Genomic DNA, 72,089 nt, shown 5'->3' on the forward strand with positions numbered 1-72,089 from the left:
TGGGTGTCTGTCTTAGTCCTTTCAGGCTGCTATAATGAAGCATCACAAATTGGGTGGCTTCCCAGCAACAGACATTTATTTCTCACCACTCTGGAGGCCTGGACATTCAAGTTCAAGGTCCCAGCAAGTTTGGTGTCTGGTGAGGAACTGCTTTCTGGCTCATAAATGGTGGTTTCTCTCAGTGCTCTCACATGGCGGAAGGGCAGAAGAATAAACAGGTTCCCTTGAGCCCTTTTACAAGGGCACTAATCCCATTCATGAGGGCTGCACCCTCATGACCTAATCACCCCCAAAGGCCTTACCTTCTAACACCATCACCTTGTCGGGGCAGGATTTCAACACAGGAATTTTTGAGTGACACAAACATTAAGGCCATAGCAGTGTTGTTATTGCCAATGTACAGATCAGAAAACCGAGGAGCAGACACTGGGCATCCTGCCTAGATCATAGGAAGAAAGTGGGGACTCCAACTGAGGTCTTCCAAACAACACCTTCTCTTAATAATCCACCAGTGGTCCCTATGATACCTGACAAAATGCAGAACGCCTTCACGGACATAATCTCATTTTAATCTCATAAGAACGCTGTGAGGCAAGCAGCAGTAGGTGCTATTATCCCCATCTTACAGGCAGATAATCTCATGTGCTCAAACTGTGTACAGGTGGTTCTTTTCAGGGTAGGAGGGGGTGCAAGTTAGATGTCAGAACATTAAAGAGAGGGCAGAAGCTGTGTGTCCAGCCAGACCTAGGTACCCTACTTAGAAACATTCTTGCTATAGCAATCTTACCACTTTCACAGAAGGCTGTTAATTAAATGAATTATCCTTGCTGAATAGGCCTTGGGGGTTCCCTAGGGCAGCACAAAGATCCACATATTTGTGCCACATCTAAACTTCTGGAAAATTGCAATGCCCCCATCTTCCCTCCCCAACAGTTCAGGCACCTACTCCCAGCTTGGGCATCTTCTCTTGGCTACCTGGAGACAGCACTCTGGCCAATGAATGTGTCTCGGCATTTTACAGAACCAGGCGGGGGCAGGGCCTCACATAAAGTGAGTGGGAGCACGGGGTTGGGCCTGCCTGTGTGCCATGTGTGTGCCTATACGCACAACGATGAGCACAACGATCTCAGTCCCTGTGTGCACAGATATTTCTGCGTGTGTGCAGCGCTGCATGCACCCACCTGTGAACCTGTGACCAATAGACATAGACCCCCATCCAGGGTGCCTAGTCTAGGAGCACCCAGCCATCTCCTTCAGCCCCGGCTTGTCTCATCCCCACAGCCTGCTGTGGTGGTGAGTTGTCAAATGCAAACATCAGCTGCACAGCATCTTCTTTATGAGGAGGCCAGGACAGGCAGGTAATTTATCAAACATTACTTAAAATAGTCCCCCAGCCTCTCGCTCCCTCTCTCTTGTTGCTGTCTGATTCTTGATTGTTTCTTCTTTCTGGCTCCTGTTTTTCTGCCTGGAGATTGACAGCCCCCTGCTAATACAGCCTTGGAGATGCCACTGGTGGAACTGACACCTCACTGTGCCTCAGCCTCCATCCCAGAACTAACTGCTCCGCACTGACTCTGGCGGCACTGCAGTTGCTCCTGTCTGCATGCCCGCGGGGCTGGCTGATGGATGAGGCCACATCCCCCGCACTGCAGAAAGCTCAGGAATCAGGGGCACATGCACTGTGATCTGCTGAGTTATGGACTAGCTAATAAGACTCCTCCTGACATCAGCAAGCCCTTGACTGTCCTATTTTTGCCCTGTTCCCAATTCTCTGGCCTTTTAAGCAGGCCCATGTCTTGTGACTGGATGAGCCAGTCTGCTGTCCTCTGAAGAGATGTAAAGAGAATGAGATGAATTAGCATTCTCTGTCATTTCCACTTCCAAGACGAAGCAACTAAGGCCAGCCAAGAGAAACAGAGTTTATTACTGAGAAATGTTTAGGGACCTACTCTTTGCCAATTACTGTGCTAGGTGCTTGAAACTATTGTCTCATTTAATTCTATGCAATCGATGTGATCTCTGTTTTACAGAAGAAAAAGCAAGCCTCTGAAGAGGTCAGTGGTCTGCCTTAGATCAGTGTGTCAGTCAGCATTCAAAAACGAACTCTAGGCTGGGTGCGGTGGCTCGTGCCTGTAATCTCAGCACTTTGGGAGGCCGAGGAGGGTGGATCACCTGAGGTCAGGAGTCTGAGACCTTCCTGGCCAACATGGTGAAAACCCGTCTCTACTAAAAATACAAAAATTAGCTGGGTGTGGTGGTGGTTGTCTGTAATCCCAGCTGCTTGGGAGGCTGAGGCAGGAGAATTGCTTGAACCCAGAAGGCAGAGGTTGCAATGAGCCAAGATCGTGCCACTGCACTCCAGCCTGGGCAACAAGAGCGAAACTCCATCTCAAACAAACAAACAAACAAACAAACAAAAACAATAAAACAATAAAAATGGGCTCTAGCTAACTTAAACAGAAAAGAAATTTGGGAGCAAGATATTGATAGCTGATGGAATATACAGGGAGCTTAGAAAACATGCATGAACCAAAATGGTTAGAGTAAGGGCCAAGACACACAAGGAAGAGCCCGTTAGGAGACCACTGCACCAGACACTGGATAGCCACCACCAAGGTGAATTTCAAACTCTCCTTGCACCTTTATGTTCCTATCTTAAAATCTAAATTCTCAAGTGGTGTCATCTGAGGGTGAGTACGCTGTGCGTTCACTCCTCAATGCCAGGGGCCAGGACACCCTTTGTGGACACTGGCTCCAATCAAGAATCACCTGATGGGCTCCCAAAGAAAGAAAGGGAGCTCCCAAGCTGAGTAGCCAACACTCAATGAACTAACAAACCAGACCTATGTTCCCAGCTGCACGTAGCTGGTGAGGGGCTGAGCTAGTACAAAGCTACTACTCCCTGACTCCAAAACATGTTCACCATAATCAAGGGTGAAGTTCAAGATATTAAACAATTGATAGAACACTGGCTCTGGCCAATCAGAATAGACGCCACCAGAAACAGCTGGTTCAGCCATGGCAGTGCCACCAACAGATGATCAGTTCTACACACAAACGAGGCAGAATTGGAGCTCAGGGCTCTTGACTGCCCAGGCCAGAGGCCCTTGCTACTAGGACCATGCTTTCCACACTTTTTCATAGAGGAAGGTAATACTTGATGACACACTGGGGTAAACTTGAGGGCATTAAGATGGATAGATAGATAGAAAGATAGATGGATGGGTGGATAGATAGATAGATAGATAGATAGATAGATGATAGGTAGATGATAGATGATAGATTGATGAAAGATAGATGATAGGTAGATGATAGATAGATAGATAGATAGATAGATAGATAGATAGATAGATAGAGAGATAGAGAGATAATAGATGGAAAAATATATATGGCTGGGGGTAAAGCCCCCTAGATTTTTATGTTATATTATAATTATAAAAATAAAATAAAATCTCCCTATACTGCAGGCTTTTATATACAACTGCCTAATTGACATTGCCTCTTAGATGCATCATAGGTATCTCAAAAACAGCATATTGGTATCTGAAAACCTGACCTGCTACCACCTTCACCAGCTCACTCCACCTACAGTCTCCCCCAGCTCAGTTAGGGTCTTGTTAATCCTTCCAGTTGCTTACGCCAAAACCTTTGAAGCCATCTTCAACTCTTTCTTTCATATTCTCTATCCTCTAGAGCCTGTATATATTTTATGTGATATGTATGCCCATATTCTACATCAGAAATCCTCTAGCCTCTACCACTGGAATGCATTCATAAACTGGCCACCTTCACTGCTGCTGTTTTGTTCCAATCATCATCACCTCTCCCTTGGATTTTCATGACAGCCACCTAAATAGTCTCCCTACTTCTGACCTCCATCCCTTCAGGCAAAACAGTGATGGCATCGGGGCCATCTGGTTTACCAGCTGTGAATGGTCCACTTGGGGCTTGAAGGTCCCATCCCAACCCCATGGATCCCAAGAGTTCCATATCTTGATTTTCTTCCGTGGGTCAGGTATCATTTTAGTGTCCATCTCCTAACAGAAGCTCAAAACAATAGCCAGAGGGCTCCTTACTAAGCATAAATAAGACACCATTCTCCTACTTTAAATCCCACAGGGCTCTCTAATTCACTCAGAGTCAAGAGCAACGTTCTTCAAATGTCAACAAGCCCCCTCGCAATCCGGTATCTGTTACCTTCCTGACTTCATCTTCTACTACAGTCTTCTATGCTCTCTTCTTTCCAGCCAGAGAGGCCTCCTTCCTGTTCTCTGAACAGGCCAAGTTTGCTGTGCCTCAGGGTCTTTGCACTTGCTCTCTATCCCCTGTCTAAGTTCTCTTCCCCAGATGTCTGCATGGCTTACTTCCTCACCATCTCCAAATCCTTGCTCAGTGTTGCCATCTCAGCAAGGCCTGCCCTGACCACCTTATTTTATCAATATATGTATTAGTTCTTCTCACGCTACTATAAATAAATACCTGAGACTGGGTAATTTATAAAGAAAGGAAGTTTAATTGGCTCATGGTTCCATAGGCTGTACAGGTAGCATGGCTGGGGAGGCCTCAGGAAACTTTTAATCAGGCAGAAGGTGAAGGGGAAGCTGTAATGTCTTCACAGGGACAGATCAGGAGGAAGAGAGAGAGGAGGGAGGTGCTATACGCTTTTAAACAACCACATCTTGGGAGTACTCACTCATTATCATGAGAACAGCAAGAGGAAAATCTGCCCCAGTGATCCAATCACCTCCCACCAGGTCCTTCTTCTAACACTGTGGATTACAATTGGACATAAGATTTGGGCGGGGACACAAATCCAAACCATATCCATCTATCTTACTCTTCTCAATTTTTTTCCATAGTACTCATCTCCTGACTTGCTACATTTATGATATTATTTATTCTTGGCTTTTCTCTACTAGAATGTCAGCTTTTTAGTAGTTTTTGTCTGTTTGTTCAGTGATATACCTCCTGGAGCTAGAATATTGCCTGACCTACTCTCAGCTCATATTTGTGGAGGGAAGGAATCAAAACACAAAGTATTAGAGATAATATTAAAATTTAAATTTGCATAGAATTTAGATATTAGACATTAGAAAATAGTTTTAAGTTTTCAATGCTAACAATATTGTTTCCATGAACATAGCTTGTTATATCTGGTTTTATGTTTGAAATGCTTCCATGTATTAAGTTGGTGCAAAGCTATCTCAGTTTTTACTGTTACTTTCCATGGAAAAAACTGCAATCACTTTAGCACCAACCTAATAATTCTTGTTCCAGGTTTTCAGTACTGATCTCTTTAAATTCTTAAAAATCTCATTGACAAGTAACTTTATGAGCAAAAGTCAGCAGCACATTAAAAAATTACAGCAGTTGAAATTATATTTAAAGATTCCCAGAGGTCTTCCTTTTTTTTCATTGACAAATGTAATTTTAAGATATCTTGTGATAATGCTAATGGATTTGAATGCTACCAAACTTTTTCATATTGAATATTTCAAAATAATGCGGAATCTCTAATTTGTAGCAGGTATGTGCATTGTTACAGCAGTCAACCTACAGCTAGCTTAGATGCTGCTAAAAGAGCACAGGAGCTGTAAATGTCTGCAAGCATTTGATACTTGCAAAGATAGATAGTTGGACCCTATCTGGAGCTGCATCTACCAGAAACTCCACTGAGCCTCCCTATCCCACCCCTGTCTGGCAGTACCTTGGGGTCTGTGTCATACCACCCGGGCACTTAGAACCAAAAGTCCTCCAGCAGCACAATGGGCCCCTTGCCCTAAAGGACAGTGGCCTGTTCTGAGCTGAGAATTCAAGCAAACATCCAGTTGGCGGAGCATCTCCTAAGCCATGTTTGGTACCTCACAGTGCAGCGGAGTGTGATGGAGTTGTGCAGGGTCATTCCCAGTGAGGACCATAGGACACACCATCATATCGCACTCCACTCCATCTAAACTCCAAGGAACATTGGCAAGGGAATTCCCAAGAGTCCCAGTCCCCACCTGTGTGTCTGTAGAGCTTTGAGACCAATGGCAGCACATCAGTGTGGCATGGCACAACTTTTGGGAAGCTCTACTTTGGATCCCTTGGTCTGGAGTCCCACTTCTTCCATTAACCAGTTGTGTGTCTTGGGTGGGACACCTCACTTCCTTGAACTTAGGCTTTCTCATTTATAAGTGGAGAATTCGAATAAAAGCAATGCTTGTCAAGTACCTGTCAGGGATCCTTAAGATTACTGAGGAAGTGCTGCAGTGGATAGTTTGGGATGAAGTAGGAATAAAAAGCATCCCACTGGAAAAGACTTTTCCTCATCTTCCTCTTCAAACAGAGCTCCTCCACTTTTATCAGTTTTATATATTGATACTCCATAGAAGATAACATAAAATTTTAAAAACCAGTATATTTCGAGGACCTCTCACCCCTGGGCTCTCTACTGCCCACCCTTCCTTTGTTCAAGGAGCAAATCATTCTAAATGAACTTTTTATAACATTTTATTACTGTAAAGGAATGCCACCTTTCTTTAATAAAAATAAGACAAGAACCCCCACAGTAGCTATTTAAAAGGATTTTCTTGATATGAGGGAGTGGATGGCCCGCGTGTCTTGTCTCTGTGTCTAACGGTCCTCTTTCCTTTGAGATTTTTCTATATGATTGTTTTTCCCCATGGCACAGAGAAGGCAAAGTTGGAACTTGGTTCAAATAATAGTTTACGAGAAACTGGGAGATGACAAAGAGGGAAAAATGCAGACTGTGATGCAGCTGGGCCATCTGGTTTACCCACTGTGAATGGCCCACCAGGGCTGGAAGGACCCATCCCAACCCCATTGGTCCCAAGAGTTCCATGTCTCTGGATTTTCTTCCGTGGGTCAGGTATCATTTTAACATCCATCTAGCAGAAGCCAGATAAAGACACTTACAATCCTCAATGTCCACGGCCGTCTCATGCACCCAGGTCTTTCTCAGGATTGCAGGTTTCTTGTGGGAAGACCCTCCTTTTCTCTGCTAGTAGCACTACTCATCCCCTCCTGGTGAGATTCCACCCTCTTAAAGGCATCCCTCACAGGTTAACTCTATGACAAGAGCCCAGGCAGTCCCCCAAAAGATGGATCTGGTCATTACAAAGAGATACTTTTCTTTACAGAAGCAGAAGCACAGAGGGTTACAGCAATTTTTCTAATACTCCACAGCTTAACAGGAGCAAAGAGAGGATTTGAATGTAGGGCCTTGAACAGGACACTAGAGCTTTTGGTGTATGTAGGTGCCCTTCCCAAGGCAGCTGTGGGGAGGGGAGAGAATCCATGGACCCAGAGCTCTCAGCTAATCCTGGAGACAATCGGAGTGCAGGGGGTGCAGGCAGGAGTGAGCAGGAGCACCTCACTAACACCCTAATACCAATGTCCAAAATTCAGACCCCACAAGAATAGCTCTGCTCTGGACAAGACAATCTAGTCTTTCTGGCATCTGCAGCCCACGTCTCCTCAATGGGCAATTGTTGCTTCCAAAAGCTTAGAAACAAAAATGCTGAGAATGTCAGAGCCTAAGGCTTCCCTTCCCTAAGACTCGGAGAGATTTGCATGAGCACTTTTGTTTGCTTATTTATCCTGTTGCCTCAAATTAGAAGTGAAAAACAGAACAAAGAAACAAAAGACATTCCTCAGGATGGAATTACCTTCCTAGCCTTGGGGTTTGGTCTTGCCAAGACAATTTGGAGTCTGTTACAGTGTTGCAACACATCAGATATCCTAAGGTTTCCCTTTCATCAGCTAGCGACCAGGGCTGTTTAAGGCCAATCCGGGGGGAAGGGGAAACTGCGATTTCTAGCGTTGGGGCAAGTCTTCTCAGGCGTCCACAGGCAGTTTCACACTGGAAAATCTTCTCCGAGTCCTCATGCAGTAGGGAAGGTGGCGGAGAAACTGGATGAGGATCCTGGGGGAAAGGTGCTGCCCTGGGGCTGTGGTTCAGCTCTTGAGATCCTTTTATCCCAAGTTGAGGCCGCCTGTTTTTAAGTCCTGCCTGTCCAGAAAAAAGCCTGGGGCATCCGGTCAGAGACTGGCTTCTCCTTCTTAACTGCTCTTGAGCAGGGTATTTTAATGCTCCCAGCCTCTGTTTATTTGTCTGTGAAATGGGAATACTAATAATATCCCATTTATTCTTCTCCCACAGTGGTGGTGGGGATCAAATGAGATAATGCCTGTAAAAAGCCCTGTGGGGTAACAAGTGCTTTTCAAACAAGTTTCCAAGGTGAGTGAGTGTGTGTGTGTGTGTGCATGTGTGTGTGGTGCATGAGTATATGTGTTACATAGGATTGATCCATTGGGGCAGAGAGACAACTGGCTCTCACATAAGGAGGTCCTCCATCTTCTTGCCTTGCTTTTCCAAAACTTCTCATTGTTCTGGAGCTTCCTAGGAGAGACAGGCACTCCCCACTTCACTCCGTCCTCACTACTGCCTCTCCCTGACTCCCAGAGAAAGAGAACGACAGAGGGGTCGGGCACAGTGGTTCATGCCTGTCATCCCAGCACTTTGAGAGGCCGAGGTGGGTGGATCATGAGGTCAGGAGATCGAGACCATCCTGGCTAACACCGTGAAACCCCATCTCTACTGAAAATACAAAAAATTAGCCGGGTGTGGTGGTGGGCGCCTGTAGTCCCAGCTACTCAGGAGGCTGAGGCAGGAGAATGGTGTGAACCCAGGAGGCAGAGCTTGCAGTGAGCCAAGATCGCGCCATTGCACTCCAGCCTGGGCAACAGAGCGAGACTCCATCTCAAAAAAAAAAAAAAAAAAAAATGGACGACAGAGGAATTGAATTTGGTTTAATTCCACGAGGATGTATCTGGCCTCTGCTCCCGTGGTTCACATTTTTCATGGTGCTCTCCAGCTGACAAAACTCAGATCGACTATCTCCCTTTGATTCTCATGGCAACCCTGAAAGGCAGGTAGCAGATCAATTAGCATCTCTCATTTCCAGAAAAAGAAAATGAGACCCAGGGATTAAGTGATTTGCCTAAGGTCACCTGCCCTGTAAGAGCAGAGCTAGAACTCACAAACAGGGTTTCTGACCACTGCTTAAAATTCTTCAGCAGCTCCTCATCATGGCATCCCAAGCTCTTAATGATCTGTGCCCACCTCCCTCCACTCTGAAGGCCTCCCTGCCTTGCCCACAGGGTTGTCCACTTCACCTGCTCTGTCCTTATTTGTTTATTCCCTGGGGACTCTGCTTATCTCTGCATCTCAACTCCTAGCACAGTGCCTGGTATTTGATCCACGTGTATTAAATAATGAATATATTCAAGAATAGGTATTTTAAGGAGGGAAATGATGGAAATGTCCTAAGTGGCCAAGAGTAGCAGAATGGTTAAGTAAACTATGACACATCCCCTAGATGGGATATTATGCTATTAAAAATTAGGTTGATGAAATTTAATACTGACCTGAAAAAGTCATGGAATATAATCTTATGTGAAAACCCAGAATGCAAAATCGCACATACATTATGGTCACAGCTATATAAAACAACACAGATGCAAACTCTCAAAAATAGTGCAAAGGAAAAGAAGTCGAGATGGTAGGCGATTTTCCTTCCTTTCATCTTTCCATAGTCTCCAGGTTTTCTGTAATAAGCATGCATTATTTTTACAATGACTACAACAGCAACAACACAAGAAGGTAATCAATAGGTCAGGATATATTAAGAGATACTAATTTCTCTCCCAGCTTTCATCTCCAGGTCAAAATGACTGACTTCTCAGGTGCTGAAAACTGACTGGTAGGACAACTCCTAGAGGCTAGGAAAACATGCAGGAGACAGATAATCTAAAGATGTTGTACCCAATTTTAGAAAATAAAGTAGTAGTCATTAGGAACTCTGCCTTAGGTTCTCCAAGAGTGAAGCGTTCCAAACTCACCTTATTTTCCTCTTTGATGGGGTTACTAGACTGGTAGATAAAGAGAATGTTACGGACATAATGTGTATTGATTCTGCAGTATAATTGACAAAGCCTGTCTCATCCCTATGAACAAGGTGAAGAAATGTGGACTGGAAAACAGCACTTTGGTGGATTGAAAGATTGAGAAACAAATGCAAATAATGTAGTTGAGTGGCTTTGGGGCTATTCTGAAGCAGAGATGGCAATTTGTGACATCCTCACCCCCATCCCTAGGCAGACATTCATTGCTAATCCATCACATCTCTCTTTTCCTTTGAATTCAGATGGAGCTCAGAATCCTTCTCAGCACAGGGCTCCATGCAGCCATTAGGTAGCCACCAGCCATTAGGTTTCTGTAGTTGAAACGTATTAGATGTCCTTGACTTTTAGGGAAGTCTCAGACCTATGCCACAAGACTACTTTTTACCCAATCCTGTTCAGCAAGTCTATCAGTGATTTGGAATGAAAATCTAGAAAACGAGTATATTCAATTTATAGATGATCTAAAGTTGGGACAGAAATATGGTGGGGTCAACATCTGTAAAATATCTGACCAGATTAAAATATAGGACTGAAATGAGGAGTGGTTTCCTAGTAATGCTTATAATCCCATACTTGAGTTTAAAAATAAATTTTAAAAGAACAGGATAGTGATAATAATGATTTGATAGCAGTTCAAGAAGTGAGTGGGGACAAATCTGAGGTTTCAGCAGACCACAATCTCAACTTGAGCCATATGTGTAGCTGTTGGTAAGGTCGATACAATCTTGGGCTTTGTTATGAGAACTCCGGGGTCCAGAATACGAGAGGTAAAGATGGCTCAAATTCATCTAGAACCACAGTTGAACTACGAACTTTAAAGAACATAAGCAATAATAATAATAATAATAATAATAATAATAATATTAATAATGGCGTACCCACCCCCAGCTCTTCTATGTAGCTCAAAACAAATTAATAGTAAACCATAAAATACAGGTAAGTAAAGTCTACATTTTCCCATGAAAACGGGTTTGTGTTTGTCGTGTAGAAGACAAGATTTTAAAAAAAATTAGTGCCTTTGCTTTGCTGCAGCCCTAAGCATTTGGTTAGTTCATACATTGCATACACCAACAACGTGTGCAGCATATTCAGCCCTGGAAGTCCCATTTGGAGAGGGGATTTGCTGTACCAGGATCTATATCTGATTATGTCCCTCCTAGCTTCCAAAACCTCCCATGGCTTCCCTGTGCATGCAGAATAGAGTGCAATCTCTTTGGAAGCATTCAAAGCTTGCCAGGACCTGACAGAGGCTGCTTTTAAAAATCAAAATAAGCCAAATGATTTAAAAGCCAAATGTCCCAAAAGGCTTATTATGACATACAGGAGTCCTTGGCTCTACCTTTCCCAACAATTTCAGTCCTGCTCCTCAAGGGCGACCATTTTAATCTTTTGGATTTATTTATTCTGCCAATTACTCTCATATCTCTAAGTAATATGTTTTACTGATATGTCTTAATTTATGTACTTTATGCATTATCTATTGATTCCGTTATGAAGTTTGAGTGTTTAATTTTCTTACGCCACCCCCAACTCCCTTTCCCTCATTCTTTCAATATTACCATTTATGGTAAAAATCAATAAATGATGTCTATTGCTTTGCTTATGAAAATATTGTTTACTGACTCATCAAATTACTTACACATCCTTTTTGTATAATTTTTTATTTTCCCCAGAGTTTCTCATTCCTTTCTCTATGCCTTGCATTATTTGCCTTTATAGATTTCCTCATTGTTTTTCTTTTAATTTTTGATTGCATCAGGTATTCTATAAGCCTCTTTTTTGTTTTTCTTGGAAAACTGTTCCCAGAGACCTGAGTCCACTTGTTCCAAGCTGGACACTTTGCTCTATAAATGAACCAGACAGCGAAAAGTCTAGGGATTGCCCCTTACTGCTTTCCTGGGTGGGATCCAATGTTTCCCTCAGCCCATTTCTTCTCTCTTAAGTTATTCCATTTTTCAGGAGCACTCCTCAAATAAATTCTTAAGAAATTGTACATGAAAGATAAATTATCTGAGTACTTGTGTACCTAAAAGTACATTTGTTCTGCTTGGTACACATTTAGGAACAGGATTCTAGGTTTCTGGGTTGAAAATTATTTTCACCATTTAAATCTTTGAAGGTTTGCTCCAATGTCTTCTTGCATCCAGCATCACAGATGACAAGTGTGATGCCAATCAGACACTACTTCTTTACAGATGACCTGTCAGTTTCTCCTGCTGCCTGTATACCATTTGCCACACTCTTTCTTCAGCCTTGATGTTCTGACTTTTCATTCTTTTTTTTTTTTTTTTTTAAGCACTCCATAGAACCATGCCACCCAAATATTCTATTCAATTTTGGGAAATTCTTTTTCTCATACTTTTTGAAAATTTCCTTCCCCCTATTTTCTTTGTTTGATTTTTGGGATTCTCTGAATCAGATGACAGACATCTGAATTAACCCTCTATGTCTTTTATTTTTTCTTTCATATTTTCTCTTTCAGGAAGATTTCTTGGACCTTATCTTCTTAGCTTTCTATTAAGTTTTTAAAATTTATAAAAATCTTTAATATATATGTATATTTTCAAGAGATCTTTTTTGTTTTTGATTTTTTTTATAGCACCCTGTTCTTGTTATAGGTATACAAAATCCTCTTAATTTATCTGAGGACCTAATTAGAGTATTTTAAATGTTTACTTTTAAATTATCTTCTGTTACTGGTATAATGTTTCAGGATTACTTTTCCTGTGTTTTTTTTTTTTTTTCTTGCAATCTTAAATATTTGGAATTATTGGATATCCTTTTAAATATAAGAATAAGGGAATAAAAAGCCACTTGGGAGCTTTGTGTTCATGTGAAGGACTGGTTGACTAATGGACTTCATCTTAGGGTGACTGGGCTGTGAGCCAGCCATTTTACTGGCGGACCCTTGAGTGTCAGAATAAAGCAGCATTCTTACTTTAGACTTATTCAATTTCTTTTTAGAAAAACTTTTAAAAAATGTTTTTGTCTAAATGGTAGAAATTTGGCTACTTGGAATTCTATTAATACATAGTGTGGGAATGGACAGCTACTGTTTGGTCCTGAAAATGGATTTTTCAATCAGTTCCTCAGATTCTAGCTCCAAATATCCCACTCTCTGACGTCCCTAACATCCGAGATCAAAATTTGCTTCCCTGGGCAGGTTGGCTGCATTCTCTGTAGCATCCCCACTTTTCCTAGCTTCATCAGTGACTATTTAACCATCTCAAGACAGTCCAAGATATCTCTCATTTGCTGATATATCCTTTCTCATTCTCTTAGTTGTAAGCCTTTTGTATTATTATGATTATTAAATTATTACAAATATACAGGAAAGTATGGGAGATAGTGTCACAATATTGATATACCTATCTCCCCAGTTCTGTTAAATCATTCATTCTTAATATTTTGCTACATTTACTTCCTAACTTTTTTTTTCAGGTTTTTAATGCCTTAATTTTTATTATTGTTTTTTAACTTTTAGTTCAAGGGTACATGTGCAGATTTGTTACTCAGGTAAAGTTGTGTCATGGGGGTTTGTGGTACAGATTATTGCATCACCCAGGTATTAAGCCTAGTACCCATTAGTAATTTTTCCTGATCTTCTCCCTCCTCCAACCCTCCATTCTTCAATAGGACCCATTGTGTGTGGTTCCCTCTTTGTCTTCCTATCACACAAGTGTGAGAAACATGCAGTATTTGGTCCCATCTTTTTTTTTTTTTAAAGAAATAAACTAATAGACTCAGTTGACTTACACCCCTGTTCTATCTTATTTTCCACCCTCCCCAGATGTAACCACTGTTCTGAATTTGTCATTTTTCACTTCCATGAATATTTTTATACTTTTGTTACGTATATACATGATAACAATATGTGATTGCCTTACATGTTTTATGTTTTCATATAAAGGTATCAAAGTATAGCTATTGATTGTCAAGTTGCTTTTTAAAAGACATTTGTTGGGGATCTATCCATGTTATATATATATATATATAACAGTTTTACTGCTGTATAGTATTTCAATCATTCTTCTGCTGATGGAGATTTAGATTATTTCCAATTTCTCACTGTAACATACAGAGCAGCCTGAACATCCTTACACTTTTCTCCCTGAGCACATGTGCAACAAGTTCTTTAGGCAAGTACACTGTATCTATGTCATGGCGTGTCTACTCTTCAACTTCACTGGAGGTTGGGAAATTGATCTCTAGAATAGATGTATCAATTTATCATTCCACCTACCCTTAGAAGGTTTTCTTGTTTCACATGCTTGCCAGTAGTCCATCTTGTCAGCAAACCGGATTTGCTAATTTGGTTAGGGGAAAACAGTACTTCACTCTTAGTTTGGATTTGTTAATAGCAAGCAAGTAGGGCTTCTTTCTGTTGGCATTTAAGTTTCTTCTGCAGACTGAATATATATAACTTTTTCCCAGTTTTCTGTTGGGTTGTTTAGCTTTAGTTTATTGACTTACAGAAGTCTTTGTATCTGGCATAACCTGGGAGCTTGTTAGAAATACAGAATCTCAAGCTCCACCCTAGATCCACTGAATCACCATTTGAATAAGATTTAGGTGATTTGATTGCATGTTTAAGTTTGAGAAACACTGGTTTAGAACATTTTGTATAAGACTGGGATTCTCTGAAGCTTGGATAGTTGACACAACTTCCCTGTAAAACCACCTGGGACTGATGTTTTGTTACTTATAGTTATTTTTGCTGATGTAGGCAAATTTTTAATTACTTATTCACTTTGTTTAATAATTATAGGCCCATTCTGATTTTTAAATTTCTTCTAAGTTTTACTGGGCTTTTTTTCTCCTAGAAAACTGTGCATTTTATTTTTGGTTCTTAGTGTATTTATAAAAAGATAATCATATTAATCTCATGATTTTAAAAATTATCTCCTGTAGCTGGAATTCTGTCTCCTTTGTGCATCTTAATACTGTTTATTTGTATTCTCTCTCTCACCAATCCTGCCAGAGGTTTATCTATTTTATTAGTCTGTCAAAAGGACCAGCTTCTGGTTTTACTGAACTTCGCTCTTAGAACATTTTCTATTTCACTAAATTAAAAAAAAAAAAAAAAATTCTGCCTTTATGTATTTATTTTGTAAATTAGAATCTTGCTCTGTCACCCAGGCTGGAGTGCAGTGGCATGATCAGAGGTCACTGCAGACTCGGATTCCTGAAAGCAACCCTCCTAGCTCAGCCTCCTGAGTAGCTGAGACTACAGGCGCGTGCCATCACACCTGGCTAATTTTAAGATTTTTGTAGACACAGAGTCTTACTATGTTTCCCCGACTGGTCTCAAGCTCCTGGTCCAGAGAGCTTTGGCTTCTGGAAGTGCTGGTCTCCCCCTTTGGCTTCTCGTAGTGGTGGGATTGCAAGCATGAGCCACTGCACCCAGCCAAGTCTTTATTATCTTCTCCTTTCCACCTTCTTTGGGTTTATCCTATCTTACTTTTCCAACTTTGGAGTTGAACTCTTACCTCATTACCTGTTCAATCTTTCTTTTTTATGGTTTAAGCATTTGAAATGCTATATTTCTCACTGTAATTGTATTTCACACGTTTTGATATGCCATGTTTTTATTATCTTTTAGGTCTAAATGTTTTCTAATTTCCGTTTTATTTCTTCTTTGATCTGTGAATTATTTAGAAGTGTGTTTTTAAGTTTATAACTATGTAGGATATTCTAAAAAAGATTTTAAAATGTTATTTCTAACTTAATTACACTGTGGATCAAGTACATGGCCTGTGTGATATTAGTTCCTTGTTAGGGCTTGTTTTAGGATCCTGCACATAGTCTATTTTGTAGATGTGCCATTTGTATTTGAAAAGAATGTGCATCCTTCAATTGTTAGGTGCAACTCAAGCTTGCTAGTTGCATTTCTCAAACTGTTTGTCCTTACTCATTTTTATCTACTTAATCTATCAATTGCTGAGAGCTGTGTTACAGCTGCCATTATGATTTTAGATATGTAAATTTCTCATAGAAATTCTGTCAATTTGATTTTATATATCTTAAGGCTATATTATCAGCTTCATGCAAATTTAGGATGGCATTAAATAACACAGGTTTGAACCACGTGGGCTCACCTAGACTTGTATTTTCTTCCACTTTTGCCACCCTTGAGACAGCAAGACCCACCCCTCCTTGTCCTCCTCCTCTGTAGACTGTTTAACGCAAAGATGATGAGAATGAAGACCTTTATGATGATCCACTTCCACTTAAGGAATAGTAAATATATTTTGTCTTATTTGTGATTTTCTTAGTAATATTTTCTTTTCCCTAGCTTACCTTAATGTAAGAATATAGTATTTAATACATATAACATACAAAATATGTGTTAATCAACTATTTGTGTTATCAGCAAGACTTCTGGTCAACAGTAGGCTATTAGTAGTTAAGTTTTGGGGGAATCAAAAGTTATACACGAATTTTTGGCTGTGTGGGGTTGTTGGTGTCCCTAACCCCCTCATTGTTCAAGGGTCAGTTGTATCATATATTCATGGCAAATGATAATTTTTAATGTTATGGAGTGTTCATCTCTGTACTTAATAATAACAACTATATTGATATACAACAAAATACTTCAGCCCCAGTGTTCTTTGGATTAATATACCCAAAGATTATGTATCTTTTTCCATTGTTTTTTGTTCAACTTTTCTGTGTCCTTGCTTTGTTTTTTTTTTTGAGACGGAGTCTTGCTCTGTGGCCTAGGCTGGAGTGCAGTGGCTCAATCTTGGCTCACTGCAATCTCCGCCTCCGGGGTTCAGGTGATTCTCCTGCCTCAACCTCATGAGTAGTTTTAAGAGATGTCTCTTATAAGTTTTCTAAGCTTCTTAAAAATCTCTGACAGTCTTTGTTTTAGCAAGTGAGTTTAGTCAGTTGACATTTTTGTGATCATTTATATATTGGATTTAATGCCACCATTTTATTTTGTGCTTTTTATTTACTCTGTATTCCAGTTTGTCTGCATAACAAACTTCCCCAAAACTTTGTGGTATAAAATAGCGCTTCATTATGCCCACAGATTCTGTGGGTCAGGAATGGAACAGGGCTCAGCTCCACGATGTCTAGCACCTCGTCCGGAAGCCGTGAAGGCTGGAATCACCTCAGGGCTTGCTCACTTACATGTCTGGTGATAGGTGCCGGCTGGCTGCTGAGATCTTAGCTGGACCTGTTGGTCCAAACAACATGTAGGCTTTCCATATGGCTGTGGGCTCCTCACAGCATGGTGCCCAAGTTCCAAGGGCAAGAATCTTGAGAGAGAGAGAGCGTGCACACACGCTAAATGGAAGCCGTATTGCCTTTTACGATCTAACCTCAGAAATCACACAACATGACTTCCACCATGTTCCATTTGCCAGGGTAGTAACACAGTCCTTCCAGGTTCAATGGGAGGCATCATAGACTCCACCAAGTCTTGATGGGGAGTGTCCGAGTTCTGGAAGTACAAGAGGAATTAGAAATATTGCTGTGGCCATTTTCAGAAAATACAATCTATCACACTCTGCTTTGTGTTTCTTCTCTACTTTCTATTTAAATGATTGGGAGGCTTATAAAAACCTATTTTCTCTTATTCTGCCTACTGTTTCGGAAGCTCAACATTCTATTTTGACTTTTTAAGTATTTCTTAATTTTTGCATCAGGCGGTGATGGCTCCAAGCCTGTAATCCCAGCACTTTGCACCAGGAGGCCAGGACAGGAGCGGATCACGAGGTCAGGAGATCAAGACCATCCCTAGCTAACCGCGAGGGTGAAACCCACGTCTCTACTAAAAAATACAAAAGCCTAGCCCGGGCAAGGTGGCGGGCCTCCTATAGTCCCAGCTATTACGGGAGGCTGAGGCAGGAGAATGCGTGAACCCGGGAGGTGGAGCTTGCAGTGAGCTGAGGGTCAGCCCTGCACTCAGCCTGGAGTGACAAGAGCAGGAACTCAAATCTCAAAAAATTTTTTTGCATCTATATTTAACATAAAGTCTGAAGTTAATAGTCTCTGTTTTCCTCCTGAATGAAACAAGGCCTTGAGAATTGTTTTTAGCTCCTATCACCTCTTCTCCAACTTATATATTCTGTTGTTCATATTTTAATTCCATTTTGTCATTATTATTATTATTATTATATGTTTAGGGTTTTCTTAAAAACAAGGTAGGCTTGTTTCAATTAACTGACATGTACTAGCATTTTTGTTTGTTTGTTTGTTTTGAGATAGGGTCTTGCTCTATCTCTTGCCCAGGCTAGAGTGCAGTAGCATGATCTTGGCTCACTACAACCTCCACCTTCTGGGTTCAAGCAATTCTCCTGCCTCAACCTCCCGAGTAGCTGGCACTACGGGCACCCGCCACCATGCCAGCCAAGCTTTTGTATTTTTGGTAGAGATGGGGTTTCCCCTTGTTGGCCATGCTGACCTTGAACTCCTGACCTCAGGTAATCCGCCCACCTCGGCCTCCCAAAGTGCTGGGATTATAGGCGTGAGCCACTGAGCCCAGCCCCATGTTTTTTTAAACTGTGTTTTTACTATGCTTTCTTGTATTTACTCTATAGTAAGTTTACTTTCAGCAAACCTCTGTAGTTAAAAACTTTCAATCTCTTTACATCTGAAGATGTCTTTACTTCACCCCTACTCTTGAAAAATTGGTTTAGGGCCAGGCATGGTGGCTCACGCATGTAACCCCAGCACTTTGGGAGGCTGAGGCTGGTGGATCGCTGGAGGTGACAGGAGGTCAAGACCAGCCTGGCCAACATATTGAAAACCCATCTCTACTAAAAATACAAAAAAAAAAAAAAAAAAAGTTAGCTGGGCATGGTGCTGCCCACCTGTAATCCCAGTTACTCAGAAGGCTGAGGGATGAGAATCACTTGAACCTGGGAGTTGGAGGTTGCAGTGAACCAAGATCAAGCCATTGTACTCCAGCCTGGGTGACAGAGCAAGATCCCATCTCAAACAAGCAAAACTGGTTTAGCTATGCATAAAATTAAAGCTGACAGTTATTTTCTCTCAGAATTTTGGATATATTCTTCCACTATTTTCTGGGGTCTATAGTTGCTTTTGAGAAGTCTGAAGTCAGTACAAATGTTCTTTTGTAGGTCTTCTGTATGTTTTATCTCTGCTTGTTTAGATCTTTGCTGTTGTGTCTCTGAAACTTCATAACAATATTGCTAGATGTGCATTTAGTTTTACGTATCCTACTTGGGATTCTTCATGGTCCCAAACAGGAGGATTTCCAATTCTGAAAAATTCCCAGTCATTATCTCTTGGAATATTGCTACTTCCCTAGTCTCTCTATTCTCTCCTTCTTTAACTACCATGAGATATATGTTGAACATTTTCATTCCAGTCTCTGTGTCTCTTAATTTCTACTATTTTCCATCTCTTTATATTCTGTGTTGCACTAAATAAGTCATTTCTTAAGATTTATATTTTAGTTCACTAATTCTTTGGCTATGTCTAATATAGAATTGTCCCTTGCTATCTGCAGGGGATTGGTTCCAGGACCCCCCTGCGAATACCAAAATCTGTGCATTCTCAAGTCTTGTAGTCAGTCCTGTGGAACTGACTTAAGTGAAAAGTTGGCCCTCTGTATAAACATGTTTTTGAAATCTATGAATACTGTATTTTCCATCTGCCTTTGGTTGGAAAAAAAATCTCACTATAAGTGACCCCATGAAGTTCAAACCATGTTGTTCAAGGGTTAACGGTACTGTTTAAGCTCTCCATAAATTTTTAACTTTGATATCTACATATTCCATTTCTAGAATTTGGGGTGCTCAAATCTACCCTCATGTTTTCTTAGTGACCTTTTGTGCTTTCAATTTCTTCTCTATACTTTCAATCATGTCAAGAAATAGAATATTTCCAGCAGCCAGCATCCTCTTCATTTGCCAGGCACAACCCCTGCTCTTCTGAAGAAAATCATTCTCCTGACTTTTGAGGTGATCTTTCCCTTTCTTCCTCCTTTTACCACCTAAGTTGTTCTTTGTGGTTTTGAATTTTGGATTGCAAGCTTATCTTCAACAGAGTTTTATCTCTAGGATACTAAGCACGCTTAGATGAGAATGTATTTTTCTAAGACATTTTGCATTTGCTTATGAGTCCCAAATGTATCGCTAATCCAGAACTATTTTAAAATAAAACATTATCAAGTTGTTTCTTGCTGTATCAAGAAGCTAGCATAAAGTCAAAGGCCAAATCTGCATGAAGAGTTGGTCCATTGTTATAAATTGCCAGATGAGAACTCCTTGTCTAAGTGGAGTCAGACTGACTTCTTTGTCATCTTCCTGGACCAGGACTGTACATTTTCTGCTCCACTCTTTCATCGAAGTGTAATCATTTGAAAGTCAAGCTTCTACGCAAAGATCTCAGTTCCAACGTCCTTCTTCAGAAGGTCAAATGCCCAGCCACTGGGTCCCACATGAGCATTAACCCTATGGGCTTGGGTTCCCAATGCCGGCAAAATCATGTGGCTGCTGTAGTGTCAATTCAAGTGCTTCCTGCTCCAGATCCTTTGTGCCTGGCTCACAGTGAATTGGCTTAAAGCTCAGTTTTGCATTTAAAGGATGCTTGCCTTTCTAGGTCTTTGTCATGGGCATGCATGCTGGTTATCTGGACCACTACACTGCTGGAACCAAGCATCTGGCACCCTCTTCCTCAGCCTCGAATCCCACCATGACCCACTCCGTATGTCCTTCTCTCCAGCACGTAAAGCCTGATCTGCTTCTGGGGCTTTTCTGTCCATTCCTGCGCCTGAGTGCCCTCTAGTTCCAGTGACTTTGGGTATTGCGGATGAGTCTACAAACTTTCTGACAGTCCTCTTTCTGCAGCCCCTTAGTCCTTGGCATCCCTGACCAGTTACCACTCCCCCATCTGCCTTCTGTCTTATAGAAATCGTTGATGTCTTTTACATGTGGCAGTCTCCTTTCCTCTTCTTGGGGTTCTTATGAGTTTATGCCTTTCTTATATTCTTTGTTTACATTTTAGTGAAGATTTGGAAGGGAGAGGAAATAAACACATGTGTTCAACCTTTCATGTTTAGCTGGAAGTCTAAACAGTGTATTATATTATCTTTGTGTTTCTTTCATTGTAAGTGAGGTTGTCCTTTTCAACATATGTTTATTTTCAAATCTTTTTGTTGCATAAATCCTCTGCCTGTTTGTTGTTTGTTCTCCTCACCTCACCCCATCTTGACTCTTAGAATGTTCCTATCAGTTTATATATTAATTATTTATATGAAAACATTAACACTCTGAAATGTTAGAGGCAGATATTTTTCTTAAGAATAAAAACAGTTTCTTAGTTTGTTATACCCAGGCACCGTTAATTTTATGTAGTTGAACTGCCAGGTTCTATCTTTTGTGATTTCTTCTATGGCTTCTGCATTGATTGGGAGAGTGGAGATGCTCCCCAAAGCCTCTCTTGCTGCTACTCTACTTTGGTTCTATGGAGAGGGAGTTCCTGTAGGGAAGCAGAAAGAGGGCAAAAGGAGAATTTTCATTTGACCCTGGTCATCTGTTAGTATATGGATAATTGAGAATTGACTACAAGTGAAAGTGACAAAACAGACCTTCTTAATTATGTGCTAATAAACCCTATCATTCACCGTGGGCAGGAAAGAAATTTCCAGGCTTGTCCTTAAAGATGTGCTTACCCACCCTCTTCCTTGAGATTTTGCACTTTGTGACCTGCTCTTCCAGTGAGTTCTCTTTAAGACCCATTCACCTCCTGATGCCAAAACAGTGCTGAGAGATAACAGCCTTGCGACTTTATTGCTGCCTGAGTTTCCCGAGCCCCCAGCTAGTGCGTAAAGAGGAAGCAGCATATATCTCAAGCGCCTCTGATCGTAGCTGGCACGATGCTTGATAACAGAATTTCTCAGACAACAGGCCCAGGCTGGGGAATTTTAATATTGTCTCTCCCTACAAGTAATTTCCAATGTTTATGCTCTGTGGAGCCCCTTTCGAGTGTCAGAGCAGAACAAATGCCAGTTTTAATGGACTTGCTAAATCATAAAAACTGCTTGCAAAATTGCATCTGATTAAAACAGGAAAATGTTCCATTATTCAGAAAAATCTCCCTGCAGAGACTCATGGGGGCGGCAGGAGGTGGAGAAATGTAGGGAGTGCCCAGATCCGATGGAGTTTTCTCTCCATGGAGAAGATGTGGCCATGTTCACAGTCCTCCAGTTTCCTCCTCTCTCCTCCCCAGGTCTTCAGTCCTTCTGCCATCTCTGATGAAAGTGAAATTGACATTAGTCATTTTGTAATTAATTTGTACAACAACACACTATTAGCCAGGGCATGGTATATGTGACAGGTACAGCCAGATAGGGTTCGGTGGGGTGGGAGTGGGAGAATATTCTGAATACTCTGAAATCTCTGCATTGCCTCTCATGGGCTCCCACAGAGCAAAGACCAATATGGTAAACATCAAAAGGCCTGCCCTCCCCAGTGGGACCACACTCTCCTGGCTAGCAGCAACATGTAAAATGAAATTGAGTTATCCCACTGAAAAAAGTCACACCCACTCACGAGCCACATTCTGTGTATTATCAGTGGAGTCTGATTTGGACATTTAACCCAATAGCAAGCTAGACAGGCAGGCAGATTGACTGGCCAGCATCATGACCAAGCATCATGACCAAGTACTGTATTTAGGGAACAGTTCCTAAGTCTGGAGAGAAAGCAAAGCAAAGAATTGTCCTGTCCTCATGGAATTCACAGTCTAGGGTGAGCAAGAGGACACAGTGGAAGAAGGAGAAGTCCTGGCTGGTTTAGGTCAGTTATCAAAGCCAGGATGACATGCTGGGCAGGTCCTTCCAGTGTCAGGACCCCAGGAAGAGAGTCTGCACTAATCAGGTGTCTTGGTTATCCAGAACAGTGACTTATTTTTTTCCATGATTCTGTGGGGTGGCTGGGCTCCACTGGGCAGCTCCTCTGTGCCACATGGTGTCAGGTTGGGCCATTTATAAGGCTGCATTTAGCCGGGACATCCACAATGGCTTCCCTGACATGCATGGCACCTGGGGTGACAAGAGGGCTGGTCAGGTTTCTCCCTCACTGCACCGATCCATGTGATCTTCAGCAGATGTCAGTCTAGACTGTGCTTCTCCACATGGTGGCTGGATCCCAAGAAGGTAAAAGTAGGATCTGCCAGGCCTGTTAAGACTGAGGCCTGGATCTTGCATGGTGTCACTTACATATTCTATTGGCATATTGAATATGGTTTGAAATAAGTGAGCCATCGACTAGGACATAGAAATTGCTTTTGTCATACAGAAAGTTTCATTGCAATAGTACTTGTGTTAGCAGGATTTGACTTGTAATACTGAGCACTTATAGGACCTTTGTGATTCCCAAGCACTTACCATACACTTGTGAAATCATAGTGTAAAAAAAGTCAGTGTCAAGTCACAAGACTGGCCTAGATTCAAGGGGAGGGGAAATTTATTTCCCCTCCTGAAGGAAAAGAGCGGATGTGTACAGGGCTGGAGGATTACTGGTATTGATCTCTGCAGACAATCCATCACACTGAGGCTACCTAAGAAAAAGGGTTGGATTTGAAGTCAGCTGACCTGACTTCGAGTCCCATTTCCCCACCTCCCTTGCTAAGAGGTCTTGGGCAAGTAGTGAGGCCTATAAGTTGTGGCTCCCTGCTCTATGGAAGTCTCTCCACTGAATTTTTATCAGTGCCAATTTTGAGGGATCATGCATGGCAAAGCACTTTGCCAATCGTGGCCTAACTACCTAGATGGGGAAGGGATTGCAGTGGCTTCTACTCTCTCTCCATACCACCGCTTGTTGCCTTAGCTGATCAGAAGTCTTCTCTCCTTCTGGATCTTAAAATAGACTTTGTTTTTTTCATTTAAAATGTCTTCATTTCTCTTGGATTCCCATGATTTCCAGTTTTGCTTTCTGGCTCTGTTTTCCAGAGCTTCACAAGGATGCACCCCAGTCTCTCCCCATGGACTGCCATGAACAGTTGTACAATATTTTTCTACATCAAGGCACCTGGACTTGGGGGCACTTGGGGGCTGAACTTGGGCTGTGTGCTGCCCTCCAAGCCATGCACCCTGGGGCAGAGCTGCATCTACCTAAAGGGGTCACTTGTCTTTATGCCTACAAAAGCTCTCTGTGGACTAGAAGTGACCATATCTGGTGCCATCCCTAATGGGGCTTGAGAGGCCACCAGTGGGGCCCATCAGCCGTCAGCCCACAGACCCTCCCTGCTGCATGCTTCTTGGCTGTCCAGAGCTGCATGGCCTTCTCTGTTTGACTCTGGGGTTGAGGGGTCCCCTCTGTTTACCCAGTGGCCTGCTTGACTTCCCTTCCCAGCCCTCTCAACCCCTCACCCGGCTGCTGCCTGTCACCCTCCATCCTCTATGCTGCAGAAATTATTTTTATAAACTCCTCCTTGACTGAAGTGCCACTTTAAAGAATTTAAAACACCACTGCTCTCTCCTAATGAGAAGGAGAAGAGACGCAGAGGCACTAAATTCTCTAGAGCTTTCCTGTAGCATTCTGATGTCGCCATCTCTGGAAATATTTCTCTTGCCACAACACACAACATATTGGCTGGGGAGCATCACTACCTATTTTAAAACCATCCCCTTGAGCACTTTGTAACCTTCCAGGATTTCTAAACTACACACTGTCGACACCTCAGACTTCAAAAATTGAGGGTGGGTATGCACATTGGAACAGGATGCTGGGCTCTGATTTTAACCAGTGTTTGCCAGATGCCCCCACGCACCCACCTCTGGGCTGGGCCCCGGGGAGGGAAGTAAAACCACACAGGACAAGGACATTGCTTCTCTCTCAGCCCATCCTAGATGGGGTCCCTGATGTCCTGGTCCTCGGAAGGATGTCAGCTGCTCAGGTGCACAAAGAGGAGAGTTCGGCATTGACTTCTGGAACCAGCTGGACCCAGGCACCCTTAGCACCCTGCAGTTGCAACTCTACCATTTCCTATGCCAACCTGCCCTCAGTGATCTAAGTTATTCTTTTGTTTTCTGGACGTAATCCCCTGGCTCCCTACTATTTGGAAACCAGCCTCCCTGGCTGCACCCAACATCCCTTATCCTCATCCTCCTCTGGGGCTGCTTCCGCAGAGCCACGAGGCCATTGCCTGCTTAGCTGCAAGTATCACCACCTCAAACATCCACCACATGGCAGCCTGGCCACCTACAGAGCTCCTCCTCCCTCTCCAGACACCTTGGGCATGGCAGTGGGGCCTCCAGATGCCCTGTCCCACCTTTGGAGCCAGCCTCTGTAACTGGTTCCTTCCCTGCACCATCCTGCCTGTCCCAGCTTCCTTCTCCTCTGCACCAGCCTGTGTGGCTGATGCCCCATCAAGTTCACCTCCTAAAATGCTCTCATCTTTCACTTCCTCTGCATCCACACCAAGCCTGGCTTCACCCCGCCAACATCTATTGCTCAGATGAGAAAATAGCCCCTAATGCATCTCCCTGCTTCCAGCCCTGCCCTCTTGAATCCATTCTTCATAATGAAACCAGAGGAGCTTTTCTAAAGCCTCAGGCTGGCATGCCCTTCGCCCCCTGGAACATTTCATGGATGCCTTTCCATAGCCTTCATTCCACTCAGGACCAGCCCTGCCCACCTGATGCCTTATGACCCCTCCCTGCACCACACCAGGAGACTGAGCAGGTGCTGTTCCCCTGCCTGGTGACCTCTTTCACCTCCGGAATCTGAGTACTGGGTTCAAATCCTAATGCAGCTCATTGCTAACAGTGTGAGCTTGTCATTAGGGGGAGGTTACTCAGTACCTATTTCACCAGAAGAGATTAATTTAGATGTGAAGTCTAAAGATAATAATAGTGACAATTATGATAATGACAGCTAATATTTAGATTGCGTTAATTAAATAGGCAAAATATTTATCCTCTCGAAGCCTCAGTTTTTCATCTGTAGAATAGGGATAGTGGGATTGATGTGAGGCTTAAATGAAATAATGCATATAAAACCTTTACTATGTGCCTGGCATTGGCAAGTGTTCTATAAAAGTGAGCTATTGTTCTCATTGTGCTGATCCAAATACCTGGAATTCTAGTCTGGTTCTCACCACTGTCCCACTGCCTTGACCCTTGACCCTTCCCTTCCCTCACCTGCCTGGATGACTCTCATTCACCTTTCAAGACTTATTTTAGATGTCACTTCCACCAGGAAGTCCTCCTGGACTCTTTCTCTCTATATTCAGCACCACTTCCCTGGATCCCTGCTCTAAGTGCTGTTGTAGAATGCACCTCTCACGCTGAATCTTGATGGCAGTTTGCTGGTCTACTTCGCCTGCAGCCTGTGAGCCCTTGAGAGCAGGGTCTGCATCTTCCTGGCATGGTCGTCTCATACCTGGGGTAACACCTGGTACTCAGCAGGTGAGCAGGAAACATTCAGTGCAGGAACCAGTGAAGGCCGAGTGGCCTCCACACACTTGCTCCTTAGGGCAGGACCTTCTCTGTCCTTGAGGACTTCAAAGGCAAGAATAACAAGCACCAAACAATGGTGAATGGCACAAGGTGGTGCATGCATGCTTTACAGAGTGAGCAGGACAGACAATCAGCCTGCCTGCTCAGAGAAGGGAACTATCATTGTTGGCATATTGAATATTGTTTGAAATAAGTGGGCCATCGACTAGGATGTGGAAATTGCTTTTGTCATACAGAAAGTTTCATTGCAATGGTACTTGTGTTAGCAGGATTCGACTTGTAATACTGAGCACTTATAGGACCTTCGTGATTCCCAAGCACTTACCAAACGATCGTGAAATGCGTAGTATAAAAAAAATTCCAATTGTTAGGAGATTGGCAGCTCCAATTTCCTGCAGCAGGTCTTCAATTGTTCCTTGATCACAATCCTTCACTGTGGCCTGGGGTTTCTCCTTCATGGCTCCTCTGAAGTGGGCATGGGTCTCTGGCCAGGAAGAACAGTGCCTCCTGGGACACAGGCCTGCCCACCTGCCCTGGAGCAATGACTTTGTTGTTTCTCAGGACTGGAAAGGCTGGTGCATCTCAACATAGACTCTGGGGAAAGGTACCATTTCTGTCTGACAGCTCCTCCTCTGCTTGCTAGGGGATAGCACCATGTTTCAAAGCCAGGCCACTTCTATCTCTTTTTCCTGTAGAAGGGAACATGACAGACACATTTTAGTACTCTTGCTGGGGACTTTCGGGACACCCAAAGGAAACCAAATCATACTCCAGATGATCTGTCCCTGTGCCTCCAACCCCAAAATGTACCATCTCTGTTTGGTGTGATCTGCCACATGCTGCAGCCCAGTAGCCAGGGCTTCTCATGGCTGTAGCCACCTGCCTAGCTCAGTTCCCATCCCTTGCCACAGAGAGCATCCCCTCCTTCCCCAGATTCTGTATTCCACCCATCGTAGGACAGTGCCTAGTGCATAGCAAGCACCATCTCAGCATTAGCTGTCATCTTCGTCATCATCATCATCTTCTTCAAAATACAGATCTAGACTGGGTGTGGTGGCTCACGCCTGTAATCCCAGCACTTTCGGGGGCTGAGGCAGGCAGATCATGAGGTCAGGAGTTCGAGACCAGCCTGACCAACATGGTGAAACCCTGTCTCTACTAAAAATACAAAAATTAGCCAGACGTGGTGGTGCACTCCTGTAATCCCAGCTATTCAGGAGGCTGAGGCAGGAGAATTGCTTGAACCCGGGAGGCGGAGGTTGCAGTGAGCTGAGATCGCAGCACTGCACTCCAGCCTGGGTGACAGAGTGAGACTCCATCTCAAAAAACAAACAAACAAACCCCCTAAAATCCAGATCTAAGTTTACCTCTTAGGTTTCTGGTTAATGGTACCTAATGATAATGGATTTTTCTCATTGGAATTTTCAGTTTACAGAGTACTTTCACATCCGTTCTCTTATTGCAGGCTCGCAGCACATCTGGGAAGTTGATCAGCTGGGGCAGGGTGTGCCACCTCTATTTTTCTGATGGTGAAGAATTTCTGAAAGGTCTAGAGCTTTGGCTCATGGTGTGTGGGTCAGAGTCAGGAACTGTGCTGATCCCAGACTCAAAACCTGGACTCCTGTGATGCACACATACTTCTTAGATCATATAAGAAAGAAATTTTATCTCAGGACCCAGTACACACACACACACCCCCCAAAAAAAACTGAAACAAAGTTTATAACAGAATACTTTCCTTACTGCATGCAATGTGCACTGCCTTCTCCCTTCTCCCATCCCCTCCCCTCCCCTCCCTTCCCCTCCCCTCCCCTTCTTCTATTCTCTCCCCACTAACAGGGCATGACTTTTCACTGCATATCTAGGACTCTTCCTACCCCTTCTCCCAATCCCCAGGTCTGCTTCTCACCTGATATTTCTTCTCCTCACCCACTTCCTCAACCTGGATTCACTGCTTTGCACTTGCCTGTATGTTGCTTGGCAAGCATCTTAAAGCCCAGCGTGTGTCACTCCCAATATAGGTCACGAACCGGGCAAGGGTTGGAACTGTTTTCGTGCTGCTTCTGTAGCCCCTCATGATGCCTGGGACAGGTGAGAGCCCCACGCCTGGACTCCGTGGACCAATCTGGTGGCCTAGCACCTCCCATCCCAGCCTCTCCTTACTCCTCAGTGTGTTCCACCCTCAGATCAGCCCTGCCTCTCCCGCTCTCCTCTGGGGCTCTCTGAAGGACCTTAGCTGGACTCTTGACAGGTGTGTATCTCTGTGATTAATATAGACCCCTTTCAAACCTGGGAACCTGACACCTGCCAACTGTTTATCGGGCTGGAAGTATTGGAAATGCAGCAACTAGAGATGGCAGGACTCGGGCCTGTACAGAGAAGGAGAGGAAGGGCATGGTAAGGAGGTGGGGCAATGGGAGGCTGGGGCTGGCAGCTCAGCTTCAGGGGAAGTATCCCAGTGCAACAGATGTGAGCTCTGCAAGGGACATTCACCACAGTGATGCTCGCCCTGGTAGAGCAAACACTGGCAAGTCTCAGTGTTTCCCCCAGGGAAACCCTCGCACCCACCACCTTCTCCAGTGAATCTGCGCAGAGGCCACAGGGCCAGTGCCTCTCATCTGGGCAGGTTCCTGGGGCTCTTTCAGAATCTCATTTTACCTTCATCATGGCCTGGAGAGGGAGGTATTAGTACCTTCCTTGCCGAGACAGAGAAACGGAGGTTATTCAGTGATATCAAGAAGATAGTAAAGATGAGAGGTCCATGCCTTTCCTCCTGACCACCACATCTGCTTAGAGCACTGGTTCTCGAGCTAGGAAGATGCCAGTAATTCTGACACTTGGGTCCCACCCCAGACGCCCTGCTTTAATGGATTTGGGTGTGACCTGGGCCCAGCCCTGTCATGGGTAAGCACCACTAATGCACAGCCAAGGTTGAGAGTGACTGATTTAGATGCTATTAGGAGTGTGTGTGTGTGTGTGTGTGTGTGTGTGTGTGTATAAAAGCACCTTCCAGATTGACATGGGCAGAGGGGTAGGAAGGAGATCCCAGGGTAGAAGATGGTACAGGAGTTATGCCACCATGGGGGTGGGGGTTTTGCTGAGAAGCTAGACCACACACTCCCACACTGTCTTTAGAATGCCATTGGCATTTCTGTGACCTCTCTCATGTCCCAGTGAGTCATAGGTCACAATCTGTGCAGGAGAATATTGCCTCAGATGGTTAGCATCCATATTAGCATCTTAGCACCCTTCTCCCTGGAAACTCATAAAGACAGTAAGCTCCGTGAGGTCAGAGAATCTGTCTGTCTTGGTCACTGTTAGCCTTGGGAGTCTGAAGTGTGGAGGCAGCTCTAGAAGTGCCAGTGGAATGTTGAGTGGATGAAACCCAACAGCTGAAGAACTTGCTTAGCCTTGTGTTACAGACAGGGACATGGATCTGGAGAGGGAAGAGTAATAAAGTAATGATAGTAATAATCGTTACTATTTATGGAGTAATTCACATGGGCCAGGCACAATATGAGGCGCTAAACCTCTGTTAACTCCTTTATCTTCCAACATCCCTGTGCACAGGCATCACGAGCTCCCATTTTACAGATGAGAAAACTGAGGCTCAGGGAAGTCAAAATTTTGCCAGGTTACATAGCAAGTCAGTGATCAGTCTACACTGTCCCATGCTGCCCTAGAGCTATAGCAAGCTGGAAACCCAGAGGGTTCTGGCTCTCCTCCCACTTCCCACTCAGGCACGCTGGCTACCGGATGAGTTTACATTCTCTTTTTTCCCCTCTTCACTGGCTTTTGGATGATTAATAAATTTCAAAGCAAATCATGCAGGGATCAGCGTGGACTTCTCATTTCTATAAACAGTGTCTTCTCTGAGAAAGAGTGGAGAGTGGCCTTTGGGGAGGCAGCTGCCTGGACTGGAGGAATAAGGGGAAAGTCTATTACCGAGAAGAACCTACATGTGGCCCCTGGGGATGGGCTGCCTGTGAACTCAGCGTCCTTTTTCATGTCTAATTTCTGTGATTCTGGGATTCAACATAAACCTCATTCCTCATGCAGTGCCCTGAGTGGCGTTGGAGTTGAACTTTCATTAAAGAATGTCAAGGTGTTCCATCATGCCTGCGGTGATTAGGAAAAAGGATGGAACAGCTGATCTCCGAGTTGCTGCTCTCCCAGGTGCAGGGGCTAAAGACAGATATGTAGCAGGGTCTTGCTCACTACCCCAGCCACTCGCAGCCAGAGGCCAGGTCTGGCCTTCTGTTGGCCCCACAGAGCATTGGCTGACCTGGCCCAGGTGTCAGGGGAGGCGCTGACCATCAAGCAGATGGCCCCTGCTCTTGGAAACTCTGTTTTTCACTCCCTGCTTTTCTCTGGGTGTCTGCTTTTTCTTAGGCTCTGACTCATTCCTCATAGGTCAAAGGATAATGGATCCAGATTCAGAGTGGGATTCCAATGTATTTCGGCAGATAGGGGGAAGTGGATGGAGCTGGATTTAGGTTGGATTCAGGGCTGTGTGGCTGGAGTGTGGCATTTCTGTAATCTGGAACCCCAACGGGGCTGACTAGTCAGGCTTCTAAGCTGGGCCAGGAGGCGGTGCTGGGCCTGCTGACCCAGCAGGAGGGCTCCTGACTTGAGTTCAAGGCTGGTCATGACTTTGGTAACCCTGGGGAAATGACTCAGTATCTCTGATCCTCAGTTTAATTACTTATAAAGTGGACGCCATAATAATAACCACCTCGTCTAATTAACATGGGAACCACCCAGCACTAGGTGTATGATAGCACTTTGCCAAGTGAAAAATACTATACAAATATTAGTTAGGCCTTGTGCTTTTAAAATGCCTCCCTGATTAAGAAAAAAAAAAAAAATCCTTCTCCTAGAGCCTGAGGCAAACACATTCCCCCACACAGGGTTCCTTCTCCTACTTTTGTCATGATCTTTGTCCACTGTGTGTTCATGCAGTGTGGGGCACCAGAGAGGCTGTGGCTGAGGTTCTCAGATTGTCAGCACATCCTGTGACCTGGAGTCATGCCCTTTCTCCTGGTAGAGGACACAGGAGCCATCTGAGAAGCTCTGAAAGAAAGGAGGATCCAGAGAAGGGAGATATGGGGTCCCAACACCTGCTTAACCCACGACCCAGTCCAGCAGAGGTCCTGGCTCGAAGGTTAGCACCCTGCCAGCTGCAGGTCCAGGACAGCAGGCTGTCTCCAGCAAGGCAATGCCTGGACCTTGTGCATCTCCTCGAGTACATCTCACTCATGAGGTTGTACCTGGGCTGTTGCCTTTTGAGGAGCTCCAACAGGTCTGAATGGATCCTGATGCGCAAGTGGCCAAGGGCATCTGAGTGGAGGGGCGGGGATTCAGCTGGCTTGAGAAACGTGCTCTCTTTGCTGTATTCCTAGGTGCCAGATACATACTAGGCACCAGGCTGGGTTCTTGGGTGAAAGTATGCCCCAGACTTTAGGTCCAATCCCGGGCACTCCTGGCTGGGTTTCCACCCACAAGTGGCCTCCTTCATGGCAGCTCCTGAGAAACACTGGAAGAGGTGCAAGTGTGGTGTGAAACGCTGAGCTATGAATGACTCCAGAGGCTGCAATTAGCTGGTTCTCGGCTGCTGTATTTTTAGATACAAATATTGTCACCAGACGCTTTGCAGCCACTGAGAAGCCTACTTCTCTCAGGAGGCCCCTTTTCCTTGGCAGGCAGGAAATTCCCCTTCTCAGGTAGAGCTGAGATTCCAGAACTACCTGGGCCTTGGAGCAGGTGCTCCCTCTTCAGCACTGAAAAACTCAAGGGAGGCTGAGGAGGAGCATGGGGCTGGGAATCTGGGTACTGTTTGGCATGTCTGGCCCTCCCACAGGCTCACTTGGTGATTGGAGATTCCTGAAGCCCAGAAATGGTGCAGATGAGCTCCTTTCTCCTTGTGCCTTTATGCCCATCATGTGAGTGAACCAAGAAAGGCAGGCCTAGCGGGAGAATTCTAGGCGGTGCATTCAGCTCTCAGGCACAGAGTGACATTTCATGAGGCAGAGAAGTGGAAGAGTCTTTGATAATCCACTGACTCTGTTGCCTAACTTTGTAGATGGGAAAAATCAGGCTGAGAGAGACCACTGGCTTGTCTACGGTTGTCAGCTAGTCATGGAGGAACCAGGAAACAAACTCAGGGCCTTATGTGAAGGGCCTGTTCTCCTGGCATTCTGGATCATTCCAGCTGGGGAACAGAGTGGCCCTGTAGTCATGCCAGGCTCAGGGCATTCCAGAGCTTCTTCGGGTCTAGACAGATGTCCAGCTTCATAGAGATTTATGCAAGTGTTCTGGTTTTCTACTGCTGCATAATCTGTCTGCCCCTGATCCCCTCCAAACACACAAACACTTAGTGGCTTCAAGGAACAATTTACTATTATCTTCCACAGCTCTGTGTGTTGACTAGGCTCAGCCTCATGGTTTTCACTGGGGTCCTCATACAGTTACAGTCACTGAAGCTGGATGGGACAGGACATCCATGATGGTTTCTTTGCTCACGGGTCTGGTGCCTCAGTTAGGGTGGTGGGAATAACTGGGGACTAGCTGGGCTTCTCCCTCAGTCTATGCAGCTTCTCCACATAGCCGGCTGGGCATCCTCACAGCATGGCGGTCTCAGGGCAGTTACGCTCCTTCCATGCTGGTTGGCTTCCCCCAGAGTGAGCCCTCCACGAGATCTAGAAAGACTCTCCAAGGCTGCTTGTAACTTAGCTTCAAAAGTGACACAGCATCGCTTCCACCACCATCCACTGGCCAAAAGCAACTCACGAGGCTAGCTCAGATTCGTCGAGAGGGCAGCACACAGGGGCATGGATACTGGATGGTATTTTTGGAGACGGCTACTGCAATTAAAAACACACAACCTAAAATAAATAAAAAGAGGTGAGTGAGCCATTTGTATCACCATGTCAATAGTTTTCTACATAACTTGACTCTCCAAATTAATGCTTTGCCCAGTACCTGCCTCCTCCTACTCCTAACCCCTCACTGTCCACCCCCAAAGCCATATATCTCCTTCTGCTATTCCCCTCTGCCACCTCATCTGGCTTTTTGGAAAGAGAATGGACTTTGAGGTGAGATAGCCATGCATTTGAGTCTTGTTGCTATCATTAACTGTATGAACTTGAACAGTTCAAGCCTCACTTTATCCATCTTAAAAATGGAAAGAATTATAGTGGTAACCATCTTATCTCCTTACAAAGCCATTGAGGTGATGAGAGGTGCTCACACATGGGTACCTTCCTGGCACAGAGAAGTCTCTCTGAGCGTACCCAGCCTTTATTGGTGCCTCTTGGAGAATCCAGCACTTGGAGGCAGCAAAATCACAGAGAGGTCACTCCCAGATATGCCCCCAGATCTTTCCTGATTCACATCAGACTGAACCTGTGCCTCCACCTGCTATTCTCTGCTCCTGCCACAAACAGCAGCCTGAAGAAAGGGGCAAAAATTCAGGCTCTCATCTGGTTGTTTGCTTCACTTGATGTTGACCACCTGGCTTGACTGAGTTCTCCCCCTCTGAAGGTCAGGATATCTGAGAACTGCATTAGGCTCAGCTTGAGTAAATGTCATTCATTTTGGAACTATTGCCTGATTTCCTTTAACTCAAAGGGATCTGGACTTGGTGTCAGAAAGCCCAGTTTGTGTCCTAGTTCTGCGTGCTATATGTCCCTGGCCAAGTCTTTGAGCTCAGCTTCCTCATCTGAGAGATGGGGATGCTAACACTTCTTTATTTCTGATAAAATGAGATCAGGCTTTTTAAAATTGAAATATACCTTTTTAATGGACAAATAATTGTTTCTATTTATGAAATAATGTATTTGAGAGCACCTTGTGGACTCCAGAGTGCTATATGAATACAAGGGATGTTTTATGATTGAAATGACTGGGCCCAATATGGAGAGGGAGGGAGTGAGGAGAGGGATGGGGGAGGGACAAGAGAGAGAGAGGGGTTGGGGAGAGATGAGAGAGAGACAGAGAGAGGCAGGGGAGACACGAGAGACAGAGGGATTAGGGAGAGATGAGAGAGAGAGAGAGAGAGAGGGGTGGGGCAGAGACAAGAGAAAGAAAGGGGTGGGGGAGAGACAAGAGAGAGAAATCTTCACAATAACCCTATAAAATAGGTTACTAAGATTATTCCCATTTTAATTAAGAAAACTGAGCTTCAAAGGCATGAAATCACTTCCCCAAGTTCACACAGCTAGTGGTAGAGCTAGGATTTGAACCCAGTCAGATGAACCAGAATCCAGTCTGCAGTCACCGAGTGTCCACCTGTCTTGCCAGGCACTGTTGGCCCCTGCAACAAAAGATGAGGAAGACCCAGTCTTTGTTCCTAGGCAACTTACCACCCAGGAAGAGGATTACAGCTGGAATACATATCTTGGACTTGTTATTAGAGACAATTTGGCCTCCAGGTGAGTTTTCTTGTCAGTGACCCACTGAAATGAGAAGTCATCAATAAAGAAAAATAGACATTACTGACTTGACCAAAGCATACCATTTTAAAATGTATCCATCCACAAAATTACATTTTTTGGAAGATAGTCGGTGTTTGCTAAACATCTGAGAACTGAAAAAAAAAAAAAAAAAACCAAAAAAAAACCCCACAAAACTACCAATGGCACAGAAGAAAAATAATACAAATGTGTTTGCAGTGCTTTATGACTTAAAAAATGACTTCATCAATTCTCACCAAGTTTCATATTAAACAGGCGAGGGAAGCAGAACCGTCTCTGTGTGATCTGCATGCCGGCTGGTGGATGCTTCCTCTCTGCCATTTCTAGACCTTCTTGGGTCCCCTCTCTGCACCCAGAGCCCACCACTTTCTTCTTTTTCCACCCTGGCTGCCCATCACACCTGCTGTCTTTAGCCAACAGAGCACAAATCACATTTTGAACACTTCAACCTTGTTGCTTAGACCGTCCACGGAAACAGTGGGGACAAAGGACAGCTCTCATGGGAACTGTGGTGGCTGTGTGATTAGCCCTTGCCATTTACCAAGCATTGTGCTTTGTGCTAGATAACTGTGATTTCATTTGATCCACAATCAGTGCTATTATTATTCCCATTTTCAGAAGTGGAAATAGAGGTTGCAAAGCTCAAATAAGTTGCCAAACCTACATGGCCAATAAATGGTGACACCAGAATTCAAACCCAAGCCTGATTCCTTAGCCCGTGCCTGTAACAATTTTGTTACACTGTCTCTGCTCAGAAGAAGGCACAATGAAACTATTCTAGAAGGTATCAGTACCTTCGTCTTGGGGACCTGTGATGTGGAGTAACTTCATTAATTCAGTCACTCATTTTTTCATGTATTGGTGCACGAAGGCATGTATTGATGCATACAACACACATTAACTCTACATCTGGGGGTATATTTCTGCATGGTGGTTGAAAGTGTGGGCTCTTGAGTCAGATCCCAAGCTTTCAAATCCCAGCTCTCCCACTTACTAACTGTAGGACTTTAAGCAAGTTCCTCAATCATTTTGTGCCTTAGTTTATTTGTTTGTAAAATGTAGTAATAGTAGTTACCTTGCAGGGTTGCTGAATGGATTAAATAATACAAATCAAACACTTGAAACAGTTTGGGGCAGGTGGTCATTATGCCAAAAATGTTAGCTACTATTATTATCACCTGTAGTAGGCACTGTGTTAGGTGCTGTGGTAAAAACTGTGGCATGAGAGTGAGAAGTGGCTCTATTCTATGGGTAATAGGAGGGTCACTGAAAGTGTTGATGGGATTTTGTTTTAGGAATTTTACTTTTAATCTGGCAGCAGAATAAGTTGGATCAAAGATGGGAGACTGGCCAAGAGCCTGCAGTAACAGCGTCATCATTCCAGGCTCAACTTTAATGGTAGCAGAGACAGCTGCAAAAAGCATTCTGAAACAGGATGTGGCAACCACCTGGACTGGGGTTGCCACACAGGGGACAGCAATGACCTAGAAAAGTGAGGTTTCTAGCCTGGAGGAATTGGAGAACTTAGAGCCACCAAGAGAAACAGGGAACAGAGAAGGAGAGGCCACCAGGAAGGAAGATGTTGACCAAGTCTCCACTTCCGTTGCACTGGGAAGGGGAAGCTGCCCTTGTCTGCCTGAGCCTTTGGACTGTTATCTGGAGCCTTGGCCTCTTGGGAACTGGCCAAAGACAACTGTGCTCACAGGGTCTGGACCATGAGGCCTGAGGCCCCCAAGAGTTCCGAGGACAGGACCAGTCTGGAACTTGGTTTTCCCATGGCTAACCGTGGGCTTCATCTACATACCCCATCGTCATTCTTAGCTCCATACTGCCCTGTCTGCCTGTCATGTTTATGGGACCAGAAGCCAAAAAAAGGAAAACCATTATTGAGACCCCTACCTGCCCACTGGGGTGAAAGACCCATTTCATCCCCAAGGAAGTACAGGGGCCAGGGCCAGGAAGCTCCCATGGGTGTGGCCCACATCTCCACCTACATTGTGCCCCAAACAGGGAGGGCTCTTGCCCTTCTAGGAGAGCCACTGACAGTAAGTGGTGCTGAAGATGGAGCCCTTAAAGGGCCAAGGATGGAAACTTCAAGTCCAGCATGGGGGACGGTAAAGCGAGGACAATGGGAAGAACATAGCTCTGGCTTATTGGACCCCAGCGTGGTGAGCGGCACCCTGACTAGTCTCAGAATGGCCCCTCTGCTTTCCTTATAGACCCAATCCACAGCACAGCACCTGGCACTTAGTATGTGCTCAATAAGCCTACTGAATGGATGAGTGAGCAAATGCCAGGTTACCAAGCTCTTTCCACTTGGGGTAGGACAAGGGGAGGTGAGGGTGGGTGGGAGGCCTGACTGCACACCCTGCCCTGGTTGGGGAGGGGGTATGAGAAGTAGCTGAGCTGCCATCGACTGGCTGCCTATTCATGAGCAGAAAGCAGAGCTGCCATCCTGGGGGGCCTGAGAGGGTTGGGGATGCAGCCGCAGCATCCACTGTGGCAAGGGCAGCTGGGGTGGGAGGATTTCCAGGCTGCCTGCCAAGGAAAACCGGCCTGCTGGCCAGCCTGGCTCCCGGGCAGAGGTTGCAGACCCCGGGATAGATGGCAGTGTAGGAGATGCAAATACATGCAAATGATGGCACAACCATTTTCTGGGTTCCCAGAGACAGGATATTAACATCCATCACTAGACAGCTGGCCTCTGGCAGCAAGGATCCCAGTCATTACCTCACCATCCTGTGGCAAATGCCCCCAAACCTCCCTAAAATCATGCTGGCTTTGGGTCTCCCTCTGGGCCGGCTGGAGACAGAAAGATAGAGCAGCCACTGAATTACAAATGCTCTGTGTTGTTTTATTCATGCCACTGTGGTCTGGGATGAGACTGTGACCCTAGATTGGGGTCTGGAGTGTGAACTCAGGGCCCCTCCCTGAGGACAGATGGAAGCTGGGGAGGAGGCGGTGCAGCTGGGGAGCTCCAGTCAGCCCCTCCTGCAGGAGAAGGCGGCAACTGGGGGTCCTCAGCCTCAGGGAGACCCATTTCATCCTGAAGCCAAAGAGGAGGTGATTTTGAGGTCAGAACAAGGACTCTGCACTGCCACGGAGCAGAAAAGGTGATGAGAGATGGCCTTAGCTGAGGAGTCTGAGCAGAGGGCACAGATCTCTGATGGTGGAGGAGGAGACACAGGCTGGAGACAGTGAAGAGAGTCTGCAGCGAGACCAGCTATGTAGAGAGCAGTTGGGCTGGGATGCCCTCACATGCAGTCCCTTCCTCATTCATTCTTTCTGCAAAGGGCCCCTCTGTGGCAGGCTCTGTATTTGCCCCTGGGCAAGTAGTAGCAGACAGGGCACAGCCCCTCATCTCATGGACATGAAGTCTAGTGGGGAGAATGGATGTTAGGCAAATCATTATGAGTTCACTGGGTAACTGAAGCGTAAGGGCAGGAGAACAAGGCATGTCTGATATAGTCTAGGGCAGCGAGGAAGGCCCCCTGGAGAACCTAATGCCTAAGTCAAGACCTGACAGATAAATAAGAGTTTTGGCGTTACTAAATGGGAGGCTGGGGTGGCGGTAGAGTGGAGAGGCCATTCCGGGTAGAAGGACTAATACGTGCAAAGGTCCTGTGGTAGGAAGAAGCAGAAGGCTCCCTAGAGGCGGAAAGAAGGCCTGCGTGGCAGGAGCAATTGAGTGGGGAGCATGTAGGATGAGGGTCAACAGTGGTCAGAGGCCAGGGCACACTACAAGGCATGTTCAGGGCTTTGAACTTGGTCTTGAAGGCAATGGGATATCACTCAAGGTTTTTAATCAAGGGGGTGGCATGATCCAACTTATGATTTTGTGATGTCCTATAGATGCTGGAGAATGGATAGGGGAGGGGAGAGCTATAAAATTCATGCCCTTGAATGACCTGTGTGATACTGCCATTGTCATTACAGGATGAGATATTGCTGGATATGAGAAATGGGGAAAGAACTTGGATGTTGGGAGTGAAGTCTAGAGAAAAATAACTTCTTCCTAGTCTTCTGGTGGTGGCATAAAAAATTAGCTACAGTCCCTAACCAGGGGACAAACCACACTGAAATTTCTGTCCTTTTCTTGTTTTCTTTGCTTCTGCTCAGAAGGAGAGGGATGGGGGACTTCTCTGCCTGTCTGGCCACTTGCCCTGGTTCTCAGCATTCAAAAGGCCTTGCTCCCTCCCTTGGTTCTTGACAGCTCTCATCCTGGCAGGGCCGAATCCTGGAATTGTGCCTTTGACAGAAACCACCATCACCTCCAAGGGCTCATCCTGATGCCACACACACCCCCTGCCAAGAAAGACTCCAGGGGTAACAGAATGGGCTATGGTCCTTGTTTTGTGATTCTGACATTTGTCCTTCCCAGGGTCATCCCTGCTGTTCCAGACCCTCCATGTTCCTGCCTTGGGGGCCAGTTTTATATTCCAACAAATGCAGATTGCAGAGGAACAAGACTGGTTTTCAGAGAAGTGGTCCCTGGCCAGCGATATCTTATTCTGTAGTTATAGACAACACAGACAGGGATGTATATGGGCCATAAAAGAAAGAGACAACATGTGACATTTAATTCAAGATTAAAAGAAATCATCAATTGGAGCTGATTGTGCTCATCCAGATGTCACCAGAAACAGCTGTATGCCATCTGCCAGAGAGGGTGCCACCAGCTGGAGCAGCTCTCCTTAAGACCCTGGCTTTGCTTTGCTCCACAGCAGGAAGGCAGAACTGAGGTTGGAGGCCAGCCGGAGTGACAGAGGTATGATGAAGGCAGCAGCAGTGGCAGAAGCTGGGAGGAGGAGCAGGAAGGATCGTCCCCCACCCCAACTTCTCTGTCTTGTTTATGTTAACAAAGACGAGTAATGAATTACTGATAAGTGGCCTCTTTTAAAGGGAAATTATTCAAGAGAGCAGGTGAGATTCTGCAGGCATTCATCTTTCCAGCTCCAGGAAGCTGGCTGGGAGATGGAAAAAGGTGAGCGAGATGATTCACGGCCGAGGCCCTTCATCCGTCACGGGGGTGTCCTAGGCAATGCAGGAGCAGGATTGATGGGTCCCCAGTCTCAGGTTGGCAGTGTGGTGGGAATCCACCAGCTCCACCTCATCAGCCAGGCCAACAAGGCTGAGAATCAGTGGGACCTGAGTACCCAGCCCCCATGGGAGGTCAAGAGCCCGTCAGGGTGAGGGGTGGGGCAGGGGATGGGTTGACTGTGCCCTCATCTGGGTGCAGTTACATCATGGAGAGGGGAAATTCCTGACTCATGGCAGGCTAGAGATCTTGCTAAGGCCATGAATGCTAAGGCCAGCCTTCTAAAAACAGGGGAAAGAGCACTGGTCTTGGAGTTAGGACATCCAGTGCTAGGCTCGACCCTGCCCCCTTCCCCTCCTGACCCAGTTCCTTAAGATGAGTAGGTCAGAAATTGCAAACCTATGGGCCCCTGTGGGCAATATTCAGAAACATTTTATTTGACCTGCAGTGTTGGCCCACATTACATTTTAAATCTGAATTGCTTATCAACTTTAAAGGAAAACTCAGTAAACTAGCTTTCTTGAAAACAAATCAGAAGATCGAGCAATTGGCTGGGGCTGAGTGCAGCTGCTCTTCTTGGATGGAGCCATCCAAGCACATCCTCTGTGCCATCGAGCCCACGATCCCTTGATCACTCTATCAAACCCTTATTTTGGACCCCTTAGATCCTCTTAGCCTCTTCTGTCTCTAGCTTCAAGGGCATCTGCTGCTACCAGCTCTTGATGGGCTCCAACTAACTTCATGCACGTCAACCAGATAGTGCCTTGCTCCATGCCTGCACCTTCTGCCATGGGCCCCTTGCCTCACATCCCTGGGCTTCCCTTTTGAGGTGCAGACGGGATTGAAGAATCCTGCTTAGCACCCACATGTGCACAACCTGAAAGTGCTAGGGGTTAATGACCAGTTTGACAAAACTTTGATCAATGGAAAATAGGAGTTAATGGAAAATTCTTCCCTCTTTCTCCCTCCTGGCAGATGCTTCTGAGGTAGACAGTTTCTTGAAATGATCTTGCAAGATTGAACAATCAGTAGCACTTGGCCACAGACAGCTCAGTAATGTGCCCTCCTTGTGGTGGTTCTGCCCCTCCCTGTCTTGCTCTCCTTCCTGGGATTGTTTTCCCTAATAAAGGAGTAGCACAGAGGACTTTGCCTCAGCCTTTGTGGAAAACCCAAGAGAGGACAGTTGGTATTAGGAGTGGCCCCAGCAAGAGCCCTCAAGATGGGATTCTGGAGCTGGATTACTCACAGGAGTTTTGGCAAGAAGAACCCCATCCCTGGCGATAAGTTGGGTGATGATAGTCCTGGCATGCAATGGCATCAGGATTATCTGAGCTATCACCTGTAGAATACTGGGAAGAGCTGCAGGTAGAAAGTGAGGCCTTGGGGTAAGCCATGGCCTTGGTGCTTGAACATTGCCTGGGGTTGGATAGAGGAGGGAGGTGGGGGAGAGAAGGCTGCCAGGGGGAGAATTTGTGACACTAACTCTTGATGTAAGCCCTTGACTGGGATTGAGTGTTAGGACCTAGAACTGGTCCAAACAGTGTGATAGGATGGCATCTTAGAGTTTGGCCGTGACAATGGTTTAGAGCAAATGAGTAGAAATGCCAGAACCTCCTCAGCATAGGATTGAAGAAGGGGTCAGAAGGCACAGGGAGGTAGGAATTTTAAAATGAATTACCTATATAGGACCCGGGAACTTACCAGTTGGCTATTGTTATGGATTGAATTGCATTCCCCCAAAAGATACATTGAAGTCCTAACTCCTGGTGCCTGTGAATGTGACCTCAGTCAAGTCTTTGTAGATGTAATCAAGTTAAGATGAGGTCATTAAGGGTGAGCCCTAATCCAATATGACAGCAGTCCTTCTAAGATGAGGAGAGGACATCCAGAGAGACACAAAGAGAAGACAACCATGTGAAGATGGAGGCAGAGATTGCAGTTGTGCTGCCACAAGCCAGAAGCTGGAAGAGCAAAGAGGCATCCTCCCCTAGAGTCTTTGGAAGGAGCATGGCTCTGCCAACACCTTGATTTTGGACTTCCGGCCTTCAGAAATGAGAGAAAATACATTTGTTTTGTTTTAAGACACCCAGTTTGTAGTACTTTGTTAGAGTAGCCATGGGAAATGAATACAGCTTTCTCTGGGAGTACCCAGAGAATCCCCCTCCCCAAGGTAAGAAGGGATGCCCTGGTTCGGGTGGGGAGCACAAGCATCTCTGAGAAATTCTGCAGTGGCCACCCTCAGTAGGCTGAGGCCAATGATAGAATTGTGCTCCCTGTGATCAATGGGCAGGACAAGATTCTGGAAGAACAGAGGCCAGGTTCTGCCCCTTTAACACCAGAGGCAACGTGAGTAGCAAGCTAGAGAAGCAACCAAGGAACACAGACCTGCAGAGATAGTTGATGATGGCTAATCAGCCATGGTGTGAGACAGATGGACAGCTGCAAGGGAGTTGCTTAATTTGCGTAATTGTGAAAAAAATATCAAGAAATGGCAAGCAGAAGGACGACATCAGACCCTCACCTGGTCTCCAGATCTAAGTCAGTTCACAGACCCATCATCCATTGAGAGAAGAAGAAGAAGAAGGTCCCCTTGAGGAAGGACCACAGGATGCCACCACAAGCATATGAGATTTGTATTCCTCCAATCCTTTCCCAAAGGGATCTACAGCTAGAGTGACCGCATGGAAGCAAGGGAAATGCCCACATTTCTAAGGACTGGTAAATACCAGGAATGACTTAACACTCACACTGACAATAAGGGGACAGGTGATAAAGGGACTTGGGGTCCAAGTCTGTCCTGCAGTGGGTCCCGTGGATCCATAGACCACCCCTGTGGTCATTCCTCCAGTCCCTGCAAGTGTATTTGGATAGATGCCAGCAGAAGGCTCCCATTTGAATCCACAACCCATGAATAAGGGGCCATTCTGGTAGGATAGGCCAAGTGGGATACTCGAAACTACCACCCAGCTCAGACAAGATAGTAAAATGGAAGAATTATTGCCACATTCTGGGAGAATTTCAGAGATTAGTGCCCTCATTAAAAACTTAGAGGATGTAGGGTGGGTGTTTCCCATCACGTCCTCATTCGGCTCATCATTCTGGACGTGCTAAAACCAAATTGTTCATAGGGAATGACTGAGGACTTGAATAAACTAAACCAGGCAGCAACCCTGATTGCAGCTTCTGTGCCAGATGTGGTAATTTTACTAGAGCAGGTCAAATAGCCTCTGGCATTTGTAAGAGGCTATTGATCAAGCAAATGCCTTCTTCCCCATCAGTAGGGAGGATCAAAGGCAGTTCATCTTCATATGGTGGGGACACATTTGTTGTCTTATCCCAGGGCTGTGCTAACACTCTTGTTCTTTGTCATAGTGTAGTCCAAAGGGACTGTAGTCATCTTGAATTCCGCAGAATATCACACTGGCTCACTGTATGGATGACAACAAGCAAATTGTACCTGGTGAGCACGAAATGGAAAACTTGAAGATTTTATTAAGCACTTGAGAACCAGAGGTAGAAGATAACTGCACGAAAATCTAGGACTATGCCACATTGGTGATGTTTTTAGGGGTCTAGTGGTTTGGACCGTTCTAAGACCAACGCTTTAAGGTAAAAGACAAACTGTTGGATTGAATATTTCCTTCCACTAAGAAGCAGGCACTGTGCTTAGTGGGCCTCTGGATTTTTGAGGCAGTGTGTAGCACATTTGGCAACACTGATCTGACCCAATTTTGGGGTGACTGGAAAAGCTTCCAGTTTTGAGTGGAGCCCAAAGCAAAATAAAGGTTCTGCAGGGGTTTTAGCTACTGGTGCAATCCAACATTAAGGTTGTATGTCCCAGCAGATCAGACACTCTAGAGGTATGTGTGGTGGATGAAGATGCATGGGGAGTCTTTGGCAGAGCCTCAATAGGAGAGATGTAGCGAAAACCCCCTATAGTCTGGAACGAGACCATGCCTTCTGAAGCACTGTTTGGTGTGGGCCCTGGAAGAGAGAGGGACCATGCAGCACCAAGGGACTATAAAACCCGAGCTACTCATCAGGGGCTTCTTCTCGAATCCGCTGAGTCATGGAGTCAAGGCAATAGAGTCCCCTGTGTAGTGGAAATGGTATCTTCAGGAAGAGGCCCAAGCAGGACCAAAAAGCACAAATGAACTAAATGAACAGACCCCATGTCATTGACCTCTATTGCACCAGCCCCTCTCCCCCAATTCATACCTATGGACTCATGTGGGGTTCTGACCAACAGAGGGGGAAAATAACTTGTATCTGGATAACAAATAGGCCAGCACATTATGTTGGTGAGAACACGAAGTGGCCCTAAGATCAGTAGTGTTGAAAAATCCTATCAGTGGGCAGTACCATGAGCAATACACTTGGTCGTCCACATCTCAGAGAGGGAAATACTGCCTGAAACATGGATTTACATGGACCCCTGTATGGTTGCCAGTCGCCTGGCTTCTAAGTCAGGAGCTTAGAAAAAATTAGATTGAAAGATCAGGGAGAGGTATGTAGATGGGCCTATGGTAGTGGGCATAAAGCAACAAAACATGCGGATCATGTATCTCCCACTAATGCCAGATGCATTGATGGCAGAGGAAATTTTCACCGATCAGATGGAAAGATGATTCATCCTGGGGATGTCAGCCAACTTCTCTTATCAGCCACCCCATGCAGGTGCAGAGTGACTATGACAGAAAGGATGGAGGCTACACATGGGCCAACATCATGGGCTCCTTCTCACCAAGACTGATCATGCAACTGCCACTGCTGAATATGCAAACAGGCAGCAACAGAGATTCATACTGAGATCTTAATGTGACAGCGTTCCTTAAGGAAACTAGCCATCCACTTTGTGGTAGGTTGACTGAATTAGATTCCTTCCATGCTGGGAGGGGCAGCAATTTATTCTTTCCAGCACTGGTACTACTCTGGGTACAGATCTGCCCTCCTGGCCACAGAGCCCCCACCAGCACCACCATCTGAGAGTATACAAAATACCTGGTTTCTTGCCATGATATCCCATATGACATTGTCTCAAACCAAGAAACCCAAGTCACCTAAGTAGGTGTACCAATAGGCACATGGTCATGGGATCCACTGGTCTTATATCTGAATCCCATCATGCTGAAGCAGCCAGCCTAAGACAGTGGTGAAATGTCCTATTAAGCTAAGGCACCAACTCAGGGACAATACATGACCCACAAGTCACTAATAGGTAGAGCACACACAAGTGGGAATCAAGGGGTAGAAGCGGGATTTACCCTCCCACCATTATTCCTAGAGACCTGCTTGAGAAGTCTGTGCCTCCTCTCCCAGTAAACTTAGGCTCTGCCATGTTAGAGGTCCTGATTCCCAGGTGATGAATGCCAGAGGACAAAGGGTAAGGGGTGCCACTGAACTTGAAGTTGCAACAGTTACCTAGATACTCTGGGTTCTTCATGCTAGTGGACCATCAGGTAAATAAAATAGTTACTACGTTGGCAGGATTGATTACCCTGACTGCCATGAGAAATTAGGGGTGTTGCTGCTACACAATGGGGGCAGCGATGAGTGTGTCCGAAAGCCAGAAGATTCACTGGGGCATCTTTTGCTGCTTCCATGATAATGATAACTGTGACTCAACAAGGGCAAAGCCTCTAGGAGCTTGGACTCTGCAGGGATAAAAAACCAGGTCCCTTTGGAAGCCTGAGGTGGGCAGATCATGAGGTCAGGAGATTGAGACTAATATCCTGGCTAACATGGTGAAACCCCATGTCTACTAAAAATACAAAAAAATTAGCCAGGTGTGGTGGCACAGGTCTGTAGTCCCAGTTACTTAGGAGGCTGAGGCAGGAGAATTGTTTGAAGCTGGGAGGCAGAGGTTGCAGTGGGCCAAGATCAAGCCACTGCACTCCAGCCTGGGCGACAGAGCAAGACTCCATCTCAAATAAACTAAACAAAACGAACAACAACAACAAACCCAGGTCCCACAAGGCCAGTGACCCACACCAGCCAAAGTGCTGGCCAAGGGCGAGGAAAATCCAGGATGGACGGTGGAGAAAGATGGTAATGTTAAATTGCAGCCTCAAGTCCACTTGCAGAAGTGAGACTGTGGCTTGTTTCACCAATCCTCTTACCTGAACTCTTTACAATTATTTCTGTATCCACGATCCTAGCACTTTAGCAGGCCAAGATGGGAGGATCACTTGAGCCCAGGAGTTCAAGGGTACAGTGAGCTATGATTGTGCCACTGCATCCCAGCCTGGGTGACAGAGTGAGACCTTGTCTCTAAAAAAAAAAAAAAAAAAAAAAAAAAGTCTGGCTAACTACCATCTTGGAGGAGACTCTGTGACTGGCTGTATCTGTACCTTCCCCTTCAGAAAAGAGGTGAAGCTCTCTGTTCACAAAAATGGAGGCCTCACCTTGTATTCTGAGTGCCAGATGTGATGGAAAGTCAAGGTGAATGGAGTAGTGCTGGGGTGGATCATATGAGCCATCTCTTAGGCACCATTTCAGGTCCCCTTGGCCTGACCCACCTCTCGTTCTGCTACAGCAGTGAGCAGTCCCGCATGGGCTCCAACAGGCGTCAAGCAGTGAGTCACTACCTGGGGGACCATGCCTGGTGTCTGGGCTGCCCACTGCATACCTCTCACCTCCGGCACTGTTGACACCAGGACATGGGATGCCAGTGAACATATTTGGGCTGTCATGGATTAAAATCCAGAAGTGAAGACAAGTTAGTGCTTAGTGGGGCCAACCTTTGGCAAATGGGATATTGGAACTGGTAGACAAATCTTCTTTCTTTCTCTCCTGCCTCCACCTCCTGGACAGTTTTTGCAGTTTCTTGGGTGTATTTCTACAAGATTGAGCATGAAGTTACCCTTGGTGGTGGCCAGTTTGATAATGCATCCTCATATTGTCTCTACCTTTCTCTGCCTCACTCCCCTGACTTCATACTGTTGCACCCCTGAGAAAATTGTGGCACACCAATGAGCCTCTATCTCAGGCTCTGTTTTCTGGGGAACCCAGGTGACAATCTCCAACATTTAAGATGGATGTCAGTTGTCACGCATCATGCAAACCCCAAATAACTAATTTACACTGCCTTCCTGGCCCTTGTGGCATTTGAGTTGAGATGATCTCTTAGCTCCTCTGCTCAATCAGAGGAGTTTCCAAGAATCAAGGGTACAGATTCTGCCACAAACTCACTAGTCAAATGCTTCTGCTCCCTGGGGACTGTCTCCTGGCTTTCAGCTCTAAAGGGTGAGGTCCTGGGATTTGTTTGTCTTGGACTGCGTTTTTAGGGAAATCCCTCTAGGGATTCCTAGAATTAATCTGTCCCCAAATGGGATGCTCCTTCTCACCTAGAAATCATCTGAGAAAAGGAGGGGCCAAAAGGAACCAGATTTCAGAGGAGAGATTTGGAGAGTAGTTGAGAGAAGTGGGATGGGTTAAAAGAGCCTGTACCACCAAGAACTTGGATGAGCTCTAGGAAATCTGTTTTAGGAAATAAAAGCCAGGCCTCTAGAGTGTTTCTGAAATCTCTGCATGGGGTCGGGAATCAAGGCTCCGAAAAGCAGCTGACATGTTTGGAAGGCCTTCAGAGAGAAAGGGAGGCAGGCCACCAACCTCCTTCAAAGGGGGGTTAGACCACCAATACCAGCAGCAAGTATCTGCTTTAGCCAAGTCAAGCATTTGATCAGCACATGCGTTCCCTCCACTATCTGTAAGGTACTGATACTATCTTGGGAATGAGGAGGAGAGAGCAGAAACACAGATTTGGATGTGATTTCTGCCAAAACTTGAGCTTTCAATGTATTTATAGGCAACAAACCTAAGACAAGGAAATCGGTGCCATCACCAAAAGCATGGTGCAGAAAGTAGGGTGATGTGGTCAGAAAGGATTTGCCAGAGGAGGTGGGTGGGGCTACTGGACAGCCACAGCTCTCATCCAAAAAGTATTTATTGATAATCTGTGATGCATGAGGCAGTGTTCTAGGCTCTGGGAGGGTTATATAGGGGGGTATGCGGTGGGGAGGGCAAATAAATGTATCAACCTACTCTCTAAGGCCTCCTAAGCAGGAGGTCAGAGTCAACTATGAACAGCTATAACACCAATCATGGTGGTTTAAATAGCAGAGGGATGATGCACATTAATAAATCCAGGTGCACATAGGATAGAAGGGATCAGAGCCCACTTCAAAAGGAGGTATTCACTCTGAGATTTGAGAGAGAAATTTCCTTTCACTAGACATAAATGGGGTGGAAGAGGGGGCAGAGGCAGAGTTCAGGCAAACGCTGGAAAGCACAATGTGGGTTGAAACTGGTAAGCAGTCCATGCAATCATTCATCACACAGCCATGTCCTCTAGTAGCTCTGCCAGGGTTGGGGTGTTTCCTGCAGAAGTGTGTTCAGCGGTGGGTCACAGAAGAACAACTAGAGAGGGCTAACCAAACGGGAGGGCCGTTGCTGCTTGTTTCCACGTCCCCCAAATCCACAGTCTAGAGCCTGAAACTCCATGGTGTCACGATGTTCCTGCTCTCTCTGTCCTGCCACTGTCTTTAGCATGTGGCTTATTATTCATGGTCACAAATGGCCACTTCCTGTGTGGCCTCAGACAGTGGGAAGGAAAACAGAAGTGGCAGTGGTTACCTTAGGAGGACACAGCTTTCCCAGGAACCCGCCCCCCACTGGCTGGGACTAGTCATATAGCCACCCCTGCCCGGAAAGAAGCTAGGAGGCAGTTGGGCATGTTGCCACCTCTAGCAAAATTGGGGCTATAGTATAGGAACAAATAGGACTAAACAGTAGACAGGAAATGGGCAGACTCTTCCAGGAGATCCCACAGCAATGGGATGGTGTCTGCCTTCAAGGAGCCCCCAGTCTAGCGTATGGCCACATGCAAGCTGGTTATTTCTATGACAGGGTTGAGCACCGGAGGCCACCTGAACCTTAGGAAGGACATCAGAGGTCCCTGAAACCTGAAGAAGTAATTAGCCAAGCCTGGGAGGAGAGGGAGGGTTGCTGGGAGTCCTTGGGAGGGGACAACACTGTCAAAGGCCTGAGGAGAGTGGCCTGTTTACAGAATCAGAGGATCACAGAGGCCAAGGCATTGCCAGACTGAGTTAAGAATGGAAAATAATAGTAGTGGGGCAGAGCATCAAGGAGCTCTTATGTCCCATTCAGGATTTCTGACTTTATCCTTCAGCCAGAGGAGAGTCACTGAAAGGCTTAGGCACAGAAGTGACATGTCATATATGTACTTGAGAGTTCAGATGAGATATAAATTTGGAGTTGCCACCATGTAGCTGCATTTAAACCATTTCAGGCCATGTATCTGGCTGAGATTACGGAGGCGCTATGTGTAGAGAGAAAAATAGGAAAGGCTCAGAGGCTGAGCCCTGGACGCCTCCAAAGTCAGGGAGCTGGTGAGATGAAGGGAAACCAGCACCAGAGACAGGAGAAGGCAGTAAAGATGGAGGAAAACCAGGACTGCGTGGGTCTTGGATGCTGGTGAAGAAAGTATTTCGCTAAGAAAGGAGTGCAGTGCTGCCAAATGCTGCCAATAGGTCAGGAGGGTACCTGAGAAGCCACCACTGAATTTAGCACCTGGAAAGGCAACAATGGCCTTGACAAGAACAGCTGGGTAGAGAGGCAGGGATGAGACCCTGAATGGTCTAGAAAAGAGTGGGAGGAGAGGAGTTTGGGAGAGTGAGGGTGGACAGATCTTTCAAGAAGGTTGCTGAAGTTGGTGGAGGAGGAAGTGGGCACATTTTTTTTTAGGACAGGAGAAATAACAGCAGGTTTGCGTGCTGATGGGGGTGGACTGGGAGAGAGTGAACAATGGATGATGCAGGCTCAAGCAGGGCGAGTGCCCAGGGGACATCCTTGAGCAGGCGAGAGGGGTCAGATCTGGCACAGGCCAGGAGCACGGACAGTCCATGCACAGAATCGGAGTGAGGTATAGGAGTTGAAACACACGTGGGCAGGAGGGCAGTTGCAGGGGTGGGAGTTTGTGAACATTCTCTTTGATTGTTCCATTCTTTCAGCGACTAGAAAGCAAGGTTATTTGTGGAGATGAAGATGGAGGGGGAGGCGGTGGAGGCTTAAGGAGAAAGGGGAAGGTATGACCACTCATCTGGGAGAGCGTTGAGAATGAACGGACCAGAGAAATGATGTATGATGCCAGCCGGCAACCAACGCCCACTTGAGTTTAAGGCTCATCAATTGAAAGTGGGCCCGTCAGCACACTTGAGGTGTTGTTCTCCAGCCACACTCTGCTTGTAAAGGTGTAAGCACCATGGAGGGGGAAAGTTGGATTTAACCCAGTCAGAGGTTTTGCTGAGCAACTGGGAGATAAGAGAGGGGCAAGGGATGAGAGCGTTTGCAATGGGATTATTACGATTGATCAGGAAACTGCAGCAAGTTAGCAGGTATGCTGGGATATGAGAAGGGAAGGTGGATAGGTGATAGGACCCACAAGTTATAGGTGGGGCTGGAAGGTGATCCCTGAAGGAGTGAACTGAAGTCACTGGATGTAGGGGCTGGAGAGTGGAAGTCTTGAGCTGGAGACTATGAAACCATAGAAAGGGGTGATAATGACAAAGCCAACGTGGAAGCTGGAGGGAAGTTGAAGACCAGCTCAGCAGAGGAGAAGAAATCAAAATAGGAAAAGACCAAGCTGGGGGAAGAATCCCCATGAATTATGCTGGAGAGGACTGGGGAGAATCACAGTGATCAAGAAACCAAAATATTCAAGGAAGGAGGGGAGGCCATGGGGGTCTGGAGATGGATGCAACCAGGAGGGGAAGAGGGTGGTGTGGTGGAGTCTTCTGACTTGAGATTCAAATCTGGGTGTTTTTCTGGGGATGAGAGGATGGATATTGGCCGGAAGCTGAGCAGTGCAGAGCCAGGGGACTCCTACTCCACCTCCAGGCCCTCTGGCCTCCTGGCTTCCGCCAACCCCTGTGCGAATCTCCTTCAGCAACTCCCCTTTGTGAATCTCCTCCAAGTGACTCCCCTGTGCCAATCTCCTCCAAGCAACTCTGCAGCCAAGTGCTGCCCACAGCTTGGGGTGTAAGGAGCCTCACAGATAATCATCTCTGAGGCACTGAGGCATTCAAACTGCAGGAGGATCAGAGTTTGCTAATGTCACAGTAACACAGCCCTGGGGATGACCGTTCATTCTGGGAACCACTGAGGCAGCTTATCTTGCAATACATTGCGCCTCTACAAGAGACGTTTGGACGCCAAGTGCCTACAGGATGGAAATTAAAAAGGAAAAGGGCTGGGAGTGGGGGGCAGAGATATTAAAAGAAAAAAAAATCAGTATCAGGGCCTATTTTTAGGTCTACTGAAGTAGAAAACATGTGCTTGTACTGTGAAAACCCAATCACTATGCAAGCCCCCACCTTCAGGGAAAGGCCGGGGGTCCCTGGTTGCAGGAAGCCTGCCATTCCTTACTTTTGATTTACTGAAGCACAGACAAGAGGTGCTCACATGATACATAGCTTGTATATTCTTCTATCGATTTCCAAGACTTCATTTTCTAAACTTCCCATCCATCAGCCGCATCTGTGCCTGCTCTCCCCCAGAGATAAAATAGGGGATGGGCCACCCCACCTTGAAAAGGGTGGCAAGTTTTATGAGCCTGGAAGATTGGAAATGGGGGCTTGATTCATGTTTGCTTCTGCCAACAGGTGAGGCCGGATGCCCCGCTGTAAAGCTGAAAGGTGGGGCACAGGGGAGAGTGTGGCTGCGCGGCAGGGGCATGAGCACCCCTGAAGCCCAAGCGGGCCGAGGAGGAGCAAGGCAGGGTTGTCAGGGAGGAGGCATGTGCTCCGTGGTTGTTGTCCCCCGCGGGGGCCGTCCTGGATGCTGCTACTATGAACACGTTGGGAGCTGAATAAGCAGCATGAACACTGCCCACATTCACCATCAGCTTCTGTCCCACGGCAGAAGGGCCGGATGGCGCCGCTGCTGCTGGCCCAGGAGCCCCCAAGAAAAGAGAACCCACTCCCCACTGGCTGCCGTAAGAGGTTATGGTGCCCCCACCGGAAGACACGTTGTTCTGCGCATATAAGGAAACTCGGGTACCCACGTACCACCCTAATTCCTCTTCTCCTGCCAATATTCTCAGAATGGAAAAGGCAAGCATCTGTGATGTTACATCCACCCCCAGCCCCCACCCCCCCATTTACAAAACGATCCTTTCGGTTTTTGCACAGCAGATCTCATCCCTAGGGGCTGGGATGGAGGAGAATGGAAAAGCTATTCATTGCATCCCCTTTGAGGCTGAAGCACAAAGGCAGGCAGGCTGGGCTGAGGGCTGCCGTGGCCTTTGGGGAAATAAAAGGCCCACACTCCCTCGTTAAGGGTTTAAGGGTGCCTTGCCTCTGTGGGTTGCTGGAGAAGCTTTGGTTGAGACTCTCACATGAGCTCAGAACAGCCCATGGCAGGAGGGGGAGCCGGTACCCCAGGAGCTGATCAAGAAACAAAGCATCAGGAGCCGGGGTCCGGCTCGGCTCTGTAGTCCCTGGCTGACCTCCCCATCTCCCTGGGCCTCAGTTTCCCTCAGAGGAGAATTTTCCCACCTCTCTTGGGTATTGGGAGGCATCCAGAGAGTCTCCAAAGTAACAATATTACAAATAAAGGAATTATCAATGTGATTGATGGTTTAAATTGAGCCTTGGGATCTCTGCTATTTAGAGGCTGGATCAATAGTAATAACAACAATAAGTAGAGAATAACTCAGGAGAGAGTTTATAAAGGACCCCATGGCAGCAGGACCAGATCATTCAGAAGCAAAAAGAGTTTTCTTGTCTTGCCCACACTGGCTCGGCCACCAGGCTTGCTCTGGGGAGTGGCCGCCCTGCTGCTTGGCCAGCCTGTCCCCGGACAGGGAGTGGGAGTGGCTGTTGCTGCTCCGGATGGCATTCCAAAGGGAACCTGGCCATGCAGGGGACAGGTTGGGAAATAAGGAAATATAGTAAGCGAAAGAAGTTCCCCAGAGGCCACGCATAGTGCCACAGGCACAAGATGTAGCCAAATGAAATGCTGTACAGAAGCCCACAGATCTTTCCCCAGATGTGAGAGAGTCCTGGAGGATTAGGGAAAACTTGGCCCAGCATGGGATGGACCAGCCACAGCCTGAGGCTGGCCCCAGTAGCTTCCAAGAGAGAGCAGAGGCACTGGAAAGGGCACAAGAGCAGGAACTCGAGGACCTGGTTTGCAGTCTCAGCTCTGGCAAGCCCTTGCTGGTGACGCATGACATAGCCTTCCTGAGCCTTGGTCTTCTTGTCTGCAAAATGGAGACAACAATAGCAATCTAAACCGTTGCTACAAGATCTCAGCTGAGAGAAGATTGGGGAAACTTTCCACAAAATAGAGTTTTTATTAGATAGTTACTCACAAGGGATGATGGGCAGTATCCCAGGAATACCTCCCTTCCCTAGATATTTTTGCCACACTCTAGTTGCCATAGGACCAGCATTTCTACGTTCATCCTTACCAAGGTAGGAACCAGTCGAGAGATGCAGCTCTGGTACCACTTACTTCATATCCTCTATCCCCACCTCTGCATGGTGACTGTAGCAGGTTTTTATACTTTGGGGGTTGTTTGTCTCTAAATTTCCTGCAGAGTTACAAGCTCTCGTTGACATGTAATGGGCCCAGTTCCTGGCACATGACCAGTGCTCCTGGGTACCAACCACTCAGTACTTACTTGTTTGTCAGACGCTTTTCCTCCAAGAGAAGGCAGCTGATATAACAGATTGGCACAGAGTGCCTCAGGTGTGATGAGAAAAAGTCTTTTAAAGGGTGCAAAAAGCCTACAAAAGGAATCCAACGGGGATGAAGACAAATGCCAGAGGCTTAGAGGATTCTTTTTGGAAGGGGCAGCCCTGGGCAGGGTCTCAACCTCAAGTTATCAAATCCCAGCCCGCAATCCTGCCCCTCGGCTGTTGAAGAGAATCGACAGTCTGAGGACCTTATTGATAAGCTTTCTGTCCAAGTACAAACATCAGCAGAGGGAAATGTCTCTTGTGTGTACACTTGGCAGAGGAGCTGAGCAGAACACGGACCTGGGTCATGTCGGAATCTATCCCTTCATGATGCCACTAAATGGAACGTTTTCACACATGATAACTGGCTGTCTTACAGAGTGGGGCATGGTTCTAGGCAAACACATGTTCACACACACACACTCCCACGTGTACACGTACAGAACACATGGATGACCATGGGCATAGGCACGGCATGCTTGAACAGGAATTCAGACAGTGAAACTTCTGGGCCCTTGAGCCAGCAGGGAATTTCAATCCCAGTAATAGATTACTGTCCCTGACCCAACTAGAAGTCCGGGCTCTTATAATGGTTTTCAATCATAGAATTATAGTTTTTAGGGGCTGTAGAAATCAGCTATTTCAACCTCCAACCCAGAGCATAAAAATCCTCCCCGACATTCCTGACGTGTTGACACATAGCCTCTGCTTAACACTCCAATGATGGGGAATCTATTACCTTACTTCAAACCCTACTTGATTGTTGTTATTAATAATACTACTATAGATTATTGAGCACTGATGCTGTGCCTGGCCCTGTACTAAACCCTCTAGGCAGACTACTGCAATTAATCCAGTGAGGTAGCTTAAACTGAGTCTCAGAGAAATCGAGCTGTCCGTGGTGATGCATTTAGCATGTGGCAGAGCTGGGATTTGAACCTGGGACTGTCTGACCCATAGCATTGCACTGCACTTGTCATATTAATGTGTCTTAAGTTACGTTGTATAGGAAATCATTCTTCAGAATAAGCTGAACCCTCTACTTCTCTGTAACTTTCACTGACTAATCCCAGGTCCCAGCTCTAGAGCTTTGCAGAGGCTTCCCTCTGTTCCTTTGCCCCCTCTCTTGTGATGGCCATTTTCAAATATGGGCCCTCAAAAGGATTCCCAGTGGGACACCACCTGCCTTGTTTGGACATTACACTTTGAGTGTGAACCTAAGATGCCATTGACCTTTTGGGCAGCAACATGACATCATGGACCATTTTAAAGAAACTGCGGGGTTTTATTTGATCTGTCTCCCAGGCAGGAGTGCAGTGGTGCAGTCATAGCTCACTGTAGCCTCAGACTCTTGGGCTCAAGAGATCCTCCCGCCCCAGCCTCCCAAATTGCTGGGACTACAGGTGCATGCTACCACACTCAACTAATTAATTTTTTTTTTTTTTTTTAGAGATGGGGCCTTGCTATGTTGCCCAGGCTCAGCCCATTTTTAACATAAACTGCTGTAAGCTACTTTAATAGTTAAGTAAAAAATACACTCTCAATCTATTATTCCACTACTTTTAGGATCTTTTTGAAGTTGTAGTTTGTCAGCCTGTACTTTAGTCAGCCTGGCAGCTTTGGGACATTTGTGAATTGGGTAAGATGCCTTTCTATACCTAGGAGGTGATTAGAGCCAGGCTGAGATTCAAGGGCTAAATTTCTCATACCACCCACTAGAGACCACCTAACTGGTGACACTGATCTCTTGTGTGTACACTTGGTAGAGAACCTGAGAGAAACAGGGATCTGGGTCACGTCAGAATCTACTTCTTGATTATGCCATTAAATAGAATGTTTTCACATAAGATAACTGCATATCTTATGGAGTGGAGCACGGTTACATGACAGAAGCATTACATTGGTTCCAGCATCAAATGCCAGCCACAGCTGCATATTTGGACTGAAACTAAAGATATGTCAGGTGTTGCTTCTGAAGAATTAGAGGGTGGGGGTCAATTCCAATCCAGGAGAAAAGGGTAAAGTCAAGGGAGAAATGCCAAAGTTGGGAGACCTCACACCTGTCCAGGGGGCAAGAGTGCAGCTGAAGACAAATCCAGGTCTTGACATCAGGTCTGCAAAAGACAGTAGCTCAGGGGAGTAGATACCAATACTGGAGCCTGAGACATGTACCATACATGGGAATGCCCAGGCACAAATGAGGCATTTCAGGCAATGTCCACACAAATTCCAGAAGATGGAATGCTGCCAACTTTTCTGAGCATGCACCTGGCTGTTCTAAAGGTACCCCTTGGCTTGTTCCACCCAGTATCTGGTCAACTTTGGATTTACTGGTGTGAATCTACCTAATTGTATTATTTAGCTCTCATTTCTTCATTTTGCACACGGGGATATCTTAAACTGGAGTAAAATATTTTTCTGAAGCTGAAATGCATTATATCTGGGGTATTCCCCTTGTATTAGTTACAATATGTTTTTCTGCAGGTTACAGAAGCCCTAAATCAAAGTGGTTTAAACAATAAAGAAACTGATGGTCTCACGTAACAAGAAGCCTAGAGATAGATGCAGCATCAAGGTTGGTTGATTCGGTCGCTCAACAATGTCAGCAAAAACTCAGATCTCTTGTCTACCATTTATAGCATAATGTGGTTCTCCTTAGGCTCTTAAGGTTGCTGCCAGAGTAATTGGGGCAACACACTTCTTTGTTCCCATCCAAGCAGAGAGACAGACTGGATTCTTTTTCTCTCCAAAGCCTCAAGCAAGTCTGTCTTTGTGACTCATTGGTTCAATCAGCTTAGCAGCCCAAAATGAACCAATCACAGGGGGTGGAAATGATGTTGGGAAATGTTCGCTACATTGCAGATTCTCTGGTCCAACCATGCTCTCAATAAAATAAATGAGGTCATTTGACTTGGCTCATGCTTAGTGAACCTATGCTGGTTCCTGATACTCACCATTTCTCTAAGTGATCACAAACCGTCTATTTAATGACTGTGCTATGACTTTACCAAAGATGATAGACTCTGGGGTCTTATATTTGGAGACCGCATTTCTCTCTCTCTCTCTCTCTCTCCCCCATTCTCAGGATTTTGGATTTTTTTTTTTTTTTTTTTTTTGAGACAGAGTCTTGCTGTGTCACCCAGACTGGAGTGCAGTGATGCGATCTTGGCTCACTGCAACCTTTACCGCCTGGGTTCAAACAACTCAATTCTCATGCCTCTGCTTCCTGAGTAGCCGAGATTACAGGTGTCAGAATTTTTTTTTAAGATACAGGCTATCACTCTATCATCCAGGCTGGACTGCAATGGTGCAATTATATCTCACTGCAGCCTCACTTCCAACTCCTGGGCTCAAGTGATCCTTTTACTTCAGCCTCAGCCTCTCGAGTAGCTGGGACTACAGGTGTGTGCCAACATTCCTAGTTTTTTAGTTTTCTGAGATAGCATTTAATATGGTTTGGTTGTGTCACCACCTAAATCTCATCTGGAATTGTAGCTCCCATAATTCCCACATGCTGTGGGAGGGACCTGGTGGGAGGTAATTTAATCATGGGGGAGGTCTTTCCTGTGCTGTTCTCATGATAGTGAATAAGTCTCACAAGATCTGATGGTTTTACAAAGGTGAGTTTCCCTGCACATGCTCTCTCTCTTGCCTGCCACCATGTAAGATGTGCCTTTTCTTCTCCTTTGCCTTCCACCATGATTGTGAGGCCTCCCCAGCCAAGTGGAACTGTGAGTCCATCAAACCTATTTCCTTTATAAATTACCCAGTCTTGGGTATATCTTTATTGGCAGCATGAGAATGAACTAATACAGCATCTCACTATGTTGCCCAGCCTTGTCTCGAACTCCTGGCTTCAAGCAGTCCTCCTGTCTTGGCCTCCCAAAGTGCTGGGATTACAGGCAGTTTGGGGATTCTTTAAAGCAGTGGTTTGCAAATGTAACTGTGCAGGAGGATTCCTGTGGTGCTTGTCTGGAATCCATGGGCCACTAGGCCATAATCCACTAGGCCACATATCCTAGTGGTTAGGAGCATGGCTTCTGGAGTTAGACGATGGCTTATGCTCAAGTTCCAACTCTGCCACCTTCCATGCCCCTGGCCATTCAACCTCTCTGGGCCTCAGTTTTCTTATCTCTAAAATAGAGATCACATAGAATCTCCCACATAGGATTGTTACGAAGATTAAAGGAGAGATATGTCTACATTGTCTAGAACAGTGTCAGGGAGTCGTACGCATGTATTCACTGAATAAATGCTGATCCCCACCCTAGAGTCTGACATTATAAGTGGGATAGGGAATTGGGAAGGCTGTGCTCTTGCCAAGCAGCTGTGGTGGGGATGTGGGGGTGAGATTCTGATACAGGTGACCACCCTGGAGAAACCTTGCCATAGCAATGACTATTAGTGTGGCCACCATCCTGCACGAGCTCTCCTTGAACTCTAGAATAAAACACATTTTGACCAGGGAATAAAAATCTGGAACAACAATAAGCACATTCTTGCTACTGCCTCATCTTATTTGGGCTTCAGTTCTCTCAGCTGTATTTTTTCTACTTTCTCCAGATCAGGGAATATTGTTCTTGATAGGAAACAAGCAAAGTGGGAAGGTTGTTTTGCTTAAACCCCTCTCAACATGATAATGTCCACCCTAAAGAGAGGGGCTCACCCCTTGTTCTTCTTGCTTCAAAAGTTTTCAATGTGCCCACTTTTATTGTTGCTGGTACTACCAGCTCACTGTAGACCATGGTGTCCCTGGTACCCCTCACACAGGTCTGTGTCATGTTTATGTCTTCCTGGGACATAGACACTGGCCCCGCCACTCCCTACCCTGCAAGCCCCTTTGTAATCTGAGCTCAAGACAGGGCTCCTTGGGTATCACAGTGTTTTTCTGTGACAATACCTTTGTTTTCCTTCATCAGCTTCATTTGTGATTATAGCACCAGAACTCACTGTTTGAGATGCTTTCAGCCCTCCTGAGTCACCTTATCTTTTAGAGTTCCTACCTGTGGGATTGCAATGTTCTTTTCCTGAATCTGGGCAATGCTACCTCCTGAAATTTGACTATCCAATCCAACTAGGCCCACCTTGCCCTCCTTGTCACTTATGAATGCTAAGATGCCTCCTTCCAAAGCTTCCTGTCTCATGTATCTATTGCTGCATGAAAAACCACCCCAAGATTTGGTGGCTGAAAATGGCAGCCATCCATTTGCTCATGATTCTGCAATTTCATCGAGGCTTCTGTTTGCCCCATCAGGGGCACCTTTGCAGCTGCCGTCAGTGGGTGACTGGAAGCCAGGCTTCAGCCAGGTACATCACTGGTATGCCTGGAGCCTCAGGGGCATGACTGGGATGGCTGGGTGGCTCTGTGTGCCTCCACATGTCTCTTACCCTACAGGAGGTTAGTGTGGGACTCCTTCCATGGTGGCCACAGAGCAGAAGCTGCAAAGTCCCTTAAGGCCTGGGCTTAGAGGTCATGCAGTATCATTTCTACAGCATTCTGTTGGTGAAAGCAATTCATGTGGCCAGCCTAGATCAAAGGGAGGGCAAACGTAGACTCCACCACCTGATGGAAGGAGTTGCAAAGAAGGAGGGCTAGTTTTAATCGATCACACCCCTTTTCATTCAGCCTATTTTGAGGGCCTGCATTGAGGAGAAGAACATGGATAAGATCTCTGGAAAGAACTCACAGCCTAGTGGAAGAAATAGAAAGCTAAAGAGAGCATCACAACATAGGGGAATAAGTAATACTAATGGCCGCCACCTTGTGTGCATTTGCTGCATGCCAGGCACTGGGCTTCATCTCACTGAACTTTCACCATAACCCTCTAGCAGAAGTATGCTATCATGCCCATTTTTCAGATGGGAAAATCAAGGCACAGAGTTAGGTATCAAAAGTGAGAGGCAGGATTTGAACTCAGCCAATGCCCAGCTCTAGAGCCCTTGCTCTTATGAGATACCATGGCTTTTCTCCAATGACTGTAGAAGGCACTCCATCAACATGCAAGGAGACATGGCAGGAGAAAGAGAAGGGATCTCAGAGGTGTCTTTTCATAACACACAAACAAGAAAACCCTCTGCCTTTCACTGCTAGTCTCCTGGGTCTTTGGCAGGCTGCCTGTATCATCTTTATTATTATTATTTTTGGTTTTCCATTTTCTGTTGCTGTAACATGCCTGTATCGTTTACCTGACTTTTTGTTCTTGTTTTATAGAGATGGGGTCTCGCTATGTGACCCAGGCTCATCTTGAACCCCTGGGCTCAGTGATCCTCCAACCTCACCCTCCCCCGATGCCAGGATTACAGGTGTAAGCCACACTGTTCCCCCGCTTCCCTGACTTCTGACTGAGAGCGGGCACTAAGACTACAGCCCAGTGAGGCCTGGGACTGCATGACAGGTTTGAGAACAAAGGACCCACCTGCTACTCTGCTACTCAACTGTCCCAGAGACACGTGATCAGGGGGAGAAATTGTTCCCAAAGCTACATAGGAAACCATGTCTCTGTAAACTCAGCCATGACATCAGCACTGCGTCTACAAAGGCCCTTGCGTTTTCCTCCCACTCATCCTCCGCATTAACCAATTACCAAAAACAGCTCAAAATAGCACCCGTCCCTTGGCTGGGGCTGCTGCAGGAATATTGTTTGTGATCATTTTGAGAGGGAACAAATCTGTTGGAAATTGGTGCAGTGAGAGGATTATTATCAGGCTCTCACTCCAACACGGGGCTCTGATTTTAACCTGCCTGGATCAGGCCAGAACATAGATTTTGTGCCTTTTCCTGCAAGACATTCATGGGTGGAATGTGGCCACTTGCACAAGCTGTAAGCCTAAGGGTCAGCAAGGGATGACCCCCAAGAGACACAGGGCACCAGAGGCTCCAGGGTGAGAGGCACCTCAGACTCCACTGGAAGCAGCTGCTCTGAGAAGCTGGCCAAGACATGGGAGGCATTTGGAGACTGTTGAGTGGCCTGGCTTCAATCCAGCCCAGTTTCTCCATACCCCAGTGCCCCAAAAGATCCCAAGAGACTCCTGCCCCTACCATTCACTCATAGGCCTATTTTAAAATAGGCCATGTAAAGGGGTGCTTATTGCGAAACAATAAGAAAACAACAACAAAATAAACATCCATCATTAGGGTTACAGTTAAACCATGTTACCCCTGACCAATGAAACACCATGCAACAATTAAATGAGTGAAGTGGATCTCTCCATAAGGATGGAAATGATGCCAAGGAATATTGTCAGGTGAAAACGCAAGCCACATAAATCATCTATCTGTCTGTCTGTCTATCTATCTATCTATCTATCTATCTATCTATCAATCAATCAATCAATCACCTATCTATCTCTATCATCTATCTACCTAACTACCTATCTAAACGCTAACCTGACAATGGTCATTCCCTTTAGGGAGGGCAGTGGGATTGGGGAGGGAAGATGGTGGAATTAAATAATGAGAACTTTTGCTTCACTTTTGTTATTTGAATTTTTACAAGAATATATTCACATATTACTTATACAATTAAAAATGAAATCTATTTCCAATCAAAACAAAGTAGAAGAGGACGATCCACTAACCCATTTCATTCCTGAACCCAATCTTGGTCTATTTGGGTATTCCTTCTGCCTGGGCACCAGTCCTGCTCTGGAATAGTCTGCTTGGCACTGTGCCTCTCCCCAGCGCCCTCTCCTCCCTCTGCTGCTGAAGGATTGTGGTTCCACCTGCAGGTCCAGCCTTGCCCCAGGCTCTGGAAGCCAACTGGGAAAGTGCCGCTATCTTGGGTCTTAAAGTTCTGTCCTGGACCTTCAGTTCCATGGCCAGTGTCCTTGGGGACCACTCCCTATGAAGACTTTGAGTCTCTCTGCCTGGATGTCCTCAAGTGCCTCTCCTGATGTCTGTCTCCCTTGGCTCTGGCCTCTTGCTGGGACCACATAGTCTGTATACTCTTTCCTGCCTGATTTGCAGGCTCCCCATCCCTCCTTGGCAAAGCCAGGAAGATGAGGGTGAGGCATGTGAGGTGCCTAGTCCTGGCCTGCTCCTGGAGCTGGCTCCCTTATAGGCCCTGCTGGTATAAAAGCACCATTGGGTGGCCCCATGGCAGCAACAGGTGGAAGGGATTATGGGCTCTGCTGCCCAGAGGCTTCAGCTGGGCCTCCTCAGCCTGGAGCAAGTAGCCTGAATGAATTTTTCAAGAACATGGATGGGCTCAGGGGCACTAAGCCAACAGGTGGCCAGGGTGTTGGTTTCAGTCTCCTATAAGGGACATCCTGGGAGCACAGCCAGTGAGCAACCCACACGGGGGTGGAGGAGCCAGCATGAGGCCCTTGCTGGGTGTCTTCAGCCCCCACCTGTCTGCTCAGACTACCCTGACCATCTGGTTCTGCTGACTACATCTGCAGCATGAGATACGCTGGGAGGGTTTCAGGAGTGGGGCTGCCAGCATTGTTGTGCATTACTATAGGGAGCTGTGTCAGGTTCTTCCTCAGAAAACTCTAGAAGAAAGGGAGCTCCTTCCCCTCAACTAGCTTTTCAGACTATTCTATCTGCAGCTGCGCTCAGCGGCAGAACAATGAGTGAAATGACTCCAGTGATAAACCCATGCCAGGACCCAAGCAGACACTAGGAACACAGGGTTGTGGTGGTAATAAGCCTGCTGTTCCCTGGAACCAGACCTTCTCCACCTAGCCAGGTGCCCCTGGCTTATCACAGCAGACACCTGAGGGCAGCCAGCCCCACCTGGGACATCATGACCTGGAGGAGACACCTGCCCTGCAGTGGGTTGGGTGGATCCACCACACTGACTGCTTGCTCTAATATCAACGGAGCTGGCCTTTCTCCAATAAGCATGATGGATTTCCTTCTGCAGCATCATCGAGGAGGGTGTGCCTGAAATTCAAGCAGACCGCCCTCACACCCGGCAATACCCATCTGTCCCTTGGCCTCTTTCAAGTCCTCTGGTGATCATGATGAACTTGTCCAGGGCTCCGAGTATCTATTAATCAATAACGGTCCCTGAGATGACACAGTCCAATTAACAGAAACATGGCATTCAACGACATGGTGGAGGGCGTGGGGGATGGCCCACTTTCACATGGCCTTACTCACTTGGGAGGTGAGGGTGCAGGGCTGCAGCAGCCTAGGGCCCTTCCAAGGGCACCGGGGCCCTCATTAAACAGGGGAAAAGCTCCAGAGACACAAAGAACAGACAGAGGGATGGTAACAAAGCCACTCTGAGCGCCAATTCGCATCTTGGGTTAGTAACAGCTGCCAATATCTTTTGCATAAGTACTGCTAGGTGGGTGTCTGGTCGAAGCCGACGCGTGGGTGGTGAAAGAAACAGTCAAAATTGATGAGAGTTAAGAGCTGAGGGTTATTTTGAACTCTTACATTTTTAATTTGAGCTTCCTTCTTTTTCTTGGGGGGAAAAAAGTTGTTTTTCCATGGGTAAGCCAAGGGAAGTGGAAAGAGAGAGCTGGTGGAAGTGGCCTTAATTCATTCTTGGTGTGCTCATTTTTCAGGATTGCTGCCTGGATGCAGGGGCATGGCCACAGAGACCTCTGGTGCCCTTTCCTAGGGCTGGAGGAATCCTGGATGGAGAATTCTAAGATGTAAGAAGGATGCCCAGAAGGTTTGAGGTGAAACTTGTAGTCATGGTAACCATGCAATTCAGAGTTTCCCCATGAGAGTGGGTGATCCCAGTTTGTGAGAGGCAAAATCTGAGGTTCAGAGAGATAAAGCCTGGCACCAAAATGTCTAGAGGAAAACCAGCACAGCAACTCATGCTTCTGGGGTGAGGGTGGCTCCTTTTGCTGAGTGCCCCATAACCCTTCTATGAGGAAGGAAGGACCAGCAGGTAGCAGAGCTACTTAGAGCCTGGAGCATGCCAAGAATGGGAGAGCCGTGAGGGTGGAGGTGAGAGAGAGAAAACACGCCCAGAGCAAACCTAACTAGTGTTTCCACTGAGGTCTAGGATGGAGAACACCCTCACGACAGAGAAAACAACTCTAGTTAACAACTGGACAAATGGAAGCAGGGTTGGGGTGTCTTGGAGGGCAGAACAACTTTATATTTTCAGAATTCCTTTTATATTCAGATCATACACACTTTGGCTGGTTCTCGTTCCCTATGATTCCATCGCAGACTCCAAGAACTCTATCCCATCCTCTCTCAGCAAACAGAGTAAACACACACGGTCAGTGCCCTAGACATAGGGAGCCTCCTTGTGCACTGGGACCTCGCCCTGTCCTCTGCAGCCCTGTGCGCAGCTGTTGTGCAGAGCTCAGGGAGCTCCTTCTCGCCCAAACCTAGGTATTCAGCAGAAATGCCACCGTCTCACTTGGCACCGAGCAAAGTGCTCTAATCCCGTGGAAGGCAGGGAAGCCAGATTTTAACTCAGACAATATTTAAGACGCCCAGGAGCAGAGACAAGCGAATGTTTGCATAAATGCCCTCCCACTGAACTTCCTCCCTGCCCATCTGTCCCCTGGCATTCACACTGCTGGGGCCGCCTTGTGGGTAAACAAGGGAGTCCCTGGAGAGGCAGCCAGCCCTCCTGGCTGCCAGGCCCCCCGCCCCACCACCCAGCCCTGCTCCGCCTCCCCAGCCCCTGTGCTCCTGCTCCCCCACCCCTTTCTCATCCCCTTTATCTCCTTCCTCTCCATTCCCATTTCTGGACCTGGCTTAGCCGTCTATAATGACTTAATCTTGCCGACAGGGTGACAAGCGGATGAATCGAACTCCGAGGCTTTTTTTCTGCACTCCAGATTCATTTGAAGATTTCTCCCAGATGCGGCACTAAAACCGTAGATTCAATTTCCCTTTGACATAATAACCGAATTAGTCTCATATTGTCATACATAAATTACTAGCCAGTCAGGGTGCCACCAGAGGGAGAGAGAGCTGGAGAGAAAGCGAGGTGTGAGCTTCCAAAGGGGTGTGACTGTGACAAGTGGGGACCTGAATAACAATGGGAGACCAGAAGGGTAACAGCTAATCATATCTGACAAACGAGGAGAATTCCCAGGCTGCGGCAAAGGTAAAGAGTGTTTACCTTCCTCCCCGTGCCCCTGGCCATTAAAATGCCACCATGGGGAGACTTACACCTTACAAGAGATACGCAGATCTAAATATCTTCTCAATTAAGTAATGCTCTGTTTGCAAAGGCTGCTTTCAAAGTGGAAAATGTAATTTTCTGGAACTCCGCTGAAGCCTCTTGGCCTGGAGACAGTGCTGAGCTGAGCAGGAGACTTGCATAATGCCTTGTTTGGAGTACAGATGCCTATCCTGGGCCCAGGGGACTCAGCCTGGCTGATTCTGAGCACAGAGGCGGCATCCCGGCCTTGCCTACCCAGGCCCTGGGGGTGATTGTGGGCCAGGAGTCGATTGCGGCCAGATCAGAGCCAGCTGGAATGAGGTTCTCCCACCTGTCCACCAGCCACCCAGCCCAGGCCAGAGCTCTGGGGGAGCTCCTTATGCCTTCCCCTCCATTTCCTCCAGTCCATCTGTCAATTCTGGTCAAGTCTTCCTCCTAAAAGCTCTGGTCTCTGGCCTGACCTCTGCAAGTGGACGCCCACATCCCATCTTGCTGGGGCCAGTGCTGCAGCATCCTGACCAGTTTTCCCACTTTCGATCCTATCTGACAACCCCAGCTCCAGTTACCACCAGAGTTTATCTTGCCAAAATGCGCATTTGATGGCAGTACTTCCCCCAGTTACAACCTTCTGGTAGCTCCCTAAATAGTAAAGTCCAAACTTCTCAGCGTTTCCTGTAAGCTAAACAGGACCTGGCCAGGTTGCCTGTTGTGACAGGCATATCCCTTGCCCAGTCCCTCGCACCCCATTTCCCAGGCAAGCCTCTGGGATCTTTCTGAGCTGCTCCTCAGGCCTAGAACATCATTCTCCTCCTTCACTTAAGCACAGTCTCCATATAAAGCCTTTTCCAGCCCCCAGCCCCTGTCAAACCTATCACTGTTCTCACCAACCTCCACTGTGCCCGGCTTTCTCCTAGCATGGCCCCTAAAATGTTTTATTGCTGTTTGTGGTCTACTTAATCCATCTCTGTTGCTAGATATCAGATTCTTTGAAGGCAAGGATGGGATTTTATTCACTGCTACAGTCCCCTATGCCTAGCATAGAGTAGGAATTTGATAGATGCTTGGAAAATAAACATTCAAGAAGGTGCGTGAAGCCCCAGCCCAGAGCAAACCAAGGGCTCTCATACGCCCTGCGCAGCTCTACATGAGGGGCTTGTGCGGGCCCACCACACCCACTCAGTGAAATTTCAGTTTTTGTCACATGCCTGCCATAAGCCCAGCTTGGGCTAGGAGCCATGTTACTTAGGACTTTTAGGTTCTTCGCCTGTGGCAGATGGTTAGTGAATGTGTAAGAGATTATCTGCTGTGGGTTCTGTTCTCAGGAGCCTACCGCTTGTGGGGATAATAAAGAACAAGATACAATCAAGTATTCCACAAGACTGCAAGCTCCTAGAAGCAAGGAATGTATCCTACTCATCTCTACATCTCTGTCCAAGTTACCTGCATCCCCTAACATGGTCTAGCAGAGCCCCTGTTCAGTACAAGTTGTAAAACTATGGAAATAAATGTGGATTTCATCTATAGTTTATCCTAAATGTAGTTTGGGGGACAGGAAAAGACCTGTAAATTTGTCTTTAACTTTTTATTTGTATTAATATCACCACCTTCTTGATTTGTTTTCAAGCATGTATTAGAGAAATACTTTCCTTTTACATTTCTATTTAATTTGTAGTCTTGCAGAATCTCAAAGACTTAAGTGACTTTACAGCCAATGTATTAAATAGTTGGACTTGGTGGGAGTAGAATCAGGAAATAGCCTTTTGCCCTGTCACTACAGTCATTCAAACCAGCTCTCTGAGTGCCCCCTCCTCACCCCTGCTTAACCCCACCCCCATGGGATGCAGATCAAATCCCTTAACCGTTCAAAGGTTCTTGACTATTAACTGTCTCCCTTCAATCCCATTATTAAAAAGTCCAGATTGACCTAAATCAAAACTTCACTCTCTCATTCAATTGAAGGCTTCTCTCCATCCCACCGTGTCCCAGCCTGGAGCCCCTGCAATGGGAAGGAAACCAGCTTGCTGCTCCTTCTCCCTTCTGGCCCTCTCCTTTCTCCTTCCTCATGGTCTGTGCATCCCCTGACTCCTCCAGGGTCAGGGCAGGGAGAAAGGTTACCCTTTTTTCGGTTCAAGCTGTTTGTTCTCTTTGGCTATTGAATGACCTGGAAGATGTCCAAATGCAGGCTTTCTCCCTTGTAGGTTCTTTAAAACAACCCTGGGGAAACTCCACCAGGCAGTTCCCCAACAGAGCAATGGGCTCCCCACTGATCTCTCGACGACTCCCCTCATCTCCAATGCAAGGGTGACCCACATGGCCTCCTTGGTCTCCTCTACTAGCCAGTTCTCAGGGCAGTATCTTTCAAGACAACTCAAGCCTCATTAATCTCTACTGGCCGGTTCGGCCTTCAGGAGATATCCTATGCCTTCAGACTCTGTCCACGCAGTCAGCTGCCAGGAGCCTCTCTCAGCTCCACTCCAGCAGAACTAGGGACAGGCCTCTGACTTTCTACAGCTTACGTATCCAGCAGTGGGTGGGGTCAGGTTTCCCATTTGTAGTCAACACCCTCTTTCAGTATGTGATTTTCCTGAAGTTTCCTTTACCTGGCTTGGAATGGGCAGGGGATGGGAAACTCATTGTACTCCCCAAAAGACTCAGTCTCAGGCCTTCTCTTACCTGGATGGGGTTGGCTGATGGGAGAGGGCTGTGAGCCAGTTTTGCTCTCTTGATAAGTCTGTGGCTATGTCTGACAATATGTCTATTGGGCAGGGTTCTGGTAGGAAATAGACAGCACACTCAAAGGGGTAATTGGACAGAGTTGAAGGGAATTTACAAAGGTGTGGGGAATGTTCAGGGAGCCACAGGCCATGGGGAAGCATCTTGAATCTAAAAGGGCAAGGGCAATGGGAAGTTTCTGGAGCTTTGGGAGATCTGGAGCTGTTGGACTGGTGCTGCAGCCTTTAGTAGAGGGATTCAGCCACCCTCGGACCATGACCAAGCAGAGAGGGAAACGGGAATAAATACCTTGGCCCCTCTCCTCCCACCCTTGGATCTTCTGCAGGTGCCTCCCATTGGCTAAAGCCAACACAAAGCCTGTGGCTGAGGAAGGCCAGTTGATAATATTGGTAGCAGTCAGCCTGGCAGGACCAGGATAGAGAAGAACGGTGCTAGAGGGGTATGTTGGGAAATATCTAGTACATGCCCCTCTCTTTACAATGTGCAAGAACTTGTCACATTGTCCTCTACTCGGAGCTGCAATGACATGAGTGAAAGTCCATTTGACAACTAATAACCCATTGCACACTTGTCTTTCTCTCCTCTTCTCCTCCCAAAGGCATGGCATCTGCATCCACAGTATAGACTGCAGAGAAGTGGGGAAGGCCTGGAGCCGTGATGGCAGCCTCTCACCTTCTTCAAAGAGTGGCTTCCTTCTGAACCTGATCAACACTAAGGCCACCCGTGTGCAGACATCAGCTGAAAACCGCATAACCACAGTGCAAAGAAGATTGGAGTGAATGTTTGATTATCTGCCATTTGAGATTCTCTAGGCCTCAGCACCCCCATTATTAGCACACATAATTAAGAGCTGGCTCAGTCTTGCTGGCTGAGGAGCCCTTCAAGAGGCTGTGGCTATTAGAAGGAAAGGAAACAATTGGGCTGGTGATGCCCAAGGTGGAGGCAGCATTCCAATTTGACTTTGGGGGCACAGGGATGAGAAGCATGGTGTCCCCTCCCTCATTTGCTACTCTAAGGATTGCTTCAGGTGGTGTCCAGCCCAGGTGGCACAGCCTTGTGGGCAGGGCTGCTGATTGCTGCTGGCAACCAGACTCCTCAGGAGAGCTGGCTTCTCCTGAAAGTGAGGACTGACTTTGAAAGACTCATTCATCAATGTCAGAGCTCCTGCAGACAGGATGAGGCCCAGCGTGGATGGGAGTATACTCACCAACACATCAGCTTCTTGTCACACAAACAAACAATCATGGATCATACACCTTAATGTTCACCTTTTCCTCTCCCACAATCAGGTGGAGTCAGGGGAGGCAAGGGGAGGGATTGTGGGGACACAAGATAGGAGTGAGGAAGGGAGCACTGGGCAACTTGGTCACAGAGAAGCAGGTCCCCAGGGAAGAGCCTGCTGGGCCATGGCCTTGCCTGAGAGGACTGGAGGCAGTGGTGAGGTCAGACCATACTATAGACTGTGATATGGGCCACCAGGCACCTATCTAAGCTCAAGCTCTAACTGCTGTGAGCTGCTTGTTGTAATGGTTAACTTTAGGTGTCAGCTTGACTGGATTAAGGGATACTCCGTTAGCTGGTAAAGTGTTATTAGGTGTTTCTAGGAGAGGTTAGCATTTGAGTCAGTGGACTAAGGAAAATCTGCCCTCATGCAATGTGGGCGGGCACCATCAAATCAGCTGGGAGCCCAGATAGAACAAAAAGGCAGATTCTCTGTCTCTACCTTCTTGAGCTGCTCCACTCATCTTCTCCTGCCCTTGAACATCAGAGCCTAGATGTCTGGCTTTTGGACGCTGGGACTTGCACCAGCAGTCTTGACAGCTTCTCAGGACTTCAGCCTCAGGCTGAGAGTTACACCGTCAGCTTCCTTATTTCTCAGGTCTTTGGATTTGAACTGAGCCATGCTACTGACTTCCCAGAGTCTCCAGCTTGCAGATGGCCTATTGTGGGAGCCAATTCCCCTAATAAATCCCTTCTTGTAGATACAGGCACATACACACTGATATGGTTTGGCTGTGCCCCACCCAAATCTCAACTTGAATTGTATTTCCCAGAATTCCCATGCACTGTGGGAGGCACCCAGGAGGAGGTAATTGAATCATGGGGGCTGGTCTTTCTCGTGCTATTCTCGTGATAGTGACTAAGTCTCACAAGATCTGATGGGTTTATCAGGGGTTTCTGTTTTTGCATATTCCTCGTTTTTTTTTCTCTTGCTGCCACCATGTAAGAAGTGCCCTTTGCCTCCTGCCATGATTCTGAGACCTTCCCAGCCATGTGGAACTGTAAGTCCAATGAAATCTCTTTTTCTTCCCAGTCTCAGGTATGTTTCTATTAGCAGCATGAAAATAGACTAATACATACACAGACACACACATTACCTGATTGGTTCTGTTTCTCTGGAGAACCCTAACATGCTGGCTAAGAGCATAAATGTTTCCATCAGACAGACTTCCATTCCAATCCTGGCTAGGCCACCCCCTTGTCTTGTGACCCTGGGAAAACTGAGGCTCAGTTTTCTGACCTTTAAAATGGAAATGACCAATCTCAAAGGGTGTGCTGAGGATTAAATGAAGTAATATATGCAAACTGCCTGTCATTGTACTTGGCACACAGTCTGCAATCAATAAATGACAGTGTTAGCCATTATTGTTACTGTTGGCAGGCCCCCATTCTTCTTGTTTAGCCAAATCCCACAGGGTGGCAATCTTGGTCATTTATTTATCCAAAAACTGTTTACTCAGCATCTCTCATATGGTACTGGAGAAAAAAGAGGCCTCAAGGAGCTCTAAGTCCAGCAATAGAGCAGAGGAGTAGAGCTAACAGCTGTGATGTGGGATGACCACAGGAGGCTGTGGGAGCACAGATGCAACCTGCCTAGCCCAGGTGGGGATGGGCAGGGAGGCCTGCCTACAGGAGGTGGCACTGGAGCTGACTCTTGCAGGATGAGTGGGTGCAGCCAGGCAGTCACACTGGGGAAGCCATTCCAGGCAGAAGCAACAGCCAGAACTGATGAGGAAGACAAATGAGAGTGGTAGCTTTGGGGTGGCCGTGGGTCAGTGACAGGTGGAAGAATAGGAGATGAGCTGAAGAGGAAGTCATCATGCTGGACAGAGGCATCTGGATTGTATCTGCAGGAGCAGAGAATTCCAACAAAGGACAGCCAGGAGCAGAGGTCATCAAATAGCCCTCCTGGACATCATCATGACTTTGCCCAGGTGGCTGAGACTTGCTTCCCTGGAGGCTGTCCAGGGAGAACCCCCGGCCTGGCCCTGCATCGCCCACTACTCCCTGAAGTGAGGGCAGCCTGACCACCTGGGCATTGCTGCCTGGGAGTCAGCCCTAAGGGCCCAGATTACCACTACTACCACTACCACCACCTATCTCCTCCTGGAAGCTGCACCTGCCCAAGCCAATGCCTGGAACTTTGAAGGAAAAACAGCCCCAGTCCATCCATTTGCATCCACCCCTTGGAGGAGAAGGCCAGGCCAGAGCTGTGCTTTGCTCAGGCTGCCAGGAACTGGTGGATCCTCCATAGAGGTGGCCCCCCAGGCTTTCAGATGGCGTATCTCTGCTAAGGGCACATTAACCTTCCTTAACTCTGACAATTGTCCTTCTTGGAGACAGCAGCTGAATCCACAGTCCAGTTCTACATGTGGGAGGAATGGAGACTCCATTCCCTCTGAAGTTCTAGCTGATGCTCTTCGGTGACAGGCCAGCTATGCACTGTCACTGCTGCTGCAGGGACATAGGGAGTAGGAATGGCGTGGTGAGGTCACCCTCCATGCTTCTGAAAAATGGATGTCTTGAACAGCTTCGAAGTTCCAGACTGTCTCTGCAAGTGACAAGGGCTGCAGGCCAGAGAGGAAGGCAAAGTACTTAATAGAATGGGTAGAGGAGGGATAAGGATTTGGGTCTAAATTTTTAATCCAAGCCCTAGGTGATCTCAGAAAACTCACTTAACCTTTCTGAGCCTCAGTTTCCTCTCCTGCATTACGGGGATGACTGCATTACTGGCGAAAATGATTGTCTATGTTTCTCAAATAGGGAGCTCTGCCCCTGAGCTACATGGTGATACGGTGAGAAGTACATATTTTCCTAAGGCACATATTTTATCCAAATATTTTAGAGACAAGCATATTTTAAAACAGATAAATATTCTGGAGAAGCATCTAACATTTTAATTAATTATAAAGATAAAATTTGAATTATCAAAGCAATTCTACTTTGGCTATAGGCTCTTCGGGCTATAGCCAGACCTTGGGACCCTGCTTCCTGCTTCCTTGTCACTGGGGATGTGTAAGCCGGGCCACTGAGAGGCACAGCACAGGGAATCCTTTTCGTGACACAGGGCAAGTGTTAATATCCACTGCCTGAGAGTGGAACATTCAAGGCTGTGTGTCTTTGTGGCCCATTTTGCCCATGAACTTTTTTATTGTAACAACAACTATCTAGTCCATCTATCCATCTTCAATACAATCCTAGAAAAACTTTGGGCATCAAGGCTACTTCTCTCTGGAGAGTGAATATTGTGGGAATAATTCAGAGAAGAGGACGGGAGGGAACCAGCACAGGCTGGAG

The sequence above is a fragment of the Papio anubis genome, chromosome 12 (genome assembly GCF_008728515.1).
Source record: "Papio anubis isolate 15944 chromosome 12, Panubis1.0, whole genome shotgun sequence".
In the NCBI taxonomy this organism is placed as follows: Eukaryota; Metazoa; Chordata; class Mammalia; order Primates; family Cercopithecidae; genus Papio; species Papio anubis.